This window comes from Zea mays, chromosome 7 (assembly GCF_902167145.1).
Source record: "Zea mays cultivar B73 chromosome 7, Zm-B73-REFERENCE-NAM-5.0, whole genome shotgun sequence".
NCBI lineage: Eukaryota > Viridiplantae > Streptophyta > Magnoliopsida > Poales > Poaceae > Zea > Zea mays.
In genome coordinates this window covers 41,295,224-41,367,312 of record NC_050102.1, presented here as the reverse complement: position 1 = coordinate 41,367,312, position 72,089 = coordinate 41,295,224, and positions in this window count along the sequence as shown.

Sequence of the window (72,089 nt, the reverse complement as noted above, 5' to 3'; positions counted from 1 at the left end):
AGCTGACGGCAAGGCGTAACTCACCGAGGCAACGAACGGGGCGCGGGCTCGACGACGATCGTAGAACGGACGACAGTCGACGGTGGGCGGTGGCGGAGCTCTCTGGTCGCGCGTGCAGAGCGAGAGAGAGGGTGAGAGGGTTCGGTTGAGGTCGCAAGTGAGCGGGGGAAGGTGGGTGAGCGGGGCGTGGGGCTCAAAAGGGGCGAGGACGTGCGGAGGTGGTCGGAGATCACGCGGTCGTGGGCACGTCCACGGCGGGGGATCGTGGGCGGGAGGTTGGGGACGAGCTGACAGGTGGGGTCGGCGGGACAGAGAGAGAGCGGCGTGCGTGCGAGAGGCATGGTGCCGACAAACCTGGCCCACGGTGCAGCGAGAGAGAGAGAGAGAGGGAGAGAGGGCGCGTGGGTTGGCGCCGAGAGGCGGGGCCTGCCTGTCAGGCACAGAGGGCGCGCGTGGGGGGGCTGAGCTTAATGGGCCGACTTGGGCTGAATTGGCTTTTCTATTTTTGAGGGAATTTCTAATTGCTTTTGTATTTATTTTCTCTAGGGTTTTCCATTCAAATTCAAACCAAATCAAACATGTGCAACAATTCAAAGAATATTTGGAACTCGACATGATGTAACATTTCATGACTCATATGTTTTGTCAAAAATAAAATAAATAATCCCTCACTGACTAAGCTAACCCTAACTAAAAGAGAACGAGAGAGAGGGAAACTAGAGAGAGATAGAAACTAGAGAGAGATAGAGAAGAGTAACACTTGAATTTGGATGATAATAAGAAAGAAAGTTTATACCCCCAAATTAAGGGTGTTACAAAACCCCTAGCCGCTTGTTAGTGCTCGCCCGCGCGCCCGCGCGCTCGCTAGCGCGGAGGTCTAATTGTGGTTGTTCGTTCGCGATCATGCGGTCGAGATCAGCCGATACCTGTTCGCGTGGAAAACTTATTAAAAACCCCCTCGACTTTTCAGATATCAACCCGCCATACCTAGATTTCGGTTGCAGGCCCCTGTATTCTTGCATATAGACCCCTAACCTTTTAAGTTATCGCAGAATTGCACCTAGAGTTGTATTTTGAACTCCAAAACTTGTTTATTTCATATCTTTTGCATATGAACTCCAAATTGAGTGATTCAAATTGCAAAATGTTCATAAGATTTTTCTCTACCTGTTTAAATTATACCCTTTTGTTGTCTGCATGTACTAACTTTATGTCTAGATTATAGGTTAGTGTAAGTGATGGTTTATTTAATAATAAGAAAGATAAAAGGAAAACCATGATGGTAGATGTTTAACTTTGTGAGGTTAATAATATGTAATATAAGAACTTATCCCTGGTATAATCCTTTTGTCTCGTTAAGATAAATGAAATTAGGTTATACTTAGAGAACCACAAACCTCTAGGTGTATTAGTCCACCCTAGAACCTAAGTTTACCTCTTGTGTTTATACTGTTCTTTTGAGCTTGTGTTCACTTGATTGTACATGTTTGGTGTATTGTTTCTTTGTCATTATCCAAATGTGTTGAATGCATGATTGCTTTGCGTAGACAACGAGTAGCCCGTGGTTCCTGAGTGTGTTGCCGAAGATCTTCCTAAGCAACATTCTGGTGAAGGCAAGTGTCCTCTGAACCATTATGTCCTACTTACTTTATAATTCACTGTCCTGCATTACTTAATTGAAACCTAAGGATTGACTAGTCTATATTTATCTTATCCTTGTTTACCTTTTTGGGTTATTATGGTTAGCTTCATGCAATTGCTTTACTTTAATCAGCGAACATGATGTGAATATTTATGATACGATGATGTTATCTGTTTATGATGTTCTTATGGCACTTTAAGGGGCTCAGGCTGTTTTCCTGAGTACCTCTCCATAAGGACCTGTTCGTTGAGTGACCACCCGGGATAGCAGTGCCACCATGAGGGTGGAATGGGATGCCCTTACCTGAATAATTAGATGAACCTAGGGGTGTAGTTGGCTTTGCTGGAGGGCCGTCAATGGGGGCCGGGGCATAGTGCTCGCTCTGCTAAGGGTGGGTGCCGAGGTTCATTTGATTTGGTTTTGTTAGTCACCCACCTTAGGGAGGAGTACTGTGTTTGTACGACTGGCAAAACCTAATAAGCAGCTATGCACCAGGGGAGTCTTTGTAAAGGCTACATAGTGAAACCTTGCCGACTCACCTTGGTAGTTGTTGGGGACTTGTTCTCAAATGCTTCAAGAACAAGGCAACATAGAAAATGTTAATCGGTTAAGTCCTTCGTCCTACGAAGCATTATTTCCCTTGGGATATAATGATTTTCGGACGAAGGTCACAAAGGGCGAACCTTTATAAATGCATTACATATTGACGAAGAATGAATTACAAGAAACATAAAGAATTACGTAGATCATCATATATCATTATTATATAAAAACAACATTGAATTACAGATGTACCTCCAATTTGAAGGAAATGAAAGTACAAGCGTGACGCAAAAGTGAACACCAAATCCGCGTGAACAGTATGGGGGTACTGTTCACCTATTTATAGGCACGGGGTTCAACCCATACAAAATTACATACATGCCCTTTACATTTGGTGGTAATTCTATAGTAATCTATCGAGGTCTAAATGGCCTTTTCATCTTCAAGTCGGTTCCCTTTTCTGCGAACATGCCGAAGCTTTCCTGCTTCACAGCTTCGGCGCTGTATAAACCTTCGTATCTTTTGAGCTTCTCCCTCTCTGATACGAGTCCGAAGATACCTGTTCACACATTATACTCTAGAAACACTATTAAATCATGTTTTTGAGGACCTTCGGAAGCCGAAGGCCCCCAACAGTAGCCCCTCGCAATATTAATTTGTTAAAATAATAAATTTAGATTGCGACATGGACGAAGGCTTTAAGCCGAAGGTCCGAAAAAACACCTTCCCTTTGCTAGAATAGCAACATTCACTGACAGGCGGGGTCTTTCCATTTTTACCGCACCGAGCGTATAAATAAGAGCATACCGCGAGCTCATTTGGTACGCTCTCTTGCCACTTGCTCTCGCTCGCTCGATTTTTAGCTTTTGCGTGCTAAGATTCCCTGAGTCTTTAATTTTAAAGCTTCGGCTTTGAAAACAGTTTTTTAGTATTTCCGAAGATGTCTGGAGACAAGAAAGCTGTTGCTGAGACGAAGCTGTCTCTTGATGAAGAGAAAAAGAAAACTGCTGGTGAGACGAAGCTGACTCTTGATGAGGAGAAAAACTTGGGGTTTCTTATAGCGATGTCGAAGACAAGCACGGAAAAAATTACCAAGGAAATTCTGGAAGGCTTGTCTGAGGATACTGGTGACAGTGACAGTTATGATGTGGACAGCGGTAGCGAAGACTCCGAAGATCGCCCCTGGCGACCAAGCCACTCAGTTTATGGTAAATCAACTATCAAAGAGAATCATCTTGTCAACATGAGAGGAAGGTATTTTCGGGATTTGTCCATTGTGAGGGCCGATGAAGGAGAGAAGACTTGTCCACACCCTGAAGAAAATGAAGTCGTAGTATACCGAAGCTTTCTGAAAGCTGGGCTACGATTTCCCTTAAGTAGCTTCGTCGTGGAGGTGTTGAAAATTTTCGAAGTCTATCTTCATCAACTTACTCCCGAGGCAATTATAAGGCTAAATATCTTCGTGTGGGCCGCGAGAAGCCAAGGTCTGAAGCCTGATGCAAGAAGCTTCTGTAATATACACGAGTTATTATATGAAACAAAGCCTTGGGGCAAAGAACAGTACCATAATAACTTTGGCTGCTACAGTTTCGTCTCTCGGTCCGGGGCAAGCTGTCCCGTACCAACCTTTCGGAAGAGATGGCCCGGGGATTGGATGACAGAATGGTTTTATGTGAAGAATGACCTATCAGCACGAGAAGATATCAAAGGTATAATTATGCGTCCTATTTGGCAAAGCTTCGGCCTTCGGAGGCCGAAGGTGGAAATGAATGAAGCTGCCGAAGAATGCCAGAGGGCCTTCGGCGTCATCTGCTCTTTTATTGGAACAAGAGATTTAGTACAAGAGCATATTGCCTTCCGGGTTTGGCCTCTTGCGGAGAAATGGGAAATGCCTCAAGAAACCATAAAAGAGGCCGACGAAGGTGGGCTTGTGAGACTGAAATACACCTTCAAGTTTGGAGATAAATTTACTGAGCCAGATGATGACTGGCTAAAGAGTATTGAAAATTTAAGTGACGAATTGCTTGGTGCTTATTCAAAGGCCGAAGATACTGCGATGTCAGCAGCCTTCAGAGGCCGAAAAAAGAAAAGGCTGAATCGGGTATTTGATGCAATTGGGTTTGTTTACCCTGACTATTGCTACCCCGTCCGAAGGCAGAAAAGAAAGAACACAACCTCTGCAAAAGAAGAAGCTGCAACTGCTCCTAGCGAGCCAGAGCCTGAAAGAAAGAAAATAAAAGTCCTCACTCACCGGCCGCGGTATATCGAACCAGCTTCGGTGCCGGAGTTTACCGAAAAATCTTCTTCGGCTACCGAGGCTAAAAAGCCAACCAGACCAGTCACGCCACCTGCAGCTGCAGGGATGACCGAAACGGCGAAAAAGACAGAACTAGAAGAACCGAAGGTTTCGCTGCCAGAAACAAAAGAAATGGCCGAAGCGCCATCCACAGAAAAAATTGGAGAAGTGAAAAAACCAACTGAAGAAAAAGTACCAGAAATTGTGAGTCCTGCAGCAAATGTTGAGACAATAAAAAATCAAAAAGCGCCAGCAGTGACTCCAAAAAGAAGAAGAATGGCCAATGTGCTAGATGTACTAGAAACAATTAAAACTTCAAGCACACCTCCGAAGAAGGCTGCTGCCATTCCTGAAACGACAACTGAAATTTCTGATAACAAAACTCCAGTGCAAGGGACTGAAGCCGAAGCTGGGTCCTCAGAGCCCGCGAAGATAGAATCCTTGGAAACTGAGGAAAAAATAACAAAGCCAACTTTTGTTGAAGAGATCGGAGTCATTGCCCCCGAAGCATCCATCAGAGCTCGTGATTATATTTTTCGTCATGCTTCGGGGAAAAAACTTTCAGAAAAAGAGGAGCAAGAGGCCCAGCATTACGCCCAAAAGCTGAAGTATCCAAAGGGGGCGTTAATATTCAATGGTAGTGGAGAAGAAGACTTTTTGTATTGTCTCCCTGACAACAAGGAAATTTCTGTTTGCCGGGAGATGAGCAAGAGCTTCGGATTCCCAACTTTAGAAGACGGGCTCTCGGTGCTATCGAAGAACGATTTGGCCGACAGCCTAGCCTACAATAGCTTAAAGGTGCGACAAATGGGATCCTTGTATTCTTTGTTGATACCAAAAAAAAACCTTTTGCTTGTTTTATTGAAACACACATACTTTTCTTTGCAGGGCCTGATACTTAGTAATGCCCTCAGGGCACAAAAAGATGCTGAAGACGAAGGGTGTACTATAGCCCTGAGCAACCTTCGTTCCGAAGTAATTGAACTGAGGAACGAAGGCCTCGAAAAAGATAAAATATTACACTCATTGGTAAATAAAATAAAGGAAGACGAAGCTGCGTTCAAGAGTCAGGCTGAAGCTCAGAGACGCGAAATAGAAGATCTTCGGAAACAACTGGCCAGAGCCAGGGAAGAACGTATACTTGAAGAAACAAGGCGAGAGCTCAGCGACCAATGGGCAGATCACTTGGAAGCGACTGTTGAAGAGCTTCGTTCATCAAAAAAGAGGTGCTATGACAAATCTATAGAATGTGTTAAGAAGTTGAAGGCCAGCTTCGCCAGGGTCGGCGCCTTCTCTAGTGAAGAAAACTTTATAAGAGGCAATCCCGAAGGTCCTATTGAATGGATCGACCACGAAGCTGAAGCCTTCGAAGAAATTTTAAATAGCCGTGGGGATATATGCGCTTTCTCTGGGGCCAGAGGAATTGCCACCATTCTAGAGAAGAAGGGTTGTGAACACGTAAAAATCTTAGCACAATCCGAAACTGCTTTGTCCTTTGAAGACACAAAAGACCCTTCGGCCGAAGCAAGCATAACTGGTGGAAAGTTTTTTACTGATATCTGGGATAATGGTGGCCGAGAAATGGCAGGAGATATTATTCAAAGAAGTGAAAAGGGCATTCACGATGCTAGAGAAGTGGCTAAGGCTGCTGAAAAGAGCACAGAGCCCGAAGGTCAATTAGGTATTAACTAATAGTTTGTATTGTGTTGTAATTTTTGGTTTTAAGCTTCGTTTTCCGTTTGTAATAGCAGCATAGCCGTGTCCTGTCCTTCAGATCCTGCTGAAGCGTCTCCAGGCCCTCAGCCGAAAGGAGACGATGAAATTAAAAAGATGGCTGAAGCAATCATGGATGAAGTCGTCAATCGACTCCTGAATGAGGCTGCAGAAGTTGTTCTAAAAGAAAATTGAACACTATTGTAAAGTAAACTTCTGAATTGTAACATTTTGTAATCCTAAATGTAATATACCCTTTTTTGTTGCTTAATTCTTTACGATGCATGAAACTTTACACGTACCGCTTTTTGAGTCTTTGACGAAAAAACACCTTCCCTTCTTTTCATGCTTCGTGAAGAAGGATTTTTGTTTGTTACAACAATATCCAGTGTTCTGATGAATAATATCCTGGCTTCTTGACAATGTGAAACTACTTAGCATGGTTTGTCCTTTTCAAAACATTCTTCCGAAGATCGATGTCACATCCCCTTCTTGTGCTTTATGCAATATGATGTATGATGCTTATGTTATGCGAAATGATGCGATGATGTTATGCTGAGTAAAATGTTGTTTATTCCGAAGATACACACGTTCCTGTGACAAAACATACAAAATTTTTCATTATAAGCCTCCCTTAGGAGCTTCTTCGCCTTTTACTTCAGCGGAATCAGCGTTGACTTTTCGCTGTAAGCTCTGCATTCCCTTAGGAACGTCTTTGGAGCTTCTTCGCCTTTACTTTTGGCGGAATCAGCATTGACTTTTCGCTGTAAGCTCTGCATTCCCTTAGGAACGTCTTTGGAGCTTCTTCGCCTTTACTTTTGGCGGAATCAGCGTTGACTTTTCGCTGTAAGCTCTGCATTCCCTTAGGAACGACTTTGGAGCAAAAAAAACTTACACTGCGTTCCCTTTGGAACGACTTTTTTGTGACTTCGTCAACTTACTCTGCGTTCCTTAGAACGACTTTTTGCTGTTTCGAATAATTTTCGGTAGTCCGAAGGTCCTCTTGATTATCACAAGTCTTTAAACTTTAACAATTTAAGCCTGAGAAAAATATATTTTCCTTGTGGGAATCAACGAAAGTATTTATATGAAACCTAAACAATATCCTTTATTACAGAAAACAAAACTGGATAGAAAAGATTGCTATTAGGGTAGGATATTTGTTAATAGATGTGCTTTGACTCTGGCACGGTGCTGTTGACTGTACGAGCTTCGGACTGCTCTCGGAAGTCCCTTTGGTGTGGAGCATACTGGCTCCCTTCTGGCTGCTGTCCTTGCTGTAACGGAGGTGGAGGCGGAGGTTGTTGCCAAGAAGCTTGAGATTGACTCGCCGAAGCAACAGAAACTGCAGGGTGGTTGCCTACATGCTCTGGGATGTAGGGCGAGTGATACGAAGCTGTATGCATGACCTGCTTCGGCTGAGCTTGTTGTGCTGCGGCTTCGGCTATTTCCTTTTGCTTCTGGATGGTAACATGACACATCCTGGTAGTATGGCCCTTGTTCTCACCACAGAATAAGCAAAAGATTCTTCTCTGTTGATCGCCAAATCTTCCTCCGAAGCCCCTGGCGCCTCTGCCTCTTGGAGCTGGTGGTCTGAAGGGAGCTTGCTGTTGCCCCGAAGCCTGTGAGGAATATTGTGGCCTTTGCTGTTGGCTCCCCTTATCATCACTTTGTGTAGAGTTATGAATTGATCTAACATGCCTCGGGTAAAACCTCCCACCGAAGCCCCTGGTCATTTCAGAAAACCTGAAGGCCTCCTCCCTTCTTTGGCGAAAATCGTTATCGGCCCGAATGTACTCATCCATCTTCTGGAGAAGCTTCTCCAAAGTTTGAGGGGGCTTCCTGGCGAAGTACTGAGCTGACGGTCCTGTCCGAAGCCCCTTGATCATGGCCTCAATGACAATTTCATTGGGCACCGTTGGTGCCTGTGCTCTCAAACGCAAGAACCTTCGGACATACGCCTGAAGGTATTCTTCGTGATCCTGGGTGCACTGGAACAGAGCCTGAGCAGTAACCGGCTTCGTCTGAAACCCTTGGAAGCTAGTTAACAAGAGGTCCTTCAGCTTCTGCCATGAAGTGATCGTTCCTGGTCGAAGGGAGGAATACCAGGTTTGAGCAACACTTCTGATAGCCATAACAAAAGATTTGGCCATGACCGCAGCATTGCCACCATAGGAAGATACTGTTGCCTCGTAGCTCATCAAAAACTGCTTCGGGTCTGAGTGGCCATCGAATACGGGAAGCTGAGGAGGCTTGTAGGACGGAGGCCAAGGTGTAGCCTGCAGCTCAGCGGACAGAGGAGAAGCATCGTCAAAAACAAAATTCCCATGATGGAAATTGTCATACCAGTCATCTTCGTTGGGAAAACCCTCCTGATGAAGGTCTTGGTGCTGAGGCCTTCGGTGTTGCTCATCCTGAGCAAGGTGACGAACTTCTTCAGAGGCTTCGTCTATCTGCCTCTGTAGTTCAGCTAGCCTGGCCATCTTTTCTTTCTTCCTCTGCACTTGTTGATGAAGCATCTCCATATCTCTGATTTCTTGATCTAACTCGTCCTCTGGTGGTGACGGGCTAACAGCCTTCCTTTTCTGGCTTCGGGCCTCCCGAAGAGAGACTGTCTCCTGATTGTGGTCCAGCGGTTGTAGAGCTACAGTCCCAGGTGCTGAAGCTTTCTTCGGCGCCATAGCGAAGGTTTATGATCGCCGAAGATAAAAAACTTCAAAGAGTGGAAGTGAGGTTCACCGGAGGTGGGCGCCAATGTTGGGGACTTGTTCTCAAATGCTTCAAGAACAAGGCAACATAGAAAATGTTAATCGGTTAAGTCCTTCGTCCTACGAAGCATTATTTCCCTTGGGATATAATGATTTTCGGACGAAGGTCACAAAGGGCGAACCTTTATAAATGCATTACATATTGACGAAGAATGAATTACAAGAAACATAAAGAATTACGTAGATCATCATATATCATTATTATATAAAAACAACATTGAATTACAGATGTACCTCCAATTTGAAGGAAATGAAAGTACAAGCGTGACGCAAAAGTGAACACCAAATCCGCGTGAACAGTACGGGGGTACTGTTCACCTATTTATAGGCACGGGGTTCAACCCATACAAAATTACATACATGCCCTTTACATTTGGTGGTAATTCTATAGTAATCTATCGAGGTCTAAATGGCCTTTTCATCTTCAAGTCGGTTCCCTTTTCTGCGAACATGCCGAAGCTTTCCTGCTTCACAGCTTCGGCGCTGTATAAACCTTCGTATCTTTTGAGCTTCTCCCTCTCTGATACGAGTCCGAAGATACCTGTTCACACATTATACTCTAGAAACACTGTTAAATCATGTTTTTGAGGACCTTCGGAAGCCGAAGGCCCCCAACAGTAGTGTTTGAGGGTTTGATCGACACGAGGGAAAAGGGATCACGACTCATGGGTAAAGTCTGCAACTTCTGTAGAGTGTTAAAAACTTGTATATCAGCCATGCTCACGGTTAAGAGCAGCCTTGGGATCCTCATTGATTAGAATCACTGTGGTTACTCATATGATGATGTTTAATAATGATGATTATAAATCTGGTCTCTGGTATTTCCTCTTGGAGGGAGTACTCTTTGGTAATAATTGGGTTCATTACTAAAACTTGGCTTACTACTAGTAATACATACTTGACCAACTAAAAGCAACCACTTTAACCTTAAATCCACATACAGCTAGTCCACTTTAGCCAAACGAGACATTTGTTGAGTACGTTGATGTGTATTCACCCTTGTTTTAAAAACCACCCCACCTTAGGTTGTCCCCATTGCAATCAGTGCTCAGGAGGAGATGCAGGCAACATATAGGACTTTGAGGAGTTTCAGGACTACGATGAGTTCTAGTTGTGTTAGTGGCAAACCCCAGTCAACTGCATGTGAAGGTTGTATCTCTAAGTTTCGTATTCCACACTTTGATCATGTTAAATGACTATGTATATTAATGACATTGTGGATGTCTTGGACATCTTGATGTAATAAAGTACCTTTTTCCGCTATTTTTATAGCAATGTGTGATGATGTCCAACTATGTAATCTCTGTGTACGTGAGTTTCTGATCCTGGCACGTACATGGTTCGCATTCGGTTTGCCTTCCAAAACCGGGTGTGATAGTTTGTTGGGCTGTTGGGACATGTATCGTGTTGGAGCCCATTAGGGGGTGCGACCAGGGGTCACACATGGCTCTAAACTCTATTTTATAAGCAACCACCACCACATTAGGGTTTGGGTTTTGCTTAGATAATATTTGTCATTGAACTGTATCATCGTTCATGGGTTTTGCTTAGATCTAGCTTAGTTTGCCTTATGGAACGAGGTAACACAAATGATCCATTCTCCAATGAGTATGATAGTGATAGTAGTAGGGATGATGAAAAGTCCTCACTAGATGAACTTGCATGTGCCACAAACTTTTTCAAGTAGGTTTGCACTAAATAGAAAACTCAACTAAAATTGCCCAAATCTAAATTGCTTAACTCTCAAAATGATTAAAAAATTGCTAGATAAATTTGAATCCTTTGCAAATTTAAATGTTGAGCTAACAACTAAAATTGAACATATATAATCTAGTGCACTACTCTCAACTAATGATAAAAAGCTTGATTAAAAAGAATGAAAAACTTAAGGCAAACTAAGCTAGATCTAAAAATGCTATTGATAACCTGCTAAGTAAAATGGAAATCCTTAGCATACATAACAATGAGCTAACTACAAAGCTAGAAAGGATGTGTAGCACCAGAGAAGCACCTAAAATTGAAGTTCCTAAAATTATCAAAAGGGGTGCTTCTACTTATTGCTTGAATTTAATTGATATTAATTCTAACCCCTACAAACAAGTCTTGGTTAAGAGTATTATTGTAGAAACATGCTAAGATGAGATTGCAAGGGAAAATGAAGGATTAAGGAAAGAAGTGGCTTGCCTTGGTTAGGCCTTGTACAACAAGAAAGGCAAGGCCATACAAATCTAACCTCATCAGGATAACACCACTGCAGAAGTGAAAAAGTAGGATGAGGGAGAAATCATGGTTTGTTGGTTGTGCCACAAAAAAGGGCACAAGTCTTACTAATGAAAGGTGAAGGCCTAGGAACAAAAGAAAAGGCCAATGAGCAAAGTCTCCAACACCTATACCACAATCTAAATAACGAAGGCTATATCACCATACCTGCCAAAGAAGAAGAAAAACAATAAGGTGATAGCCATCAAGGTCAACAAGGAAGTCAACAAGGGAAAAGAGGTCAAAAGGATTTGGGTGCCAAAGGACATTATCTCAAACATGAAGAGCACCAAAAAGATTTGGGTCCCAAGAGGGATGTGAGAAGTCCAATTGACTTCGAGGAATTTGGAGACTTGGATCAAATAGGATCTATATCATGGGGTACATCATATCGAATCAAGATTATTGTCAAGTGGGTTAGTGAGGATTATGGACCCAAATTCCCCACCCATGCTTAGCCACTCAGGTAACTAGCTTTATTACTATTCCTTGCTTTGATATGCATATCTTTACTTAAGCATCTAGTTTACCTTTCACGCCTAGTATTGCTCTCAATCGTTATGCTCTTCAATTAGTATATCATATGTGAATTATGAATTTTCAATTAGTACTTACTTTCAATTGGTAGCATGCATATTAGGAGAATCATATGGTAGGTTTGCTCGGTTTGATTCATATCCTTGGAGCAAAACTGAAGGACAGGAAAGACGACCAGGGGGTGAATGGGAGCCACAAAATTTCACCAATAGAGAGCATGTAACTGGATTCCGAAATTCAATCCAACCCCAAAGGAACACCAAAAGTAGCACAAACAAGAACACTTCAATCAAGTGTTGATTGACTCCACCAAACTGTATGAAGAAAAACACTTCAGAAGACTGTTATCAGCAAAGAATTTAGAGCGGACGACAATGCCGCTTTGCAAAACTTTATCAGAATGCACTCAAAATTTGCAGGCAGCAAGTGTAGGTGTAGAGAAGGAGATTTGTGAAGTTTGAGCAGGAAAAGATCAAAACGTATCAAACAGATTCAAAAACTCAGTTTTGAATAGGGTTTTTGCTATTTCGAACAAAACTGCTCAAGAACTACACACAACCATGATCTGCTTGAACAAGAGCCTAGTAGTGATCCTAGGGTAGTCCCCAAACAAAGAGTATCACCAAAAACTTCCCTCAACATCAAGAACAAGAATTATCTCAAAATCCAATAAGGAAGGGTTGAGAACAAGAAGAAAATACATCAAGTGCAAAAACCAAATTTGATTTGAGGCTGAAAGAAAAAGGACACTAGTTCTATGTGGTTACGACCACACTTCCTCAAAATTTCACAATCTTAGACACAATGGTGTTGGAACTTGCTCTCACTCGCAAGGGGGGCCAACAAGGGTGAACAGTGACGTTAACAGGGTTACGCGCTAGATGGCAATAGCTCTGTTAATCTGCCCTCCCACGGGCACTGTGCGGGGGTATTTATAGGTACCTGAGCGCCCAGCGCCTTGTGTTAAGGACGCATGTGCCCTCAGCTACCTAGGTCATCCCCAGAATATTCCCATAAAGCAGGGTTACCGACCGTAAATACAGGGATGCCTTTACAAATTAGGCCCGTAACACGCGGCGGCCACGCAGGGCCCGTTACAATGGGCCGGATCACACATGGGCCTCTGAGCTGGATGAGGCCGCACTGTGGGATGACGCCGTCGGAGGCCTTCGTCTGGTGCCGAATCGAGCGAAGGGTGTCCCTGCCCATTTTGTCTCTGTCAGACCAGCGACTGCAGCGAAGGCCTCGAGCGAAGGGTGGCGTCTTTGCCTTCGCCCCAACATTTGCCCTCCGAGGGACCGGTTCGACAAAGTCACCTGGTGCCGAAGACGTCGCTAGATGGTGGAGACGCTGCCCTCGCTCGAAGTGGTTCCGCGGGGGTTTTTGACATGACCGTTGATTGACGGCGTACTGTTGGATTGCGGGTTTCCCGAAGCGCCGCGCCCTGTTGGATTGCGGGTTTCCCGAAGAGCCGCGCCCTGTCTATAAAAGGGGGCGGGGGTCGGTGCTTTTTGAACTTCACTTTCCGCGCTCCGTGAAAACCCTAGCCGCCTTTTTTCACCGTCTTGCTGCTCGTCTGCCCGCCGTGCTCTTGTTCGCCGGAGATCTGGCTCGAGTGAAGCAGACCACCCGCCGCCGCCGACAGTACGTAGCGATGCTGACCTCCTCTTCTTCCGCTGCCGCTACGCCGCCGGCCGACCCCTCGCTGCCGGCCGCCGCCTCGCCGCCGGCCGACGCCTCGTCTGAGGAGACGCTGAGTAGTTTGATGGCGGAGGAGTTGCGCGCCGGCGATTCTGTTGATTTTGGCGTGTCGCGGATGTCGTCGGTCCACGTGCAAGATATGCAGCGGTTGGGTTACTTCAACGGTGGCGTTGCTCGTGTCCCGGGGACGGAGGAAGTCCCCGAGCCGGAGGGCGAGTTGGTTGTCTTCGAGGCGTTCTTCGCCGCTGGTCTCCGCCTGCCTGCGCACCGATTTGTTGGCGAAGTCCTGCGCAGGTTTAACGTTCAAATACATCAGCTGACACCGAATGCCGTGGTGGCTCTGTCGAAGTATGTCTGGGCGACGACTTCGTACGGTGGACAGCCATCGGTCGAAGTCTTTGCGAAATGTTGGGGCGAAGGCAAAGACGCCACCCTTCGCTCGAGGCCTTCGCTGCAGTCGCTGGTCTGACACAGACAAAACGGGCAGGGACACCCTTCGCTCGATTCGGCACCAGACGAAGGCCTGCGACGGCATCATCCCACAGTGCGGCCTCATCCAGCTCAGAGGCCCACGTGTGATCCGGCCCATTGTAACGGACCCTGCGTGGCCGCCGCGTGTTACGGGCCTAATTTGTAAAGGCATCCCTGTAATTACGGTCGGTAACCCTACTTTATGGGAATATTCTGGGGATGACCTAGGTAGCTGAGGGCACATGCGTCCTTAACACAAGGCGCTGGGCGCTCAGGTACCTATAAATACCCCGCACAGTGCCCGTGGGAGGGCAGATTAACAGAGCTATTGCCATCTAGCGCGTAACCCTGTTAACGTCACTGTTCACCCTTGTTGGCCCCCCTTGCGAGTGAGAGCAAGTTCCAACATTTGGCGCCCACCGTTCGTGCTACGAGAAAACCACCCGCGATGGCACCCAAGAGAGCTAACCCGAAGGCTGACGAGGCTGCGAAGGCAGCACTGCTTGCCGCAAGAAAGGGCAAGGCCCTCGCCCTCACCCAATCCACCCACCAAGAGACCACTGAAGACCACGTTCCCCGCACCTGCGAAGACGACACTCTCCGCACCGGCGGCCCTGAAGGACAATCGCAGCCACCCCCAGGCTTCGCCCCACTGGAGGGCGCGGACCTCACCGAGGATGGTGAAGTCCTCGGCGTCTCAACGGAAGAACAGCTACGGCTGCGCGCCCTGCGCCTCAAGAACCGCAACCTCCAGAGGCAGAAAGAGATACTGGAGGCCAAGCGCCAGCGTGTGTCCGCACTAGCCAAAGTGCGGCAAATGATACGGGACGAAGAGCAGAAGGCCCAAGACCTCGAGCGGGAGATCGCGCTGATGCAGCGCGAAGGCCACCTTGGCCTGCAGCAAGGGCCACCCCTCCAGCAGCGCGCACAACTGGAAGACACGCGCGAAGGCCACCTCGACTTGCAGCACGGGCCACCCCTGCAACACCGCGCACAACCGGAAGACCCGCGTTTCCCCCAGCGTGACCACACCTTCCAGCACGCCGCGCTATTCCAAGGGGTCAACTATCTGGACGAGCGAAGTCCCCTGGCGCCACACCTGCAAGTGACGCCTTGGCCAACTAACTTCCGAGCAGGGACCTATCCCAAGTACAACGGCAGCACCGACCCGGCGCAATACATAATGAGTTATCAGGTCGTCGTTGCATCTTCCGGAGGGGACGACACCACAATGGCGAAGTCTTTCATCATCGCCCTAGAGGGCCCAGCTCTCACCTGGTTCACCAGATTGCCTCCGCTGTCCATTGATTCCTGGAGAAGCCTCAGGGACAAGTTCCTGCTCAACTTCCAAGGGTACCGCCCAGACACCGACGCGTTGGCCGAACTCTCGCTCTGCAAGCAGCTGGAAAAGGAGACTCTGCGGGAGTATTACCGCAAATTTTTAACACTCAAGTCACAGCTGCCCTCAGTCGATGATCAGATCGCTATCCACTACGCTATCAGTGGCCTTCGCGCCGGCGTCCTTTACAGCCACTGCATCAGAGATCCGCCCAAGAACCTCCAGGAATTATATCAGCTGTTTGAAAAGTACGCCAAATCCGAAGAGCTCCACCAGCGCAAGGTTGAGTCCCAAAGGAAGCCAAAAGATGCCCCACAATCCAGCCGCACGTGGACGAGGACTCCGCAGCCGGACTCTGGTCGAGACGGCCGCAATCAACAACAAGTGCACAATATCGCCAACCAGCACCCCGCTGCTGACGCCCCTCGTCGCCAGGAGTATCCCCCCCAGGGCCGCGGAAATGGAACTCGCGGTAGGGGTCGGGGGCGGGCGCAGCCGCCGCGCCGATTCTACTGCCTCTTCCATGGCGAAGACTGCGCCCACCAAACCAAAGACTGCCTAGAAACGAAGGCCACCAGAGACAGGATGGCATGGGCGCAGCCTGCCGACAACCCCAGAGTTGTCGCACACACTTACCAGCAACCCCCTCCACCATATATCCACGCCCCCGCCCCGCATCCACCGCACCACGCTTACCAACACCATCCGGAAGTACAAATCGTACCTCCCCCACCCCCACCACCACACCAACAACATCAAAACATCCCCCATGCTCCAAAGCAGGAAGACTTCACTGATCAGCCATATCGCGGAGTCATTCACATGATAACTGGGGGGTCCAGCACTGACTTCGACACAAAGCGGCAGAAGCGGGACCACTACCGCAGCATCAACCACGTCGCTGTCACCGGCCCAGTCGTGCAGACAAAGTGGTCCCACATACCGTTAACCTTCGACGCACGAGACGTCGACCTACGCAGCGCCCCCCACTGTGACGCCATGGTTATCAATTGCAGCGTGGCAGGCTGGGACCTGCACAAAGTCCTAGTTGACAACGGCAGTCAGGCGGACATCATCTTCCTCCACGCCTTCGATCGCATGGGCATAAGCCGCAGCCTGCTCAAGCCTTTGGACAACCCGTTGTATGGCTTCGGCGGCAAGGGCACCTTTCCCGTCGGTAAAATAGAGCTGCCTCTCTCCTTCGGTGTAGCACCTAATGCCCGAAGTGAGCAAGTAACCTTTGATATCGTGGACATGGTATATCCATACAATGCCATCATGGGCCGGGGCTCCATCAATAAGTTCGAAGCAGCCATTCATGGACTGTACCTATGTATGAAGATACCAGGTCCGTTAGGCGTCATTACGGTCCACGGCAATCAACAGACTGCGCGCAACATAGAGCGGGACTTCGTGCCCGGTCAGAGAAACGTGCACTGCCTCACGGCACAGCGCGAGGTCCCCGCGCCCGCCAGCCCAACCAATAAGCAGAACGACAAGGCGCAGCTGCAGAGCAACGACGGGACCAAGACTGTCCCCCTCGATCAGGCAACGCCCAAGCAGACAGTCACTATCAGCGAAGACCTCACTTCGCATGAAGAGGAGAAACTCCTCTGCTGCCTAACCAAGAATAAGGATGTCTTCGCCTGGTCTGCCCTCGATCTGGTCGGAGTCAGCCGATCCACAATTGAGCACAGCTTGGGAATTGACCCTTCGGTGCGACCAAAAAAGCAGAAGCTTCGCAAAATGTCCGACGAGAAGACAGAGGCCGCCAAGGCGGAGGTGCACCGCCTCCTGGAAGCCAAATTCATCGAGCCCGTGGCTTATCCTACGTGGCTCTCCAATGTTGTAATGGTACAGAAAAAAGTGGGAAGTGGCGAATGTGCATCGACTTCACCAGTCTCAACAAGGCCTGCCCAAAGGACAATTTCCCGTTGCCGCGGATCGACAAAATAGTCGATAGCGCGGCCGGATGCGAGGTCATGTCTCTCCTCGACTGCTTCTCCGGTTACCACCAGATTTACATGAAAGAGGAAGACAAGGCTAGCACCAGCTTTATAACGCCCTTCGGCACATATTGCTTCATCAGAATGCCGGAGGGACTCAAGAACGCCGGGTCCACCTTCTCCAGGCTTACCAAAACAGTGCTCGAAGGGCAGGTTGGCAGAAATATATTCACATATGTGGACGACATTGTCGTCGCCAGCAGGAGCAAGGAGGACCATCTCGCTGACCTCGCCGAGACATTCGCGAACATGCGAGACGCACGACTCCGCCTTAACCCGGAAAAGTGCGTCTTCGGCGTTCGCTAAGGCAAAATATTGGGCTACCTGGTATCACAGCGTGGCATCGAGGCCAACCCAACCAAGATTCAGGCCATCATAAGCATGACACCTCCGCAGTCCGCCAGAGACGTCCATCGCCTGACAGGCAGATTGGCCGCTCTCAACAGATTCATCTCCAGGTCCGCCGAGCGAAGTCTCCCCTTCCTCAAAACACTCCATGGTGCAAAAGACTTCGCCTGGGGACCAGAGCAGGCGGCGGCCTTCGCCTCATTAAAACAGTATCTAACAGAGTTGGTCGTCCTCACAAGCCCCGACTCCTCACTCCCCTTGTTGCTCTACGTCGCGGCTTCGCCGCATGCGGTCAGCGTGGCACTAGTGCAGGAGCAGACAGTTGAGGGCGTGGTCAGGCAGTGCCCTGTTTACTATGTCTCCGAAGTGCTGACACCGTCCAAGTGCAACATGACAGAGCTGGAGAAGATTGCCTACGCAGTCGTCATGTCTTCGCGCAAATTGCGCCATTACTTCGAAGCATTCAAGGTCCAAGTCACCTCAGACAGGGGACTCGGCGAATTGTTCAGAAACCCGGAGGCATCGGTGAGGATTGCCAAGTGGGCGGCCGAACTCTCCGGCTACCACATCAGCTTTGAGCCCAGGACAGCCATCAAGTCACAAGTCCTGGCAGACTTCGTCGTCGACTGGACTGGGCCAACAACACAGCCAGACCCGTCCGCAGAGAAGGTTTGGACGATCCATTGCGACGGCGCATGGTGCCATGCGGGGGCAGGCGCCGCTGTAGTCATCACCTCACCAGTCAGGGTCAAGCACAGATATGCAGCACGTCTCAGCTTCAATCTGGAATCCGACAGATGCACAAATAATATAGCAGAATACGAAGCAGTCATCCTCGGCCTCCGCAAGCTAAGGGCCCTCGGAGTCACCACCTGCATTATCAAAACAGACTCCAAGGTAGTTGCCGGCCAAGTCGAGAAAGACTATGCAGCAAAGGACCCCGCGCTCATGCAGTACCTCGCGGCCATTCGAAGTCTCGAGAGATAGTTCAAGGGATTCACCTTGCAGCATGTGGATCGGGCCAAGAATGAAGAGGCCGATGCATTGGCCAAGGCTGCCGCCAGGGGCGAATCTTTGCCCTCCGACGTATTCTTTCATGTCATCGGCACGCCAGCCGTCCAGAGCCCCGAAGGGCTCCAAATAACCAATGACAGCGAGGGCCACCGCATAGTCAACCTTATCATGAGCGAAGACTAGCGGGCACCAATAACCCTGTTCCTACAGGGGTACTATCATCCAGCCGACATCAGTGAGGCCAAGCGCCTCAGACATCGAAGCCGAGACTTCGCACTGATTGAAGGCCAACTCTACAAAAAAGGGGTCAGTCAGCCAATGTTTAAGTGCGTCACCGAAAAGGAAGGCATTCAGATCCTACGCGAAGTCCACAGTGGCACGTGCGGCTCACACGCGGGGCCAAGGGCCCTAGCTGCTAAGGTGATTCGCCAAGGCTTTTACTGGCCCGCAATGATCTACGCCGCAAATCGGGTCACAAGGTCCTGCGAAGCCTGCCAGAAGTTTTCTCCTCGGTCAGGCAGCCCCTCGCAGTAAACAAAACTGATCGCCCACACATGGCCTCTCCAGCGCTGGGGCCTGGACATTGTCGGGCCCCTGCCCACCGCTCAGGGGAACCTTAAGTTCGCCTTCGTCGCTGTCGAGTACTTCACCAAATGGATCGAGGCAAGGGTTGTTTCCACAATAACATCAAAAACTGCCCAAAGGTTCTTTTGGCAAAACATTGTTTGCCGCTTCGGAGTACCGTCCGAACTAACAGTTGACAACGGCAAGCAGTTTGACAGCCAAGACTTCAAGGATTTCTGCTTCTCCATTGGCACCAAGCTTGCCTTCGCTTCAGTCTATCATCCGCAGTCCAACGGAGTTGTGGAGCGCGCCAATGGAAAAATCTTCACAGCTATCAAAAAGATGCTCCTCGATGAAAAGAAGGGCAGATGGACTGATTTGTTACCCGAGGCGGTCTGGGCACTAAACACGACTGAGTGCACGGCGACCGGGTTCACTCTTTTCCACCTTCTATACGGATCGGAGGCCATGACCCCGCAAGAAATAAAACATGGGTCCCCGCGAACAGTTCCGTCAGCCGTCCCCGACGTGGACGAGCCAACTTCAAAGGATCTCATTGACGGAGATCGAGTCTTCGCTCTACAGGCCCTAAACAAATACCAAGCTCAGACAAAAGCATGGCGCGACCACGCAGTCATCCCGAGGGAATTTAGCGAAGGGGACCTCGTACTCGTCCGAACGGTTCGGACAGAATCCAGGGGCAAGCTGGAGCCCAAGTGGGAGGGCCCCTTTATAGTCAAGACGAAAGCTTCCCCCAGTGCTTACAGGCTCACAACGCCAAACGGCGAAGACCTGGAGCACTCCTGGAACATCGACAACCTCCGCAAATTTTTTGTTTGACTCATCAGGGCTGATTCGCCCTTGTAATTCGCAACAACAATCTTATTCTGGTCCGCACTCTTTTCCTCCCGGGGGGTGAGGTTTTTAACGAGGCGGAGCCATGTATATATGTCTGAAAAATCCCCCGCAAAAACATGCGTCGAAAAAAGACCGCGACAACGGTCTTCGATATTCGACCAATACGAGGTCACCGCGAGGCTAAGCGCTAGCCACCCTCACGTGCGACAAATCCGCGCAGAAGTCGCCTAAGGGTGCAGCCGGACTAGCACAACAAGTGCGAAAAAAACCAAAGTCTACCGCGAAGACTATCCGCGTAGAAGTCGCCTAAGGGTGCAGCCGGACTAGCACAACAAGTGCGAAAAAACCGAAGTCTACCGCGAAGACTATCCGCGCAAAAGTCGCCTAAGGGTGCAGCCGGACTAGCACAACAAGTGCGAAAAAACCAAAGTCTACCGCAAAGTCTATCCGTGCAGAAGACGCCTAAGGGTGCTAGCCGGACTAGCACAACAAGTGCGAAAAAACCGAAGTCCACCACGTAGACTATCCGTGCAGAAGACGCCTAAGGGTGCAGCCGGACTAGCACAACAGAAGCAAAAACGGCAACACCAAACTGTCCGCCCCAAGACCGACTATACGCGCACCAGCACAGCATAACAAAACACACCAGACCAAGTACACAACGCCTTCGCAGGCTTAGACAAGCGAGGGCACACAACCTCATCATACAAGCCTTCACACATATACAAGCGAGGGCATCACACTCTACATCGGCTCAACCTTAGGAATAATTCCCATCTCCCTATAATTAAATAACATCATCCTAAGCTCCTCACCCGCAAAAAGACTTCGCAGTTCCCCTTCATCTGTACTCACGGCGGTCGGCAAAGACAACAGTTTCTGCCGGCCAGCCCTGCTCACGCGAAGCCGACCTCCCTCCGCCCCACTAACTCTACGCTTCGCAACCGCCCTCCGCCGCCGGCGCCCGGTGCTAGGACCAGGCACATCTTCTGTGTCCGCGGCGTGCGGTGAAGCCTCCGCCGCAGCCACATCCAAGGCCGCAAAGTAGTCCAAGTCCTCCGACGACTCCTCAGTCCACTCAACCGAGCTCCCAGAGTCAGCAAAATCAGAAAACTCAGATACAGACCCATCACATTCATTACCACCATCCACGGTCGAAGCCGCCAAAAATTTAGTAGTGGCGGTTGCGTGCGCAGGCCCAAAATCTTGAACCTGCGCAGCAACCAAAATTCAGCAACATATCCAAAATTCCCTAACTATCTACACCCACTACGCCACCTGCGGAGCCTCCGCCGTTGCCTCCGCCGTTGCCTCCGCTGTCGCCTCCGCCGCCACCGTCGCAGGATCTTCAGCACTCGGCGCAGCGGCTGCGGGGGCATCAGGCGCGCCTTCGGCGGTCTCTGGGGTCAGGTCTCCGCCGGCCGCAGCGGATGCGGAGGTATCCGGTGCGCCTTCTGCGGTCTCCGGGGGCGGCTCCGGGGCGGCCCCGGACATGGCCTCCGCCGGGGTCGGCTCCGGGTCAGGCAGCACGCTGTTCAACGCCCCGAAGTCATCCACTCTCTCGCTGCGCGCCGCCTAAAACACAGCACACAAATTCAGCGAACCCGCACATAGCCCACATCCAGCAAACGCCAAACAAACGCCAAACGTTACCTGAGCCCTCGCCGTCTCGGCCCGCTCCCTGACCACCTCGCAACCGTGCGGACCCCACATCCGGTCATAGATGGCACCGGCGGATTCCTTCAAGACGGGGTCTTCAACCTTGTAGATATCTCGCTCAAAGTCTTCATCAGCCTGGTCGAAGACCTCGAAGTGCCGGCACCCTTCGCGGGAGAGCGCGTTCATCGCCCCCTCGCAGGTGACCAGGGAGGCATATGACATGAACCCCTCCACGATAGTGGGGAGCGCCTGCAACTCCTCCTGTACCCACTCCAGGCAGCGAAGTTCGGACTCTCGGTCCGGCACTTCGAAGTCACCAGTTCGCGCGCCCAGCTTATGGTACGAGTCCATAAGTTGTTTGCGCGTCCGCTCGGCCTCCGCGCGCATCACGGCCTCGGCCCTCTCCACGCGGCTCTCCAGGGCGATGAGCCGCTCCTGCAGCTGCTCGGCGCGCTCCCTGGCAAGATTGCCCTCCGCCCGGGCCAGATTCGCCTCCTCCTGCGCAGCCTGCGCCTTGGCGAGGGCCTCGTTGGTCTCCCTCCTCTCCCCCGCCAGTTGGCGCCGGAGGTCAGCCTTCTCCCCCTCCAGCGCGGCCACCTTGTCCGCCAGCTTGCGGCACTTACTGTCGGCGGCCGATTTTTCACAGACGGCGTCCGCATGTTGCGTCCGAAGTCTCTCGACTTCGGCAGACACAACTGCCGTGAGGGCCCCCGACGCCGTGCGGCTGGCGAAGTCAGCCACCTGCAGAACACACGTAAGACCGCGAAAAAAAACGGAGTTTAACTCAACGGACCTGACTTAGTGCCTCCGTCACCTCCTTCAGCCGGCGGGACGCAGCGCCCGCCTCATCCCTAACGGCCGCCAGTGCCGACATCTCGCCTCCGACACTAAGAGTACCAGCCCTTCGCCTTCGGCACTGCGGCAGCCGCCATGGTCGCCACGGCAGGCGCGACAATAGCAAGCTGGCCCTCGTCCGACCCTGCAACGTTTCAACGAGTTAAAAAAAACGAGCCAAGGGCTTACCACCAAGATAGTCCTCCACACTAATATCGGTGGCGAAGTCGGCGACGCGCTTGCCCGACGACGGCAACTTTCGGGCCGCCTTCGCGACCTCCGACACCCTGCCGGACGGTGGCACAGCCTTCGTCGATTTGGAGCCTCCGGTGCCTTGCTAGATGCAGGGACGCCTGACTTCGCCGCCAGTGGCGGCTTGCCTCCGCCGGGGGCCGCAGCCTTCGCAGCCCCCCGCTGCCTCTTCGGCCTGGCTTCATGAAGCCTGACAACCGCCTGGCGCTTTTGTGCAGCTCCCTGGCAATCCTTGTCCATCACTGCTGACACAACAGCAGCAATATTCCGCCCGTAAGGAAAAACTCTCCATTCACGAACCATGCGAGATGTAAAAAGGTCTTTGCCGGCCGCGCGGGGGATAGGAACATTCCTAGGCCAACAACCCCCGGTAACCCTCAGCATCCGAGCCGAAGACTCCCGGAGCTCGGGCGAAGACATCCTTCCCCCCGGGGCCGCGCATGTCCTCATCAACTCTCTAGCAAAACCATCGGAAACCCCAAGTCCTCCCATAGCAGTACCTAATTTCCTCTTTTTAGAGGATGGGGCGGCCGTCGGCGCAGGGTCGTCTCTAGTCTCCACCACCGGTTTCTTCCCACGGCGGTCCACATCGTCTTGAAAAGGATAGCCGTCATACGGCAGTTGATTCAATTCAAAAACCCTGTTCAAACGGTCATTCGACCCGCGGATATCCCAACTGCGCTGGCCCTCTGTCCTCGGCACGTAACGACCAACGAGCCGCACCGCCCCATCCTCCGCCTCACGCACAAAGGCGGCCGGATCGCGGCTTTGCAGGTTCAGCGCGAAGGCGGGACTTCGCACCACCCTTCCACCATGGAAAGGCATCTGGCGAGGGCACACTTTGCCCAACGCCCAGCCATGCGCCAAGGGCCATACCCCGTACGCCACAAATTCTTCAACCAAATCTCGCCCGCTGCTCAGGCCGGCGGCGCACCGAAGGGCCCCTTCGTCCGCATCCTCCTCCGCCACTTCAAAGGGCGGGTACGCTGAGTAAAAATGAGAACACATCTCGGACACGGGGAGTCCCTCATGGTTTTCGACGGTACCCTCAGCAACATAAAACCAAAACTCATTCCAGTTGCCCCACTTGTTGCGGGCGCAAGGAACCAACTCGACTACCTGCATCGTGGTCTTGCCGGTCTTCGGCGTAAACGTGTAGGACCCAAACTGAGCAACTTCATCTCCAATCATCCTCTTTTGCCAGTGCAAACAATAATACTTCGCAAAGACTTCGACCGATGGCTATCCGCCGTACGAAGTCGTCGCCCAGACATACTTCGACAGAGCCACCACGGCATTCGGTGTCAGCTGATGTATCTGAACGTTAAACCTGCGCAGGACTTTGCCAACAAATCGGTGCGCAGGCAGGCGGAGACCGGCGGCGAAGAACGCCTCGAACACAACCAACTCGCCCTCCGGCTCGGGGACTTCCTCCGTCCCCGGGACACGAGCAACGCCACCGCCGAAGTAACCCAACCGCTGCATATCTTGCACGCGGACCGACGACATCCACGACACGCCAAAATCAACAGAATCGCCGGCGCGCAACTCCTCCGCCATCAAACTACTCAGCGTCTCCTCAGACGAGGCGTCGGCCGGCGGCGAGGGGTCGGCTGGCGGCGTAGCGGCAGCGGAAGAAGAGGAGGTCGGCATCGCTACATACCATCGGCGACGGCGAGCGGTCTGCTTCACTCGAGCCAGATCTCCGGCGAACAAGAGCACGGCGGGCAGACGAGCAGCAAGACGGTGAAAAAAGGCGGCTAGGGTTTTCACGGAGCGCGGAAAGTGAAGTTCAAAAAGCGCCGACCCCCGCCCCCTTTTATAGACAGGGCGCGGCTCTTCGGGAAACCCGCAATCCAACAGGGCGCGGCGCTTCGGGAAACCCGCAATCCAACAGTACGCCGTCAATCAACGGTCATGTCAAAAACCCCCGCGGAACCACTTCGAGCGAGGGCAGCGTCTCCACCATCTAGCGACGTCTTCGGCACCAGGTGACTTTGTCGAACCGGTCCCTCGGAGGGCAAATGTTGGGGCGAAGGCAAAGACGCCACCCTTCGCTCGAGGCCTTCGCTGCAGTCGCTGGTCTGACAGAAACAAAACGGGCAGGGACACCCTTCGCTCGATTCGGCACCAGACGAAGGCCTGCGACGGCGTCATCCCACAGTGCGGCCTCATCCAGCTCAGAGGCCCAGGTGTGATCCGGCCCATTGTAACGGGCCCTGCGTGGCCGCCGCGTGTTACGGGCCTAATTTGTAAAGGCATCCCTGTAATTACGGTCGGTAACCCTGCTTTATGGGAATATTCTAGGGATGACCTAGGTAGCTGAGGGCACATGCGTCCTTAACACAAGGCGCTGGGCGCTCAGGTACCTATAAATACCCCCGCACAGTGCCCGTGGGAGGGCAGATTAACAGAGCTATTGCCATCTAGCGCGTAACCCTGTTAACGTCACTGTTCACCCTTGTTGGCCCCCCTTGCGAGTGAGAGCAAGTTCCAACAAATGGTTCAAAGGTACCTGAGGATCTCTAGGCTAGAAACTAGAGAGCTATTACAAAACTAAGTGCGGGAGAGAAATAAAAGAGATAGCAAAAATGAGATAAAGCCCAAAAGAGATGACTAAACAAATAGTCCTCTCCTCTATTTATAGAGGGTTATTCTACTTCCCTAAACTACCCCTAGATACATAGAGCTTATCCACTCAACTAGAGGCAACATGGACCAACTCCTGGATTTTTTATGTAACGACCACACACTCCATGAAGTTGCTTTGCTTCAACGCACCCTTCATGATGATGCCATGTGTCGCCCTGATTACCGTCGAAATTGTACCTCCAGATTTTGAGGCCCAAACCTAGTGAAACCAGCAAACTATAGTGCTAGGTGGTTTTGATGCTCAACCTCTAAAACCTTAGTGGGTAACATACTCCATATGCGTCCCCCACGTCCTGGACATGTGTCCTACTAGTCCACAACCGCGTCAGCAACACGATCCGCTCATCTACGTCCACGCGCACATCCGTGTCCCTAGGTGTTCGCCACCTAGCTAGTCACCAAACTTCTCCAATCCCTTAGTCAAGACTCATCACTCCTCCTTCGTCGCACCCAATCCATTGGCACAAACCCACTTAACCTTCACTTTCGTTGTCAACCACTGTCTCACTGTACACCTACACACCATAAGCCGAGAGACATGTTTGCACACATAAAAACTCACACCCTAGTTAGTCCGAAGGACTCACCTTAAAGTGCTACCCATTGACAACCACTCATCACAATGTGAACACATTGGCACATGTCAACCTTATGTTCGCAATCTCCCCTTGATGATTGCATTGTCAGCACAACCATAGAAACACCATAATCAACAAAAAACAGGGAAAATGAAGAGACACTCACTCAAAAGACAAGAAGCCAGACAAAGGTTAAAGACAAGTCTTCAAAAGTGAGCAAAGATTTGTCCCTAAATATATGGGCAATAACTCAACACAACCAAGCAAAGATGAATAGCCCTCAAGAAGAGGCAGAAAGTGGGCTCAACACCACTATCCTGAAATTAGGGCCAAATCTGAGCAAAAGACAGTAACAAAGCTAAAATCATACCTAGTCCCTCTAGAAAGAGACAAATGGATCAACACAACTAGCAAGACACATTTCTCAAAAGCTCACCCTGACAAAGACAACTCCCCTGAAGAAGTGCTCAAAACCTCACAAAGAAACACATGCATCCTCAACAAGTGTAGGTGTAACCCCCCTACAAAAGGAAAAAATTCCCCCCTAATTCACCAAACTTCTACCCCTTGTTGATACATGCACTCAACGAGGACTTCACAGAAGCACAAAATAGCAACTCCTCAAAAAAATCTCCCACTGAGATATGCAAGATAGCATCATGAGGTGCAGAAAATGCAAGAGCTTCAGAAGTATAGCAATGAGAGTGTAAAGATGCGCTAAGTGGTGTGGTACAATGTGGGTAGCAGTATATGCATGTGCTAGCAGATGCTCAACCTAATCATATGCACATGTTTTGTAAAGAATAATCATTTGAATCAGATTAAGCATGTCAGAAACAGAGGTTCACCACTAAAACAACACTAAACATATGTAAACAGGAAATCAACAAAGTGCTAGTCAAGAGTAAATAAGGTGAACTACCATATACAATGGTTACTCATTATGCCAAATTAAGAATTAAACTTGTATTTGATCAATTTATCGGAATTGGCAGCAGAACACAAGTTTCATTTAAGAGTATGTGAGTAGAGAGGTTGTAACTGTTATCAAGTCTAACTTTCTAACCAGGTGTAGCCTATGCAGAAATACAATCAGAAGCTAAAGACACTAGTTTCGATCATCCATTACATTGATCAAGTTCTTCCAAAAGTTCAAGTGGAAACAATCTCGACTCTCGATATAGTGATGTGGTGACAAATCCAAACCCATATCGATCTTCCTGTTTTTCACTTATCTAGATTCAAATTTTAGCACAAAATTAATGTAACCAACCATTGAATGACTAAAAGCATGCAACATAGCAACCTGGCATACTAGTGATAGCAAAAAGGATCTCAGCACATCCTACACATGCTAGTTGCCAATATCAGTGGTGAACAATTTTTAGATAGAGCAAGTAATAACCTTGTTCACAATTTAGAAAACAGGCTTAGCTCAACAAGATTGTATCAATATAAGTAAAAAGAGCTTAAGCTTGCCATAGCATCATCATGTTCACAAGGAGCATACTACAAATAGCATAATCACATTCTAACATATATACACATGAAGCTTAAAATGTAGATATGTTACAAAAATCAAGAAAATGAAATCTAGAAAGTGCAAAGAGAAAATAAAAAGAAGTAAGAAGCAAAATGAGTCCTTCTAAAAAGGGAAACACACACCAAAGCCCCACCTAAATGTGCAAAAGTGGACTAATCAAGGGGTTTGGTGAGAATATCAGCAAGCCATAGGTGGGTGTCATGGCAAATATCTATGTACCCTTTCTCATAATGATCTCATAAAATGAAAGCTGGCATCGATGTGCTTGGTCTTTGAATGCAGAACCAGATTTTTGGCAACACTGATGGCCCTGGTGCTATCGCAAATCAAAGGTACAGGCTAAAAACCAATCCAAAATCCCTCAAAGTGGCCATCCAAAATAATTGAGAACAACAGCTAGCGGCAACAACATACTCAGCCTATATGGTGGATTGGGCTATGCTAGACTATTTGCGAGAAGACCAAGAGACCAAAGAAGATCCCAAAAACTAATAAGTCCCAGAAGTAGACTTCCAAGCGACAACTCGCAAAATCAGCATTAGAATACCCACACAAAGACAAGACTAAAGAAGAGGAATGCCATAATCCAAACACAGGAGTGAAACAAAGGTACCTCATGGTCCATTTGACTGCTTGCTTGTGAGAAGTGTGCGGAGAAGCCTGGAACCGAGCACACAAACACCTTGTGAAGTTTATGTCTTGCCTCATCGCCGTCACGTACAAGAGAGAGCTGATCATGCTCATGTACTCATTCTAGTCCACAGGCTCATTGTCCTCATCTCGTGGTAGACATGGGCATCGAAAGAGGCCTGGCCTTGCCCATGTCAAACTTCTTCAAGACATCCTTGGTGTACTTGCCTTGGTGCACAAATGTCCCATCTTGGTTCTACTTGATTTGCAACCCAAGGAAGAAGGTGGGCTCTCCCATCATGTTCATCTCAAACTCCCTACTCATAGTATCTAAAAACTTAGAAACAAGAGCATGAGAAAAACTACTAGAGATGATATCATCCACGTAAATTTGAACCAACAAACAACCATTTCCTAGCTTGAGGACAAAAATAGTTTTGTTAATAAATCCTGTTTTAAAGCCCTTCGCAAGCAAGAAAGATTTCAAACGCTCATACCAGACTGTAGGAGCTTGTTTCAAACCATACAAAGCTTTTTAAAGTTTAAAAACATGGTTTGGAAACTTGGGATTCTCGAAACCTTAGGGTTTCTTGACATAAACCTTTTCCTCTAGATACCCATTTAAGAAAGCACTTTTGTCATCCATTTGAAAAAAGATTAAAACCATTTGAAGCAACAAGAGCTAAAAGGATTCTAATGGCTTCTAAACAAGCAATAGGTGGCAAAGGTTTCCTCAAAATCGATCCCCTCTTTTGGCAAAAATCCTGGGCAACCAACCTAGCTTTGTTTTGAACTACCAACCCACCCTCATCCTGTTTATTATTGAAAATCCATATGGTACCGATGGGGTGGCCGTTTTGAGGAGGTGGTACCAAATGCCAAACTTGGTTTCTCTCAAAAATTTCAAGCTCCTCATGTATGGCATTGACCCAATTAGGATCAGACAAAGCGTGTCCAGCATCTCGGGCTCAAATGAGGCAACAAAAGCAGAGTGAGCAAAGTGAGAAATTTTTTGTGACCTGGAGTGAGTGAATTGCTCGTGAAGCTCACTAGTCATCTGCTGAGGTGGATGAACGTGTTGGATGTGTCGTGGTGCATCCCTCAAAGAGGTCGCCTCCCCCTCAATAGCAGCCTAATCGCCTCCAGGCTTAGTAGGCTCTAGCTCGAGTGGGCCCCAAGTCATGGAAGAGGTGATGTTGGGTTTGTTAGCCAAAGTAATGGAAGCATGCTCAACTAGGGTAGCCAGTGGAGATGGCTCATGATCACCCCAATCGGTGTCGTCTTGCTCCTCCTCCACAAAGATGGTCTGACCCATTTGTCCATCATCTTCATGCTCAAAAACATGGGATGCACAAGATATAGTCTCATCGAAAGTCACCTCATAGGTCTCCATAATACGGTTAGGTTCAAGGTTAAGAATGCTATAAGCTCGAGAAAGTAAAGCATAACCAAGAAAAATCCTGTCAGAAGACCGTGACTCAAATTTCTCCAGATTTTCCTTTCTGAGCACAAAACATTTGCAGTCAAACACCCTAAAATGGTTGACCTTGGGTAGACGTCCAAATCGCAATGAATAAGAAGTCTTGTTCAAGAAAGCTCACAGAAAGATGCATTTGGACACATGACAAACAGTGTTGATCGCTTCGGCCCAAAACTTCCTAGGAGTCCTATGCTCATCAAGCATCATCCTAGCCATCTTAACAAGGGTCTGATTCTTGCGTTCAACAACTCGACTCTGTTGAGGTACATATGGAGAGGAAAATTGATGCTAAAGATGCAAAGATGCACAAAAGGTCTCAAAATGAGTGTGTAGGATTATGGGGAGGCTACACTAGCACAAAACAAAATATTCAACCCCATAAAACAAGATCTACTGTTGTTATAGGACATGGGTTACCACTAGATGCACAGGGCAGCGAAAAATGACATGATGTAGACGAACGCGTTGAGTAGTGCCATGTAGTCGTCAACGCCCTTCACATCCTCGCGCAGTTCGTCCTAGTGCTCCAGATGCAGCGCCTCCATGGTATTCACACGTACAGGGAGGAAGTACCACGTACCGAACTGCTAGGTATGAGATAGTGGCATGGCGAGGGCACGAGGGGCACAACGGTTGGTGTGCAATGGGTGAATTAGGTCAACCCTAATCGTGTGTATACCACTCATTATATAGGTGCCTTGGTGGGCTTCTGACTCCGAGGTCTACCAACAACCCTAAACCTAGTCTAATTCGAATCCTATCTGAGTTAGGCTTTCTTACCCTTATGTGTGTGACCATATAGGTTCACGTATACATAGACATGGCCCGAGTACTCTTACTTAGCCCAATAATTGATAGCAGCCTCTAGCAAGACATGTCAACTCCTATGCATACACAAAGATCATACCAGACAAACCATCATAACATTGCATACATGTTGTTTCCTTTGTCTCACAACATTTGGTCTGGCTCTAAGCTGACCTTTCTTTCTTGTTACTATGATTTGGAATCCTTTCATAGGTTAACACTTAACCCTAGCATGACCATGCATTTCTTGATCCAATCACCCTAGGGGCCTAGAAATATCTCTCTTAGGAAGAGAGGGACAAATTCCATCTTGACTAGACATCTCTCATAGCATGTTTTCTGACAAACCCAAAACTACCTTTATAACTACCCAGTTACGGAGTAGAGTTTGATAGTCCCTAAGTAGGTCAATTCACATCTTAAGAACATGCGATAATCTTAGGTCTAAGGACATAGTGTACATGTTGCAAAAATAGAACTACGTTATGAAATCTCACAGTGGGTCAGTCCAGCCTCATGTCATACATGTGCTCACATTATTAGTTTGACATCTCTATGTACATGACTTGTGAAACATAGTCATCAACTAATACATGTTCTAGTCATCGACACTGACCAGGGACACCTTTTAGAATAACCATACAAGTAAAGAATCTCACAAACAATTCACATAATTGCTAATCAATACAAGGTGCCTTTCATGGATATTTGATTAAGCAATATATATCATGGATACAAAGAAATATGCTTATCACTATGGTTATCTCTAGGGCATATTTCTAACAGTCTCCCACTTGCACTAGAGCTAATCTAGAAGATATCTAATACCCATAGATCTCATGTGTGCCTCATGCTTAGATTGTGGAAGAGGTTTTATCAAAGGATTAGCAACATTTAAATATGTATGTATCTTGCATATCTTGATCTCACCCCGCCTAACGAACTCATGTATGAGGTGAAACTTCTGTAGTACGTGTTTGCTTTTCTGGTGGTTCCTTGGCTCCTTAGCTTGCGCAATAGCACCATTGTTGTCACAGTAGAGTTTCAATGGGCTAGACGCATTAGGAAACACACCAAGCTCGATGAGGAACTTCCTTATCCAAACACCGTCCTTCATAGATTTAGAAGCTGCAATGTACTCGGGTTCTGTTGTAGAATCGGTCATGGTGTCCTACTTAGAACTTTTCCAACTAACAACACCACCATTTATTGTGAACACAAAACCTAATTGCAATTTTAACTCGTCCGGATCAGTTTGGAAGCTTGCATCGGTGTAACCAGTTACAATGAGCTCCTCCTTACCTCTGTAGAATAGGAACATATCCTAAGTCCTTCTCAAGTACTTAAGAATGTCTTTTAACATTGTCTAGTGACCCTCACCTAGATCAGCCTTGTGCTTACTCATAGCACTTATAGCATATGAAACATTTGGGCGCGTACTTATCATGGTGAATATGGTAGATCCAATTGCTAAAATGTATGTACCATACTCATGTGCTCTCGCTCATTAGCCGTCATAGGACACAACTTCTGGCTGAGGTGTATACCATGTGACATAGGCAAGAACCCTTTCTTCAACTGTTCCATATTGAATCATGTCAACACCTTATCAATGTACGTATCTTGACTTAATCCTATACGTATCTTAGACCTATCTCTATAGATCCTTATGCTTAGAATATATGTTGTTTCCCCTAAGTCCTTCATAGAAAAACTCTTTTTTAGTGAAGCCATGACATATTCTAGCATAGGAATGTCATTCCCATTCAATAATATGTCATCTATAAACAAGATCAGAAATACAACAGGGCCCCCACTTTCCTTATTGTAAACACAAGCTTCTTCTTCATTTTGATGAAAACCAAACCCTTTGACAACTTCATCAAAATGAATGTTATAACTCTCATATGCTTGCTTCAACCTAGAAATGGATTTTTGAATTTGCACATATTTCGACAAAACCCTCGTGTTGTATTATATACACGTCCTCATCTAGGTTTCCATTTAGGAAAGCTATTTTGACATCCATCTGCCAAGTATCATAATCAAAATATGTGGCAATAGCTAGAATGATCCAAAGAGATTTAAGCATTGCTACTGGCAAGATGTCTTGTCGTAGTCAACTCCTTGAACTTGTCAAAAACCCTTTGCAACAAGCCAAGCCTTATAGATGTTAATATTTCCATCCACATCTTTCTTTTGCTTATAGATCCATTTGCACTTTATGGGTATAACACCATCAGGTGGGTCAACCAAGTTCCAAACTTGATTGTCTTCTATGAAATCTATCCCGGATCTCATGGCGGCTTGCCATTTCTCTGAATCTAGGTCCATCATCGCTTCCGCATATGTTGCAGGTTCTCCATTGTATAACAACAACACTTCCCCATTGCCCAACAATAGCACTCCTCCCCATGCCTCGCGAAGTCTTGCTTACCTTCGTGGTTGTGGTGGTGCTTCTTTTGACACAGACGTCTCAACTTGTTCTGCTACATTAGAATCACTTGTTGAATCTTGTCCCATTGGCTCATCATGAACTTCTTGAAGATACACCTTTTGTTCACTTTTCTCTCTTTGAAGAAACTATTTCTCTAAGGAAACATTGTTCCGGGCAACAAACATTTTGCCTTCTAACAGGTGGTAAAAGTAATATCCTAAAGTCTCCGTTGGATATCTCATAAACATGCACTTATCCGATTTTGGAGTGAGTTTATCCGACTGAAGTCGCTTGACGTAAACCTCACAACCTCAAATTTTTAGAAAAGAGAAACTGAGAATCTTGCCAGCCCACATCTCATATGGTGTCTTAACTACAGACTTAGACGATACCCTATTTAGTGTGAAAACTATTGTTTCTAGAGTGTATCCAAGGTAGGTCCGACTAGCTCATCATTGATCTAACCATATCTAATAAAGTTCGATTACATCGCTCAGACATACCATTCCTCTGAGGCATACTGGGTGGCATATGCTACGAAATAATTCCACAACTCTTTAGATGATTGCTAAACTAATGGCTCAAATATTCACCTCCACGATCAGATCGCAGTGCTTTAATTTTCTTGCGACGCTGATTTTCCACTTCATTCTGAAACTCTTTAAACTTTTCTAAAGATTTAGACTTATGTTTCATTAAGTAGACATAACCATATGTACTAAAATCATATGTGAAGGTTATGAAGTATTGTACTCCCCTAGTTGTCATACTCATTGGTCCGCATACATCAATATGTATGAGTTCCAACAAATCTAATGCCCTCTCTAGTAAACCCGTAAAGGGCACCTTGGTCATCTTGCCAAGTAAGCATGCTTCACATGTCTCATATGATTCAAAATCAAATGAAGTTAAAAGCCCATCAAAATGAAGCTTCTTCATGTGATTCTCACTTATATGACCCAAACGACAGTGCCACATGTAGGTAGGACTTAAATAATTAGGCCAAGGCCTTTTAGCACTTATATTATAGACAGGTGCATCATCAAGATTTAAAATGAATAACCCATTCATAATGGATGCAAAAGCCACAAACATGCCATTTTTAGAGATTGCACCACCATTGTTTTCACTCGTGAATGAATAACCATCCTTCATCAAACATGAATGAGATAAAATGTTTCTACTCATATTAGGAACTATATAACAATTATTTAACTCCAAAATAAATCCTGATGGGAGGTGGAGTTAGATCGTCCCGATGGTAAACGTAGCAACTCTTGCATTATTGCATATGCAGAAATCAACTTCTCCTATTTTACGTTTCTACTTCTTACCATTCCCTGTATCGAATTGCAAATATGGGCAACTGATCCAGTATCAAATACCCAAGAATTAATATAAGAATCATTAAGAAAAATATCTGTAATGTGAATAGCAAGTGTACCTGCTATGCGAGTACTCATACCACCGCGATCCTTAATAGAGGCTAAGTGTGGCGGAACCGCCCGAATTATTCCAGCTTAAGTGCCCAAGTCGCACCCTTAAGGGCAGCAACACACTTAAACAGGAATAACCCGCCAGTCCCTCGGATCTAGTCCAATAAAGCCACTTACTAGGATCGAATACCACTAGCTCACTCGAAGGTGAGGCGCTGAGAAATACAATAAAACATAATACCACAAATTTAATAAGTATCATTAATGATTACATTATCGGAGTTTCAGAAATAATAATCATAAATTTTAATGCAGCGGAAATAACTAACGGAGAAAACCGAGTAACATGGCGAAGCCTGGCCACGCGACTCCTCCTGGTCCTCTCCTGCAGAAGCAATAACCCACTCGACTGTCTATCCCGATGGCAGGGGTGAAGGCCAAGTTACACCAGCAACCATATCCTCCAGAGAACCTATAAAAAATTATGCCACAAGCAAGGCAAAGTATACTAATACTCAGCTAGACTTACCCGGTGTGAGGAGTCTACTACTCTACCTCTAGACATGCAGCTGCTTGGCTGAGGGGTTTGGTTTGCCAAAAGCACTAGCTGAGTCTAAAAATCAAGTTTTAGCTTTTCAAGTTTTAGTATGATCACTTAAGCAATCGACTCCTACTTAACATGAGTTGGCTAACACAGTATAAGACTTAGCAAACCATTTTAGACATTGTAACTCGAAACATAGGTTAAAGCAGGTTAATTAGTTTTTCTTAACCATTGCTCAATTTAAATTTGTTAACACACAAGTCACCTAAAATAGCACATTTTTAGGATCTAACATAGAGGCATTTACACATGGTGTAAAACTCCATAAGACTACATTTGCTACTGAAGGATCTCAAGCACTTATGTGCATATCTTACCGGATTGTTCTTCAATTTTAACAAGGACCGACTTATGAACGCTACTCGCCTCCAATATTTATTGGGCTGCGATAACGCTCATATAAGACCTCTAATCAACCAACAAAATATTTATTTATCCAATGGAAATGGAATGCAATAATTGACAAAGTAAGGCATCGATCTTATCATGCGCATAAAAGCATCACAAGCATATTTACGGAACCTATCGGTTAACTTGATCGACACACTACACATGTTCTTCGCCCTTCAAAATCTATCGCACAACCGAATTCATCCCACTTGCTAATGACACCAACAATACCTACTGAAATATTATTCACATCACGAGCACAGTTACATGTCGCATACTAGTTTCTAACATAATCCTCATATAACTCGTAATTCAAACTACTCGCTAACAATAAATCATGCATAACAACTACCTCATCGACCGGTTAATTTATTTGGACACTGTCTGCCTAGCGTACCACTAGTACCCCGTATTTTGACTCGACTTATAAACATAGAGGAAGCGATGACTACTTCGGCATGTCACCACCTCTCTATTCAAGCAAAGACAATTTCTACCTGCAACGACCGAACATTCATATCGAGCACACCTTATTTTATCTTGTCTCGCATACAACCATATTGTGGCATGCACTCGAGACATTACCGTTTAACTTAACGCCATCACTACTACAACGCATTTCGGCACACACAATCATCCACCGATTCGCCCTCCGCATAAATGAGATAGACATTTTTAATTCTCGTTGCCACATCAGACAAGCACAACTCCACTGCCCTCCAATTTTTCCTACGCAACCATGCCACCTTTTTCTCATACATTCTTCTCTCATGAAAACTCCAATCTACACATATTCATATCCACGCACATAATTACAAGCGCATCCTAGACATCGATCTCCTTAAAAATAAATCGAGAGAGATGCACACATGTACATACACGATACCGACCAATTTTTTTACAAGTAGAACAAACCACAAGGAAAATAACCTGAGCAAAATGGGACTAGTCGCATGGGCTGTCCACATGGCTCGACATTTCGCCGAACGGACCAGCGTGAAGCGCGACATCGACGGTTGCTGCGATAACACAAGAGTTCATGAATTTGGCATTTCATAGAACACCACGGACGCAAAAACAGCAAGGATAGCAGGGTGTCTCACCCGGGGTTGACGACGTCACGAGCGGTGCTGCAGACAACACATTGTTTCCCACGGGCATTCCGTCGAATAGCCAATGGGCATTGAGGAGAAAAGAAAGGGGCGCCCTACGCTGGCTGCTGCTGCGTTCCAGACACTGAAACATGGGCAACGGCGAGCTCGCTGCGGCTGCTGTTTTGTGGGGAAGAGAGGAGCAGGGAACTAGAGCTGGGCGGCATTGCTCCTGCTGCTAGATCGAGGGGAACAGGGAACACGCAGGGGCGAACGTTGGTGGTGCCCTGCGCGCGAGGAGGAAGAAGGCCAGCAGAGAGTTTCGCGTGGCGAGCAGCACCTGTGGGAAGTGGAGGTCCGAGTGGGGGGAAGAAAGGAGAGGGGCGGCTGGAGCCAAGGAAGGAGATGCAGGGGACCCAGACGCCATGACTGCTGGCCGGAGCAGAGGCGTCGGTCTGTAATGGACGGGCGCCGAGCCAGAGAAAAGCAGAGGTCTGACCATGGCTGCTTCTGCCCCTGCGCAAGGGAGGCCATGGAGGAGGGCACCAGGGGAGGTGCTTGCTGCTCGCCATGGACAGCAGAGAGAGGGAGGAAGGGCGCCATGGGAGGGAGGAAGGTTCCTGCGCCATGAACAGAGAGGAGGAGAGTTGTGCGTGAGAGAAAAAGAAAGGAGAAGAGAGAGTGGCGGCTAGGGGGTAGATGGAAAGTTTTCAATTTGCAAGGGAGAGGGCTCCTATTTATAGAAGAAATCCTAGGGTTAGAGTTTCAAATGGGCTGGGTTGGGCTGGCCCAAAACACTACTTCGGGCCGCGCTTAATTATTTCCAGAGTAAAAATGCTCCTGCAGAATTTGTCTCTACGGAGAACAGAGCGAAATAGATTTTGGAAGATCGGGCGATTAACTCGCTAAGAGTTTTATTTGACTTCGCTCGGCAACAAATCCCTACGCATGATTCAAAAATAAATTGTCTCGAAATACGACCGGCTTTCCGATTTTTAGTCAGAGAAGGTGAATCGTGACATTTTAAAAATCACTGCCGGAATGGGTTTTGAATTCAATTCAGGCACAAGATACTAGGCTGAGTCGAGTAAGAATTAATTAGAGGGCGACATACTGAGTATCCCGTTTGAGAATATGGACTTGGATAAAATAGTCGAACATAGATCAAAGTTCGAGGAAATAGACTCGGTCTCAGATCAAATAACAGTCGTCAAGAGTTTGATTAAATGAGCTTCTGATGAGATCTATAATTCGAGAATGATTAACAAGTTGGCGTTCATGCCGAGAAATAAAAGTTTTAACAGGCCCTAAATTCGGCCTTTTGTGAGACTGAATAACTCCGAATTCGGTGAAATGAGAATGAATAGTCTGGATAATCAGAGACATACGCGAGAGAGAAATAGAAATTTTTACTGAGCATCCGAGATTAGGATAAATCCCCCGACATAACACGAGATAGACACGTGGGGTGTCACACTAAGTACTGCTTGCAATTCCTCTTCCTGTGACCAAATTCTTTACAACAAAAACACTTAACATCTGCAAAGAGAATTGCAAATTTGGAGATTGAATCTTTAGCCTTACCCTTTTTCTTCTGAGATTTACCCTTATTTATAAATTTGGGTTTGTTTTGGACCGCCATCACATGGTCGTTGCTGCCAACACTTTTCTTTATATCACCCTCTGTTGTTTTCAGCTTGCCACACATCTCATTGAGGCCCCTCTCTGCCCCATGCATATGGTAGTTCGGGACAAAGTTTCCATAGCTGGGTGGAAGAGATCCCAAAATAAAATTTGGGAAGCCCAACTTATCCAACCTCTAAATGTAACCAACCATTTTGATTACATGTGGCCCAACTACTGCGCTTCTGCTAGCTTGCATTCTAGAAAGGCTTTGGACACATCGAACCTTTCAGTCCTAGCCTGAGTCTGGAACATGTAATTGAGTGCCACGATCACATCATACGCCTCATTGTTTGTCTCAAACTGCACCTGCAGCTCAGGCTCCATGCAAGCAAGCATAAGACAACTCACTTCAATATTAGCATCCATTGCTTTCTTATAAGTGTTCTTAGCACAAATAGTGCATCTTCAGCAGGTTCCTCTAGTAATGGGGTGTGTAGAACTTCTTCCTTTTCCTCTGCCCCGAGAAAAATTCTCAGGTTATGGATCCAATACATATAGTTTGTTCCATTCAACTTATCCTTTTTAGGGATTGAACACAAAGTAAATGATGGGTTGTTAGGTGCCATTTATCAACAACAAAATAATGCAAAATACTAAGACAAAAATATCCATGACAGAGTAAATCATATTAAACAATTAATGGAATCTACTCCCACTAAAATCAATATCCCTCGATTGATAATTAGTGATTCAAAACCCACAACTTACAAATCTACTAGTGAGCTCTAGCATCACCGCTAGAATACAAGGTAGATCAGTAAGCATCTCTTTGTTAACCATATCATATATGACTTCTGTTGTTGGGTGACATCTCTATGTCCCGGCTCTCAACCTTATGCCCTAAAGTCCTTAACCATTAAACTGACTTTGTTTAAGTTAACCAACCCTTATGTAGTATGTATCTGATATGAACCTATCTAGTCAAGGAAAACTAGTGGCACCCTAATTTCATAGACCCACCACCAATTGTATGAGGCTCATGATAGTGCAAGGTTTGGGGAGGCATCTTATCTTAAACATGTATGAGGGATTGTTCTACTTATATCATCATGTGCAAGAACAATATTCTCGTAAACATGTAGAACATTAAGAATAGCATTCACACAACAATTGTGATTTGGTATGGCTCGCTGTCACAGGGTGATCTCAATCTCTAATAGTATGTCCGTCATGTTGATATCCATCTCCATGATGTAGGTATGCCATCCTTCAAGTGATGAGTCCTTCAAGACCTATCTAACGTATGCTCGTAAACAAATTACATCTACGCTTTGGATCATCACATGTTGACACATAGGTCATTACATCAATTTTTCACAGTACATATGGCTCTAGCCATATTGCCCTGGTCATGACACAGATCATGAATAATTCATACACATGCATCATATACACATAACAGTCGTACCTATCACACCAAATATCCTGCAAAAACAAGTTACGAGTTCTGATGTCTAAACTTAAACATTCCAAAACTCAATTTTGCTAGTCGAATTTGGGAAATCAAATTTTGCCAGATGCAGTAAAGCAACAAGAAAAGTTATGACCATTTTACGGTAAGACGTCATAACAACAATCAATCAGATTCAGTAGTAGATCCAATCTACTATCATGCATCAAATGTGTGTGACGTATGAAACTGGGTTTTGATCTGACCAATCACATTGATCTATTCTTGCTGCAACTAGTATTACGTGTATCATTTAACTATGATGGAAGAATACCGTTCGGTAGGAGTAGATCGTTACACGACCACTGCAACAAGAACATCAAAACTCATTCGCTGATCATCCAGAAATCTTGCATATTCCCATATGCACATGTCCTGAACCTAAAACTTAATAGCTACATCTCTGATACCACTGTACAATTATGGGGAGGCTACACTAGCACAAAACAAAATTTTCAACCTCATAAAACAAGATCTACTACTGTTATAGGTCACATTATTACCACTAGACGCACAGGGCAGCGGAAAAATGTCTCGATTTAGACAAACACATAAAGCAGTGTCGTGCAGTCACCGATGTCCTTCATGTCCTTGTATGGTTGAGAGCACCTAGAGGGGAGGGGTGAATATGTGATCTTGCAAAACTTAACTCAAATCACACAAACTTGGTCTAAAATGTGAGTTAGAGAGAATTAAAACCAAGTTTGAGAGTAGAGAGAAGAGATAAGTTCCTTTCACTTGATTGCTCTATCAAGGTTTAATTTAGACTTAGAGCATTATCGCAAGTGAATAATTGGAACAACGAAGAGATAAAATTGAAATAAAGTAAATGGAACAATAGACACGACAATTTTTATCCCATGGTTTGGTCAAGCGTAATATGCTTGCCTACTCCATGCTGTGGTGTCCCAATGGACGAGGGTTGCACTCAACCCTCTTAAGTGATCCAAAGATCAAACTTGAGTACCACGGTTGTCTTCCTTATATCAATATCCTAGTTGTGAGGAATCTCCACAAATTGGAGTCTCTCACGCCTTACACGATTGATCAAAATCGAATTCGAAGTAAGGAGGGAAGTAGAAATGCACACAAGAGCATAATTGCAGCAACACCACACACACAAGCAAAGAAGAGAGTGTTGATCACTTGTTCTCAAATGCTGTGAATCAAGAACAAGGCAACACAATTGTTAAAGATTAAGGACCTTCATCCTCCGAAGCATTATTTCCTTTTAGATATAATGATCTTCAGACAAAGGTCGTGAAGAACACACCTTTAGCATTCACAAGAATAGGAGTACATAGAGATAATAGATGTAATCTATTCATTCATACACGTATGTATATTTCATAATGTACACATGAACATTAACAGAATTTACATCACATTGATACATTCGGCTTGTTCGAAGGTGTTGACGCGAGGGCAATTTCAATCCAGCGTGAATAGTACGTTGACACTGTTCACCTATTTATAGGCACGAGATGCAGCCCGGGTAAAAGTACATCTATGAACTTAACATTTATTCATAACTGTAACATAAATCATTAGGGACTAGCTAGTCTTTTCCTCTTTGGCTCGGCTCCATGTTTGATCTTCGGCATCACTTTAAGCCGAAGTTGTTTCTCTTTGGTTATAGCTTCGGTCGTTCATTATCGTCACTTTCGGGCTATGCCTTTGTCTCGAAGACCTTCAGTGAAGGAGAACACTCCCATCATGAATCAAGGCTCCCTGTGATAATCAATAATATACTGAAAGTATATTGTTAGTCATGTTTTTGAGGACCTTCGGAAGAGGAAATCCCCCAACAGTAGCCCTTCGCAGTATTGATTTGTTTCTTTGTAACAAATTCAGACTGTGATACGAACAAAGGCCTTTAGCCGAAGGTCCGAAAAAACACCTCCCTTCGCTAGAATAGCTAATTGTTCTGCACCATGGGACCCACCGATCGGTGGAGCTCTAAGTATGTATATATATATATATAGAGAGAGGCCTGCGTTGTGAATATTTTTTGTGCCATCTAGCTCTTTGTGTTGTGATTGCCATTTTAGCCTTCTTATTTTGGGAGCGCAATTGTTTTCTTTGATCATCAACATTTTCTACAATCATCATCGAAATGGCTGAGGATAGGAAGACTATAGACCCCACAGCTGCTGGTTTTTATGAAGCAATGGAAAGGACCAATGTTGAAAAGATCACTAATGAAATGTTGGTTGGGCTATCTAGGGATTCCAGCGACAGTGATAGCTTTGATGTGGAGAGTGGTAACGAGGATGCCGAAGATCGGCCATGGAGGCCTAGCCATGTTGTTTTTGGAAAGTCAACTGTCAAACAAGGGCAGATTGAAGCGATGAAGGGCAAATATTTCCATGATATATCTATAGTGAGGGTTGGGGGAGAAAGTAATGTTCCTCTTCCCGAAGCAGATGAAGTAGTGGTTTTCAAAAGCTTCATGAAGGCTGGGCTTTGTTTCCCAATGCACAAGACGCTGGTTGAAGTTTTGAAGACATTTGAAATATATCTTCATCAACTTACTCCCGAAGCTTTGATTAAAGTGAGGGTTTTTATTTGGGCTATGAGAAGCCAGGGGCTAGAGCCAGATGCTAGGTGCTTCTGTAATATACATGAATTATCTTACTAGACGAAGGCAACTAGTAAGAAGCAATACCATAACAACTTCGGGTTCTACAACTTTGTGCCTCGCTCTGACGCTAGGTATCTCGTGCCAACATTTCAGAAAAAATGGCCGGACTCTTGGATGAAGCAATGGTTCTATGTGAAGAATGGTCTAAGTGAGAGGGAGGATGTGAGGGTCATTATTCAGTGTCCCATATGGTCACGCTTCGGCATTATAAGGCCGTCCATTGCAATTGGGAACGAAGTGCAGGCGTGTTTAATGGCTTTCGACACAGTGTGCACTTACATCGGTACTAGGGATTTGGTATAGGAACGCATTGCTTACAAAGTATGGCCTCTTATGAATGACTAGGAGATGCCGAAAGAAACTGTTGTTGGTTCCAGCCAAGGTGGTTTGGTTTGTCTAAGATACATCTTCCGGTATAGAAGCCAGTTTGACGAGTCGAATGACGATTGGCTAGAGGTTGTTGAGGCAACCAGTGATGAGCTGTTGGGAGCCTATACAAAGGAAGAGGACAAAACCATAACCATTGCCTTCGGTGCTAGAGGAAAAAGGAGACTAAATAGAGTTTTTGATGTGATCGGGTTTGTTTATCCTGACTATTGTTTTCCTTCTCGAAAGCAAGGAGGGAAAAGAAAAATTGCCACTTCGACCTCTTCCGGTGCACCAAAGTCAAAGAGAGCCATGGTCCTGACCCATAGGCCAAAGCTTATTGGGATGGCTGTAGTGCCGAAGCTTATTGAGAGTGCCGAGGTTGTCCCCTTAGCTATGGAATCAGCTCCTATCATGCTAGCCGAAGCTAGTGCAGATCTGGTAGAAGAGTCGAAAACAAAGAAAACAGCAGAACAGCCAAAACTGATGAGCCCTCCAATTGTAATAGAGTTGTCGAAGCTATCAACTACTGCAACAATGAATTTAAGGAAGAGGAGGATGACTAGTGTTTTGGATGCTGTTTTGGAATCCATGAAAATGCTAACTCCTGCTTCTACCGAAGCCTCTGGCGAGAAAATTGAAGATGCAAGAGAAGTGGTCACTACAAGCGCTTGTTCTACTCATGTTGAAGTGGAACCTTCGGGAGCTGCGCCAGTAAAGCTGGTGGAAGAGAGTCTTCCAGAAAAACCCACGTCACCTGCTCCTGAAGCACCTCCTCTGGGTGATTTGAACTATATTGTTCGACATGCTTCGGGAAAGCAGTTATCAGCAGATCAAATTGTTGAAGTGCAACACTATGCCAAGGAGCTGAAATACCCCCAAGGGTCCTTGGTATAAAGAGGAGACAAAGAAGATGACTTCCTTTACTGTCTACCTGACAGTAAAGAGATCAATGTTTGCCGAGAGATGATGGATAACATGAGGTATCCAAAGCTTGAGCTTGGTCTGTCTGCAATGACGAAGGATCAGCTTGCGGATAACCTCGCCTGGAACAGCTTGAAGGTTTGTACATTTTGGCTTCGTATTTGGTAATTTTTGTTACTGTGAACTATTTTTGTGGTAATTCTTACTGTTATTATTTGTTCATTCTTTGTCTGGCAGGGTCTGATTCTTAGTAAGGCTCTAAAAGCTCAAAAAGATGTAGAGGATGAAAGCTACTAGATGGCAATTGGAAACCTTCAATTGGAGGTTCTAACTTTGAGGAACGAAGCTCTTGAAAAGGATAAGATTCTGCTCTCTTTGGTCAAAAGGCTAAAATCCAACGAAGCTAAGCTGTCTGCTCAAGCAGAACTGCATAGATCTGAATTACAAGAATTAGAAACGAAACTTGGTGAAGTAATTGAAAATTTCGATGTGGAGCTAACAAAACATGAAATATCTGATATAGAATGATTGAGAGTACAGAAAAATATTGAAGAGCTTCGTGAACCTAAAGAGGAATGCTACAATGTTGCTACAGAATGTGCTAAGAATTCGAAGAATAGTTTTTCTAAAGTTGGCGCATTTTTCTTAGAGCAAAACTTTATCCATGGTGATCCTGACAGGGTTATCTGCTGGATTAACGATAAAGCCGAAGCTTTTTAAGAGATTCTCAGCGGCAGAGGAGATTTCTGTGCCTTCGCCGATGCCCGTGGGGCCGTGTCGGTCCTTGAAAAGGTCAGCTACGAACATGCCAAGGCTGTGGTTCAGCCAGGATTCTCTCTTTCAGTCGACGATATTAAAAACCCTTCGGTCGAAGCCATTGCTCTAAGCGGAAAGTTTTATTCTGAAGTATGGTTGAAGGGTGGCCGAGGGATAGTTGACGAAGCTATTAGAAAGAAAGAGAAAGAATCTCATGACGCCTTGGAAGAGGCCAGAAGAGCTGAAGAAGCCGCTGAACATGCCAGGCTTATAGGTATATCTTTCATGATTTAGCTTCGTAAATTTTTTTAGCTTCGGTAGTAACAGACACTTATATTGTGGTACAACTAAGCGTTCTCCCCCTCCGGAGCCATATGACCCTGAAGCTAATCCATCTCTGAAGGGGCGCTCGATGTAATTAGGATTGCTAACGAAGCCGTTGATGAAGTTGTCAACAGACTACTGAACTAAGCTGTCGATAAAGTTTTAAAATAGGATGAATAGAGCTTATTTGTTAAGACTTTAGATTCTATATATATAATTTTGCTTTTGTAAGCAACACTTATCAACTATATGTATATTTAATGATGTAATATATTTCTTTGTGAGGCGTGAAATCTTCGTACGTACCGTTTTTTGAGCCGTAGGCGAAAAAACACCTTCCCTTCTTTTCACGCTTTATAAAGAAAGAAAGAAGTCTCACACATATGATGATTCATGGCACAGGATCGAATGCCACATCTTTACTATATAATAGGAGTTCTATACAAAATAAATAAATAATTACATTATATGGAGACAACGGTCCAGCAACCCGAAGTTGACTGGGAGACGACGGCCTAGACCTCTCACGAACTCGTCACAGCATCCTCCAAGCGCCTCATCCTGCGGTACCTGTTCTTGACCTGTGGGGGTGTGAGACAGCAAGAGTGAGCTCACATACGTTCATCGCTCAACAAGTTGTGGGGAATAATGTGCATGAACTCGCCAAAGGTGGGAGTTCACGTGAAGTGTAAGGCTTACCAAAGAGGATGGTTAGAGTTGAGCATTGCTTTTAAAATTGGTCAAAATTTTATTAGCATTTACTAAGTATAAGTAAATACCAACCCAATTAAATAGTAGAACAAAAGTAACAACATCACCTGCAATGCAATGCATATGACAAATTGAATTTAGTTCCATAAATTAATCATCAGAGAGTCCTGAGCTGCTCATGACCGTGAGCTCGGCTAGTATACCAGTTTTACACTCTGCAGAGGTGGTACCCTTTACCCACAAGTCGTGTATCCCATGTCGCCAGGGTTAGCTAGACCCTTAGACACTACCGAGGTGAATGGCTAGGGATCCACTACGAGGCCTTTACAAAGTTCCACTAGCTTCCGAAAACCCGCTACAGTTTATGAGAAGCGCACTTGCAAGAATCCCCCGTCTGACCGCCATCGCAGCAAAATCAACCCGAGAACCTCCTTGCATGCAACTCCCCTACTACCCTTGCCCCTTTCGGGTAAGGTAGTCTTCCGCTAGCTTTCCTAATTAATCAGCCAAGGGCGTCCATAAACCCTTGTGGTGGCACGTGTTTCTCAAGTTAAGCTCTATGTTCCAATTAACATTAATGATCTTGACATGAACATAAATAGAATAACAAAATAACTGGAACATAGATATGATAAATAATTATCCCAAATCCATGTTAAGCAATAGCAAACTACCCAAGTGATTCAGGGGTAAACAAGGTAATGAGATAAACAATCTAGGGTAACCTATTGGGTCCCATCAAAATTAACCTATGCATGAATAAATGATATTAAAGAACATTATTGGGTAAAAAGTGGTCAAGGGCACAACTTGCTTGGCACTTGAGGTTCCAGGTACCAACTTGCTTTTCAGATGACACGTGTCCTCACGCTAGTCGTAGCAATATAAACAAACATGGTATAGATAAAATTAACATCACACCAAACATAAGTACAAACTGAATAATAATGATCTACGCGTTGCTACGAGACTCATGCAACTTGAACGGATCAAATCGGAGTTAAAACGGAGGAGTTATGATTTTCTTAAGATTCTATGTGTTTTGTACAAGATTAAATAGGATATAAATTTTAATGTGACTTTCATGTCAAAACAGTGGTACTAAATGATAAACAATAATATTATAAAATTATATAAATTGTAATGGATTGATTTGGATTTCATATGGATTTTCTAGAGATTATACAAATTCTAACATTTATTTTTGCCTTAAAAATACATTTCCAATTAAATTCCTCTGATTTTAAGACTCTCTGGACTAGGCGCATAAAAACAGAGAATAGCAGGGGCCTCTGCGTAAGACTTCTCAGACTCAGAGAACAGTACTGGTGGACGGCGGGTTGATACTCTATTCTCCTAGGGTCTCTTTTAGAAAACGCAAACGGCAAAGGGAAACGGGCATGTCTCAGCCACCCGATCTGATCTGGACGGCTCAGATTACAACACTCTTTAACCGAACCGGTATCAAATCCTGACCACCCGATCCGTGATGGACGTATCAGATTTAAAATGAACGGATTGAGTCCCGAGCGCCGGATCCGCATCGGACGTTGGATGATCACGCCATCACCCATCATCGTACCGATCCGACGATCCCAATCCAACGGCCAGAATTGCCCAGAACGAAACGGTACCCTGCTTCTAATCGTGCCCGCTCGTTCCGGATCCAATGGCACGGAAGCTATCTCCCCCCAGCCGCCAGGTTCACCAGCGACACAGCCACCCGGTGCGGTGGCGCCATGGGTGGCTCCCTCAATTCATCGGTACCAAGCGCAAAACATTAATTCGAAGAGTGCTACACGATGCCCTATGACTGGCGAGTGCAACGAACGGTCATGTACCTCACAATTTGCCGCAGCTGATCCTGACCACGACGAGCGACGGATGCGCAGCGGCGCAGGAGTGACGGCGAGGAATCGGCGGCGCTCAGGTGCTCCCCCATGCCTCAAACTGCCACCAGATGGTTCGCGACAGGTTGGTGATGCCCCAAAGCCATCATCCATGCAGCAGTCGCCCCAGCAGGCAATGGTCCACGGTGGCGGCGGTTTCTCGCTGTCTTGGATGGCGCAGGCGGCGGTGATTTGGGTCTGCGGTAGCTGAACTCGCGCGAGAGAGAAGCAGGGGGAAGGAACGGGTCTTGGTAAGTGCGGCGCAAGAATTTTTATGGGTGGATAGCCGCCCGTGGAGAAGATCCCGGAACGAGCGCGGCTGAAGCGGAGCTTCGTTGCGGCGATGCGATTTTTGGGCGGAGATCTGGGATGACAGGTGGGACCCTCGTGGAAGTGGCGCAGTTAGAGAGAGCCAGACGACATAGCCATTGACTGGACGGCCCACTTGCCAGCGAGATACGCAGCACGCGCGCTGGTGATGACCAGCGGGCCCACCCAATCAGTTGCAGTGGGGTTGCGCCCGCTAGAGCGAAGTTGGGCCGCGCTGGGTGAAGGTGTTGTTGGGCCGAGCGCAGGTGAATCCGGCCCAGGTGAGTATGGCAGCCTGCCTTGTCCTTTTTCTTTTATTTATTTGTTTTAGGTTTCCTTCTTTCTTTACTTTCATTTCAAATTTATATTTCAAGTTTAAATTCCTATCTGTTGTGAGATTCAAACTTAGGTAAAATGTCTAAATTCAGATACCAACATGAACCGAATTTAATTAATTTATATATATTTATTTTACATTATTTGTAAACATTTCCTTCTCTTATCTCAATTTTCATGGTTTTATTTTCAAGTTAGGGTTTAAATATTATGGTTCATTGATATGCTATTAATGACACATTTATTTTATTAACCACAAATGCACAATCAAGTAAAACTCAACATGATGCTTGATTTATTTTGGTGTCTTTGGTTATTTATTTATTTGTTTTCATGTGATGTTCTCATGAAATGTTAAATATAGATAACACCCATATATATAAAGGAATACCATTTTTTGTACAAAGTGGGTATTACAACTTAACCTCATGGGTTAGCTGGTATGTTTGAAGGAGCAATTTTCCTTCTTTTTCACTGTTTGCGTCGGTGCAAAATGATGTATGATGCGATGTCATGCAATATGATGTGATGGTATGATGAAAATGTCATTGATGCATAAAACATAAAAGATAAGACTTTGCATCCCCTTAGGAATGACTTTGGAGTCTCTTCACCTTTTACTTAGGTGGTATTTCAGCTCTGCATTCTCTTAGGAATGACTTTGGAGCTAAGCTCTGCATCCCCATAGGAACGACTTTGGAGCTTCTTCACCTTTTACTTAGGTGGTATTTTAGCTCTGCATTCCCTTAGGAACGACTTTGGAGCTTCTTCACCTTTTACTTAGGTGGTATTTTAGCTATGCATTCCCTTAGGAACGACTTTGGAGCTTCGTCACCCTTTTTGTTACACTTGATGGTGTAACCCCAGATTCATTACATCAGTCCAAAGGTTGAACCTTCTTATATTGTCTTTCAGAGAGAAAAACTATAAAGACAGAATAGTAACGAGTACATTAAGCATGAAAATATTCTGATTGAGGCCCTATATTGCTTCAGTAAATGTCTTGACTCAGGCACAATACTATTTACTGTGTGTCCTTCAGACTCTTCATGTGTGTCACGCTGTTGCTGCGCTTGGTGGTGCCCTTCTAGTTGCTGATTGTGAGTCAAGGATGGTGTAGGGCTAGAAAAAAAACTCGGGCTCGGCGAGCTAGATCGAGCTCGTTGCGGCTCGGGCAGGATTGAGCCGGCTCACGAGCTACCGGCGAGCCGAGCCGAGCCAGTTTCGCAAGCTCGAAAAAATCCCGAGCCGAGCCGAGCCAGCTCGCGCAAGCTCGCGAGCCAAGCCCACGGCGCGCACCAGCAGGCAGCAGCGGAGCAGCCCAATACGAATAGGCCCACAAGCAAAGCAACCGCCTAAAGCCCAAGCTGGTAAGCCGCCCCAAACCTAACCCTAGTCCCTAACCCTAATAGCTCGTGCTCGGCGGACGGTGATGCCCGGTGCTCGTCCTGACGGAGTGACAGCTGAGTGGCTGACGACGCCTGGCGGCTGGCGCGACCGGCGACCGTCGCTGGTCCGCTGCTGAGTGCTGACGTGCACGGGCACACGGCGCACGCGCCAAGCCACGCGCCCCGCCACGCGCGGCGCGGACGCGCCCGCGGCACACCGCCTGCCGCCACGGCACGCCTCTCTCTACCTGGTCGGTGGCCACTAGCCCACTGCTAGTCGGCTAGTCGCCCAGTGCCTCCCTCTGCCTAGCCACTGGCCCGCTGGTAGTCGCCCAGTGCCCCAGTTCACTGGCCCGCTGCTAGTCGGTGGCCGAGACGCCGACGCCGACCGCTTGGCTGTTCATCCACCGCTCGGCTGCATGCCTGCACGACCGGTGGCCGCCGATCCTGCCCTCCTCGCTCCTCGGTTCCTCATCCACTGGTGAGCATCCTCAATTCCTCATCCACCGCTCGATAGCAGTTTATTCAGTTTTGTTTTGCAGTTTGTTCAGTTTTATCTTGCATACTTGCAGTTGCAGTTAACACATTATGTATTATTGATCATGAATTGCTAGGTTATGGAATCTGGTGTGCAAGGGAAGGGGGTGAATCAAAGTAATGAGATAGATTCAGAAAGCAATTCATTTGACAAGAACGATGACATGTCTGAGGATGAAATGGTTGTCCTAGGTGGGAGAGAGATTGATGTTGTGGAATCAAATAATGATGATAAAAGAAAAGCCAAGAAAAGGAGTAAGGGGGTGAAAGTAAAGGATAACAACTCTAAATCCAAAGTGTGGGAAGTTTTTGATAAAGTGACTGTTGGAGATGCATCCGAGGATTGAAAGAAGACATTAAAGGCAAAGTGCAAGTATTGTAAGAAAATGTATGCCTACATGCAAGGGTCAACGACATCAACATTATCGAGGCATATGAAGAGTTGTGGGGCATATTCAAAGCATTTGGAAAAGAAACTAGATCAATCTCTTCTCAACTTTGCTCCTTCAAATGCAGGTGAATCAGGTTCTGGTCTCCCTACTATCACATCCCCTAGAGATTATAATCATGAGCAAGTTAGAAAATTAATTGCCAAGATGATTATAGTTCATGAGTACCCATTTAGAATGGTTGAGCATACATGGTTTAACATTGTCATGAAGTATTTGAATCCACAATATGAGTTCATTGGTAGGAAAACCATTAGAGCAGAATGCTTGAAAGTGTATGAGTCTGAAAAAGAAAAACTATCAAAGGCCCTTAAAGGAGTGGATTATATTTCATTGACTACTGATCTATGGACTTCTAATCAAACATTGTCCTATATGTGTTTGGTTGGACACTACATAGATAGTGATTGGAAAATGCAATGTCGTGTGTTGAATTTCTTTGAATTAGATCCTCCACACAAAGGACCTATGATAGGGCAAGCAGCCTATGAGTGTGTTACAACATGGAAAATAGAGGATAATATTATTTCTATCACTTTAGATAATGTTGCAAACAATGATGGTGTTATCCGTGGTTTGAGCGCTAGATTTGCAGCTAGACAAGGTAATACATTCAATTCAAAATATTTTCATGTGCGTTGTTGTGCACACATTATTAATTTGGTTGTCAATGATGGAACTACTGCTTTGGCTTCTTTGATAGACAACCTAAGGTCAACTGTGAAATACATTAAGAAATCCCCATCTCGTATGCATAAGTTTGTAGAGGTTTGTAGATCTCTTGCATTGCAAATTGGAGAGGGCTTGAGTCTTGATGTGTCAACTAGATGGAGTTCAACATATAAGATGTTGCGTACTAGTATAACTTACAAAGAAGCATTTCAAACTTATGTCGATGCTGATTTGAATTATAAATGGGAACCTACAGACGAGGAATGGGATTTATTTGTTGCAATTGAGCCTATTCTTGCCTCATTAGCTAAAGTAACCACTTCATTGTCAGCTTCTACATATCCTACTGCAAATCTTTTCTATCCTCACATTATTGATGTCAAGATTGCATTGAGGGCAGCAATGAGTTCTAGTAGTTTGCATTTGAGAAAAATGGGTACTGCGATAATGGAGAAGTTCAATAAGTATTGGGAAGAAAAAAATAATGTTATGGTGATTGCTACGATTCTAGATCCTAGGTATAAGATGAGGTATATCGAGTGGTGCTTTGGTAAAATCTTTAATGGTGACCAAGTTCGATTTGAGATAGATGAAGTTCAAGGTGAGTTAGAAAAATTGTTTGAGGACTGTGAGCTGCAACATAGAGAGAGAAAAGCTGCTCAAAACAAAAATAGTGCTAGATCATCTTTATCTAATGATAGAACTTTAAGCTTGCCTTCTGCATCATGTGAATTTCAGACATTTTTATCATCCACTAAAGCAAACCCATCAAAGAGTGAGTTGCTTATCTATTTAGATGAGATGAATGTCAGTCTAGCAGACAAAAAGTTTGATTTGTTGAGCTGGTGGAAGGTTAATTCACATAGGTTTCCAGTTGTCTCAAGGATGGCAAAGAAATTCTTAACTGTACCAGCAACATCCGTCTCTTCAAAGTCTACTTTTAGCACACGGGGTAGAACTTTAGATGATTATCGGAGTTCTCTCAGCCCTTCTATGGTGTAGGCTTTGGTATGCTCCTTTAGCTGGATTCGAGGGTCGCATGATGGAAGCATGACATATGTGGTTAGTTGCTCTTTTATTATTTATTAGAGTGCATTTCTTAGGTTCTTTTCAGATTTTGAGTGAAATTTGTATTTTTTTCAACAGGCACATGATGATGAGGACGACATGGAGACTATCTCATTTCCAAAAAGCTTTGTGCAAAGCAACTAGTAATAGTACTTGTGTATATTTGTACTTGTACCATTATGGCTTGTAAGATGCTTATGTATATTTGTTTCCTTGTTCAGGTGTGTAATAATAATGAAAATGCTGGTTGCTGCCTTGCTGGATGCTTTTGGAGTTTTGGTGGATACAACTATACAAGCAGTAAAGTTGAAGCTGTTGGATGCTTTTGGCCTTTTGAAATATGCAAGTTGATGAGTGCTTTTGACTTTTGGTTGATATATGCTGCTGGTTGATAGCATATGCTTGTTGAGTACTTGAATGTCATGTCATTTGCTGTCAAACACTCAAACTTATGCTATGAAACTTATGTTGTCAAACCCTCAAACTTGTTTTTGGTTTTTTATATTGCTTGGCTGCTTGTATTTTAATCAAAGGAATTTCCTTTTATAATGCAGTCACCAGTCATGCAGATTTTGTATACTTGTTTTGTATTTCTATTCATTCCTATCAGCTGGTGTGTGTGATGGCGGGACAGGCTCGCGAGTCGTACTCGAGCCGAGCCGAGCCTATTTTGGCAGCTCGTTGTACCGGCGAGCCGAGCCAGGCTCGAGCCTTTTCACCTCCGAGCTGAGCCGAGCCTGGCTCGGCTCGGCTCGTTTCCAGCCCTAGGATGGTGCCATGGGTGGTGGTGGTAGCGAGGCCCATACAGCTTGAGAGTGACTTGCCGAAACAACCGATGTTGTGGGCTGCTGGTTGCCCACTGGAGAATAGCACGAAGCAGTATGCAAGACATGCTTCAGCTGATTCTGCCTTGCTTTGGCTTCAGCTATCTCTTTTTGCTTCTGGATCGTGACTTGGCACGTCCTTGTTGTATGTCCCTTATCTTCCCCATAGAAAAAACAGAACAACCTTCTAGGTTGGGAATTGAACCTTCCTTCGAAGCTTCTTCCTCCTCTGGCTCTTGGAGCTGGTGGTCTGAAGGAGCTTTGTTGCATCCCTGAAGACTCGGAGGTTTGCTGATGGCCTTGAGTGTGGTTTCCTCTATCGTCGCTTGAGCTGGGATTATGGGTTGTTCTGACATGCCTAGGGTGGAGCTTTCCTCCGAAGCCCCTAGTCATCTCGGAGTATCTGTAGGCCTCTTCCCTTCTTTGTCGAAAGTCATTATTAGCTGTGGCAGAACCGCCCGAATTATTCCAACTTAAGTGCCTAAGTCACGCCTCAGGGGCTGTAACACACATAAATCGGAATAACCCGTCAATCCCTCAGATCTAGTCTGATAAAGCCACTTAACCAAGATCAAATACCACAATCTCACACGAAGGTGAGTCACAGAAGAAATACAATAAAATAGGAAGACCTCAAATTAAAATACTGAATTATTACATAGATCAGAGTTTTTCAAGTAGCTAGTAAAAGTTCACAATATAAAATGCAGCGGATAATTGATATCGTCGGTAGCGAGGAATCGGGCAAGGCCTAGCCCACTACTCCTCTGGCTCCTCTACTGCTGGAGCAGCATCCCACTCGACCGTCCAACCTGGTGGCAGGGTTGTAGGCCAAGTCACACCATCAACCATATCCTGAAGCGTACCTGCAAAAATTATGCCACAAGCAAGGCTGAGTATACTAATACTCAGCTAGACTTACCCGGTGTGAGGAAACTACTCCTCTACCTCTAGACCATGCAGCTGTTTGGCTGAGGGCTTTGGTTTGCCAAAAGCACTAGCTGAGTCTAAAATCAAATTTTTAGCTTTTCAATTTCTAGTATTATTAACTTGGCTAGGTTTGCTCTTTCTAAGCATACATGGTGACAAGCATTTAGTGCAAACAACAAGTTATCTCATGTAAACCTCATTTCACTTCTTACTCAATGTAGTACAAGAGGTCAAGCAGTCTCATTAGCTGCGAGAAACAGACGATTCGAATCGAGTTTTTATCCTTGCAAGGTAAACCTAAACACACGACATGTTAGGGCACTCCGTCCCCACACATGTCAACCGCCCCCATCGATTCCTCGTTCGCGGCCAGGGCTCACCGCCTTGGCATACAATGCTCCACTGACCCCGGCTACCGTCGTGCAGTGACCGCACGAGTGAGGGGAAAAGTCCGCGCCCGGCTTCACTCAGGTACTAGGTTTACTGGTTACTATATTTCCCGACATGTGTTTAGTACGTTCAAACGCTTGACTCAGGTATCCACACATTAATCCTTAATTCCTTTTCTCGTCTTATGGACAAGGCATCCTACCTGGACCCAAGTCCATAGACCATTATAGATCTCGTTATCAAGATGAATACAATCTATTTCTGACCTCACGCGAGTGCTAGAAAAATCACTCGACTTCTACCGAGATCCTGATTAGCATAGCAGCTACTCGACCTAGCATACTAGTATTCATCTCAAAAAGGAATCCTAAGTTCATGCAACTACAGGTTTCAAGCAACTCATACACTTAAGTGCACATTACAAGCCTATAAACATTAAGTGTAGTAAAGTAGCATATATAAATACGGTTATACATAAACCGGGGCTTGCCTTCAAACGTTGGGGCTGCGGGGAGATCCTCAGTGGCAGTCTCGAGAGCTTGCTCCTGGTCTTCCTCGTGGACAGCTCCTTGCTCAGGGATGAGCACGTACTCTCCGTCAGCGAGATTACAATCAAATGAATGCAATGAGTAAGATATATGCATGATATGATATGTAATTTAGCAATTAAACTTTGATGGTGAGTGATCACTTAATAAGGTAGGGCTTAATCTTGCTACTGGAAGATTCTTGGGGTATACTTAGTAATTTAGGGTCAAGCTTGGTCAAACTATGTGGTAAGTCCATTTTGGTGTTCTACTGAATTCTTTTTAATGTCTTAGTAAAATTTATCAAGACTTCTAGTTGAACTTATTGGAGCGAGTTTTATCTTTCATTTCTTTTCCTCTATTTCTCTTATGCTTTTAAGGTGGGTTTGAACTACAAGTCATCTTAATAAATTTCTAAACATTCTGCAAAAATTACAGTGGCTTCTTACTGGTGTATAATTCTTTGTCTCAAAATTTAGGGTTTAACAAGTAAGTAGTTCTTTCTGGATAAAATTATTAAGTATTAGGGTAGGAGGGGTGTTTTGAACTATGACTCCTTTTTAACAGAGGGTTATTTCCTAAGACATATTTTTGCTGGCATCTAGATGTTATAACATGACTTTACACAAATTTCTAGCCATTAATGCTTATTATTTTATTTATTATGATTTTCCAAAGTTTCTAGCCAAAGAGGTGCTTTCTACTATCACTATATTTGAAAAATATCAAACAACAAATTTCTGATTTTTCCTAGCTTCATCTTTGTTCAAGAGCAATCATTCTAAAGTTTGGCAACCTTTTTCTTAAGGGAAAGGTGGTAGGAATTATTTGGATTAAATGACCTTTTTCATGAAGTATTGGCAATGGGTATTATTTTGCAGCCTTCAATTGAGTTTTGCATTTTTCTCTGGTGGCTTATCTTATCATTGATCTAGTATAGATTTATTTGCCCATTATTGCATTATTTTTGGGTTGCTCATGATTTATTTGAAATAGGACCCAATATCAAGTTTTATTTGTTTACCCTACTTAAAATAATGGGCTAGGGTTTTTATCATTTCTGTAGTGGGGTTCTAGTGGTTACAAGTCCACTGGATTTTTATTAACAATTTTGGATTTGTTTTTATAATTCCAATAATTATTTTCTAGTTGGAATAGTGCTAAATAAAACATTTCACTTTAATTCTGTTCTGGACTAAAGGTCTCTTTATTTTTCCTAGGTTCTCTGCTACCTAAGTAGACTAGGAAAAATAATTGCATTCACTATTCATTACATTCTAATGCCTTTCTGATTTTCCTTAGTTTTGGGCAAAAATGGCCTTTATTAGATAACCCTACTTAAACTTCTAATACTAGGGTTCTCACTATTTTTAAACAGTGTTTAAATGGGGTTTGAACATCTACAAATTTTCTCAAGTTCAGCATAGAAGCATAACTAATTTTCTTTAATTAAATAAGGTTTGGTCAGTTTCTGTAATTAATTTCAAATTCAAAAATTTAAAACAGAAAGCATAGGGTTCAGTATTTTTAATTGGTAGTCCATAATATTTTGAATCTAGCAAAATTGGTTTAACAATTTTTGGTTAAATATTCCTCAAGCTATGAATTTCCTAAGTTCTCTGCTGAATAATAAAAGGTTAATTGGAAATGGTTTAAAGAAAAGCAGTTTTGCGCTGGGTCCCCGGCGAAAGATCTTAAAGGAATTACAGACAGGTCCCTGGAGCACTATTCATTTGAGTCTACGGCTCTGCAGAAAATCCTCTAGGGTTTCTAGAAATCGAACCTGCGGTCCCTCCCTAATGGAACAGTGGCCGCAGAGAAAGAAAGAGGCGGAAGGGCTTACCGGCGGCGAGGTTGCTCCGGTGAGGTGGTCGAGGACGTAGGGGAGGTCTCGAGGATCACGGCGATGTGCGGGTCGCCGTCGAGGATGGTCGGAGTCGGTCGGTCCACGTGCGCAGGCGGAGATGCTCGTCGGCGGCGAGGAATTCGGCCTACTCACGGCGCGATAGGTCAATTGAACGGGTCAGAGAGCTTCACGGGATGCTAGGGAAGGCGTGGGTGCAAGGAATTGGAAAAAGACTTACTGGTTAGCTCGATCCACGCGCGGCGGCGGAAGACCGAAGTCCGGCGAGGGTGAAACCGCCTCTCCGGTGAGGCAATGCCTCGGCTCAAGCTTGGAGAAGCTTCATGGCTTCATTGGGAAGCGATCCAGGGGCTAGGGCGAGGCTGGGGTTCAATAGGAAAGGTTGGCCACGACGGCCGTGCTTGGGCAGAGATGGCGGGCGGCGGTGCTTGCTTTTCACGGCGAGCTCCGGTGATCTCTGGCTCGGGCGAGGCTCTGGGTGTGCAAGTGCCAACGGCTAAGGCCTCTGGAGGCATTTATAGGCAAGGGCAAGGCACAGGCACATGGGGCGGGGCGACCACGCGCGGGGCGCACGCTGCCGCGGCCAGTCCGTGCTCGGCCGGTCAGGCAAGCGATCGAACACGTGGCTTTTTTGCTTCTGCCCGAGTTCAAGCACTCATAGGATGAAGATCTTCGTGAATTTGGGCATGATCACTGCGCAAGATTTGCTCCCCCGACAGAGCATTGTCGTTTGTGTGTGGAAGTCGAGCGGTTTGGGGCAGTGTACAGAGAGTTGTCGTGTCACAAAGGTGGTAGTGTCACAAGGTTGAGTCCCGAGGTAAAACCATGCCAAGGGTGTGTCAAACGGTGGAGAGAGGTTTCTAAACTTTGCCACAGCGTGTTCAAGGGAATTTGGCGCCACTTTGATATTTGGACTTGTTTTATTTGAGTTTTGAAAAACAGAGAACGTGATTGATCTTTCGAAAGGGGCTGAAATTCAGATTTCTGAATTTCTGAATTTCCCCCAAGTGCATTCGTTTAGGGGCTGTTTTGGGGATTTTAAAAAATTCAAAAGGCAAAACTTCCTTACTATGCTTTGTTAGTTAATTAGTGAACTAAAACTTTGTAATTTGTTTTTTTACCAAAATTTGTATTTTTCTCCCAAGATTTTCTCCCAATTACCCTTTATGCTTAAATGGTTCACTTAGGATTAATTAGGGTTTGATAGTTTTCCTTCCTTAGGATTCATGACAAGATTAAGGAGAGTTTGAGAAGACTCATTATAAATCTTTGTTCTCATTTTTGATGTTTATTCCTTCATTGAGATTGCATGTGATAATAGTTTGGGTTAGCTTAAGGAAGAAACCCTAAGTGATACTGGGGTGTCACAGCCTTCCCCCCTTAAAGGAATCTTGTCCCGAGATTCAGGCCGAAGTCCTTCTGAGGTGAAGCGAAGGGTGAGACTTACTTGAAGTGGATGCTTTATTTATTAAGGCAAACTGCTCTTCGAATGTCATTCTCTTTGCAACTTCAGAAGTAAGTCCTTCTGAATTTTGTTTTATAACTTACTCTTTCCAATTCAAGATTATATTACTGAAATTTAGATTCGAAGGGCAGGAGGAGGGGTTGGGCATGGATACGTACCAATTTCCTTAGGTAGGCAATCAGGGAAGTTGGAACGCAGAAATTCCTCAGTCTCCCAAGTAACCTCTTCCTCTGAGTGATTACTCCATTGGATCTTATACATCATGATCAATTTAGCCCGAGTTGATCTTTCTTTGCAATCCAGAACCTTGGAAGGGTACTCTTGGTACGATAGATCTGGCTCTATCTCCAATTCTGGTTCTGCTACGATCTCGGTCGGCAATCGAACACACATCTTTAGCTGAGATACATGGAACACACTGTGGACGGCAGACATTTTTGGAGGTAACTTCAACTTGTATGCCACGGGTCCACATGCCTCTATGATCTCATAAGGTCCAATGTAGCGAGGGGCTAACTTGCCTTTGATCCCAAACCTCTGCACTCCCTTGGTGGGTGATACCTTTAAATAAACGAAATCTCCCACCTCGAACTGGAGAGGTTTTCTTCTCTTATCGTGGTAACTCTTCTACCTGGCCTGAGCAGCTTCTAGATTTTTCCTGATTAGTTTGACCTTCCTTTCGGCTTCAGTCACTAAGTCAGGTCCAAAAACTTCTCTTTCTCCAGGCTGAGACCAATTGAGTGGTGTTCTGTATCTTCTCCCATAGAGAGCTTCGAAGGGTGCCATCTTTAGGCTGGATTGATAACTGTTGTTATAAGAAAACTCTACCATGGAGAGGTTCTTATCCTAGTTCTTGCCACAATCGATTGCACAAGCCCTCAACATATCTTCAAGAACTTGATTTACCCTCTCGGACTGACCATCAGTCTGTGGGTGGTAAGCTGAACTTCTGATTAGCTTGGTCCCCAAAGACTCTTGCAGTTGTTCCCAAAATCTGGCAACAAACAGGACTCCTCGGTCAGAAACAATGGTCCGGGGCAATCCGTGCAAACACACGATCCGGTCAATGTACAACTCTGCATATTTTTGAGCCTTATCAGTGGTGTGCTCTAGGAGAAAATATGACACTTTCGTCAGTCGGTCCACAATGACCCAAATCGAATCATGATGACGAGAGGTGTTGGGCAGACCCACAATGAAATCCATGTTGATGTCATCCCATTTCTAGGAAGGTATAGACAGGGGTTGCAAAGCTCCAGCTGATTTCAAGTGGCTTGCCTTTATCCTCTGACATGTATCACATTCTGATACATATTGGGCTATCTCCCTCTTCATTCTGGTCCACCAATACAAGGGCTTCAGATCATGGTACATTTTGGTGCTCCCTGGATGCATGGAGAATTTGGAGAGATGGGCCTCATCCAAGATTCTCTTCTTGAGATCTTTATTTTTAGGAACCACCAATCTGCTTTCAAACCACAATATACCCTTTCCATCTTGGCGGAAACATTTATACTTCTCGGTCTTCTGACGGAGATTCTCCTTGATAATTTGCACTCCCTTGTCACTGAGCTGGGCCATGATGATCTGGTCTTGTAAAGCTGGCTCAACGGAAATGTGAGACAAAACACCAGAAGGAATTACTTCAATCTTCATCTTGCTCAACTCATCACACAAGGTGTTAATGCGAGAATCCATCATAACACAGTTGCATTGCAACTTCCGACTCAAGGCATCTGCTACCACATTGGCCTTCCCTAGGTGATAATGTACCTCCAGGTCATAATCCTTGATCAGCTCTAGCCATCTTCTCTGCCTCATGTTGAGATCAGCCTGAGTAAAGATATACTTGAGGCTCTTATGATCAGTGAAGATGTTGCAGTGGGTTCCCATCAAATAGTGCCTCCACATTTTTTAATGCATGAACCACCGCTGCCAACTCCAGGTCATGAGTAGGATAATTTTGCTCATGAGGCCTGAGTGCTCTTGATGCATAAGCAATGACTGAGTTGTCTTGCATCAAGACACAACCTAGTCCAGTGCCAGAAGCATCACAGTACACATCAAATGGCTTGCTGCTGTCGGGTTGCGCTAACACTGGTGTTGTGGTCAGATGTTGCCTCAATGCATGGAAGGCATCTTCGCACTTCTAACCCCAAACAAACTTGGCTTCTTTCTTCAACAGCTCAGTTATGGGCTTCGCAATTCGAGAGAAATCCAGAATAAATCTTCGATAATAACTGGCCAATCCCAGAAAACTTCGAATCTGACGGACAGTCGTTGGTGGCTTCCAATTCATCACCTCTTGCACCTTATCAGGATCAACAACTATGCCTGCCTAAGAGATAGTGTGACCCAAGAACTTGATTTCCTTTAGCCAAAAATCACATTTTGACAATTTGGCATAAAGGTGGTGCTCTCGCATACGTTGAAGCACTACATGCAAATGCCCGGCATGTTCTTCTTCGTTCTTCGAGTACACCAAGATGTCATCGATGAAAACCACTACGAATTTGTCCAATTCAGGCATAAAAACAGAATTCATCAGATACATAAAATATGCTGGTGCATTGGTCAGCCCAAAAGACATCACCAAGAATTCATATAGCCCATATATGGTTGAGAAAGCTGTCTTCGGAATATCACTTGCCCGTATCTTGATCTGATGGTAGCTGGAGCGAAGGTCTATCTTAGAAAACACTTTGGCTCCGACCAACTGATCGAAAAGAACATCAATACGAGGCAAGGGATACTTGTTCTTGATAGTCACCACATTAAGTGGGCGGTAATCTATACACAGCCTCAAGCTTTCATCTTTCTTCTTTACAAACAAAGCTGGACATCTCCAAGGCGAAGTACTTGGGCGAATAAATCCCTTGTCCAGCAACTCTTGCAATTGCTTCTTCAATTCTGCCAACTCAGCGGGTGGCATCCGGTAAGGCCTCTTGGAAATGGGTGTCGTTCCCGGTTGCAACTCGATGGCAAATTCAATGTCCCGGTCTGGTGGCATTCCTGGCAATTCATCAGGAAAAACATCTGCATACTCACAGACCACTGGAATCTTCTTCACCGGTGACTCCATCATAGCAAAAGCACATGATTGGGTAGAATCTTGGCTAGGTAGATATAACACCAGGTCTTTGGAGGTAGGGGAACGAATCTCCAGAGCTCTGGCAGCTACATCCATCACTACTTGATGATGAGTCATCCAGTCGGCTCCCAGAATGATGTCCATACCCTCTAATCCCATAATTAGGAGTGTGGTTTTGAAGATTTTACTTCCCATGGAGATAGGCACACTTCGGATTAATTGGTTGGTTGCAATTTTACCCCTAGGTGTGGCTATCATGAATGACCCTTTTGTATGACAGAAGGGCAATTGGCATTTAGCACTGAACTTCTGGCTAATGAAACTATGAGATGCACCAGAATCAAACAGAATTAAAGTAGATTGATTAAAAACTGAAAAGGTACCAGTCATGATGGGGGCTCCCTCAGGTAACTCCTCTAGAGCAGTGAAGTTGAGCTTCCCTTGCCTGACTTGCACCTTCTGCTTTCTTCCCTTGTCTTGATTTGGTGCTGGCATCTGCCTCTGCTGATTTCTGGGGCAGTTCTTGGCATAGTGGCCCACATTGCCACAAGTGAAGCACTTGTTCCCATTGCCCTGGCGCAACTGCTGCTGTGGAGGCTGATTGTTCCTTGGGACGGGAGCTGGAAAGCGGTTGGGTGTCGGTTGCTGCTGCTGAGGTGGCATGATCACCCATCTGCCTGCCTGCTGCTGAAACCCCTACTCTGATTGTGAGAAACAATCCTGAACCTCTGGGCCTGAGCGGATGGTGCTGCCATTGGTGCCTTTCTCTTCTTCTCTGCCCAGTGCGCTACAATACAGTCCTCTTGGGAGATGGCCAGGTTGACCAACTCATTGAAGCTATCAGTCCAGACAGTGTTGAGATGTTCTCGCAGCTTGGTGTTGAGACCCCTGCGGAAGCGGTCTCTCTTCTTTTCGTCAGAATCAGCATGATACCCTGCATACTGGCATAGGTCATTGAAGGCTTGAGCGTACTGCAACACCGTGCGGGTTCCTTGATTGAGTGCCAGAAATTCATTCAACTTGCAATCAAGAATTCCAACTGGGATATGGTGCCCTCTGAAAGCAGTCTTGAATTCCTCCCAAGACACTTCACGATCAGCGGGTAGCATAGCACAGAAGTGGTCCCACCAAGTCTGAGCAGGGCCACGAAGCTGCTGCGCGGCGAAGCGGGTCTTGGTACCATCAGGGCAGTCTCCCGTGAGGAGGGGAAACTTGGACTCAACGACGCGAAGCCACACGTCGGCATCCAACGGATCCTCTGCCTTGGTGAACAGGGGTGGCTGCGTACTCAGGAATTCCTGGTAGGTTGCCGCTGCCAGAGGTCGCTGCTGCTGGCCTCCACCATGCTGCTGGGGGTGGGGCTGGCGCTGCAAGAGCTGTCGCAGAATCTCATTCTGCTGGGCCATCAGCTCCTGCACTGTGGGAGCTGGAGGAGGTGGCGAGGGAACCTGCTCGTTATGCCCGCGATGCTGCCTAGCTGCCATCTGAAAACAGAGATTGTCGCCATTGTTATCCCAACTCACAATTTCGAACAACATGCTATTATCTCATATGGAAAGAAAAAATGTCATAATCATAATATTAGGTTCGAAATGAAGATAACATGGTTACAAACATCCCACAGATTTCAAAAGTTCTCAAGGGTTATATCAATTAGGGGAAGGTACCCATAAGCCTAGTCCAAAATCTGTCATTAACTAAGCTCGCGTAAGTTTCTATCCGCCTAAAACGTCAAAGCGACTGATCAACCCTGAGCGGTGGAAGCGACACTAGATGCGGGTGAAGGATGCATCGTGGAGGTAGTCCCATTGGCACCAGAGGCTGGTCCTAACTCCTCGGGAGCCTCTTCTCCCTCTCTTCTGGCTTCATTGGCCTCCATCTCTAGGTGGTGCATGTCCAAGTGGTCATTAGCTTCTTCGAGTTCCCGCTGCACATTATAGAGCTAGTTCTCCAAGACATCAATAGTGTTGTCTCGGATCTCCACCTACTGCTCCAAGGTGGTAATGCCCTGACTTAGCCTTTCCACCTGTAGATCCTTCTCCACCAACTCGGAGGACAAGTCGACCACAAAATCCTCTCGGCTGTCGAGGGTGAGCTTGGTGGTTTGAGCGATGTTAGCAAGATGTGCCATAGCGTCGCTCTGCAGGGCCTGGAGGCGGTACAGTGCACTCATGCACTGAACAGTGACCCTCCCAACCAAGTCAGGATACATTGCCCACACATCTTTCACATGGCTCACACGGTTACACCACATGGGGTCATCCTTCTTCTCAGTAGGGAAGAGTCCCAAGGGGTGCATCACCATCTCCAGGGGATGGTAGCCACAGAAAGTCGTCAGAGTCTTCATGGCTGCCGCTTCAGTGGTGTCATCCGTCCTGAATCCAATTGTCTCGGAGTCAAGAGAACGCCAACCCGGCTGAAGGGGATGAGCCTCCAAAGTCAGCCAGACTCGGCAACGAGGTACCCGATGCTCCTCATACAACTGCACCGTGTACAAAAGGGGCGTAGGGTAACCGGCGGAGTTAAGCACTTCCCACAAGATGGAAGGAAAGTCATCGTGAGAAAGGAAGTCAGAGCTGAAACGAGTGTCTCCTCCACTGGCGGGGGTGGGTGAATTCATCTGCGGAAGGGAAACAGATGTAAAGATTATGGTGGAAGGAAGAAATTAAAAGAGCATGGATGGTTTGAAAAGAAACGGGTTAGCTCGAATTTTTACTTCTTTAGTTCTTAATCCTTCAAATTTTATAATGCATGCATGCTGAAAAATAACGGCTCCTCTCTGAAATAAAGGGTGCTCCTAGGGCATCCTTTTTTAAAAATCTAAAGACTAGCCCACTGGGCCTACTTACTTAGCCACCTATTTCCCCCTCTATTCCTAAGGCCTTTCGTCCTAGGTCTAGCGTTCTAGTCTTGACGAGTCATACTGGTTTCTAAGCAAGTTTTAGATTTTCAAAAATTGGTATTCATAGTTTATTGTGCTTCTCTGTGGTGGTATTTGCTCCGATACCAGCTGTGGCAGAACCGCCCGAATTATTTCAGCTTAAGTGCCTAAGTCACGCCTCAGGGGTCGTAACACACTTAAATCGGAATAACCCGTCAGTCCCTCAGATCTAGTCTGATAAAGCCACATAACCAGGATCAAATACCACAATCTCACACGAAGGTGAGTCACAGAAGAAATACAATAAAATAGGAAGACCTCAAATTAAAATACTGAATTATTACATAGATCGGAGTTTTTCAAGTAGCTAGTAAAAGTTCACAATATAAAATGCAGCGGATAATTGATATCGTCGGTAGCGAGGAATCGGGCAAGGCCTAGCCCACTACTCCTCTGGCTCCTCTCCTGCTGGAGCAGCATCCCACTCGACCATCGAACCTGGTGGCAGGGTTGTAGGCCAAGTCACACCATCAACCATATCCTGAAGCGTACCTGCAAAAATTATGCCACAAGCAAGGCTGAGTATACTAATACTCAGCTAGACTTACCCGGTGTGAGGAAACTACTCCTCTACCTCTAGACCATGCAGTTGTTTGGCTAAGGGGATTGGTTTGCCAAAAGCACTAGCTGAGTCTAAAATCAAATTTTTAGCTTTTCAATTTTTAGTATTATTAACTTGGATAGGTTTGCTCCTTCTAAGCATACATGGTAACAAGCATTTAGTGCAAACAACAAGTTATCTCATGTAAACCTCATTTCACTTCTTAATCAATGTAGTACAAGGGGTCAAGTAGTCTCATTAGCTGCGAGAAGCAGACGATTCGAATCGAGTTTTTATCCTTGCAAGGTAAACCTAAACACACGACATGTTAGGGCACTCCGTCCCCACACATGTCAATCGTCCCCATCGATTCCCCAATCGCGGCCACGGCTCACCGCCTTGGCATACAATGCTCTACTGACCCCGGCTGCCGTCGTGCAGTGACCGCACTTGTACCCACCATAGCTAGCATGGGAGACCCAGTCTCAGGATGAGTGAGGGGAAAATTCCACGCTCGACTTCACTCAGGTACTAGGTTTACCGGTTACCATATTTCCCGACATGTGTTTAGTACGTTCAAACGCTTGACTCAGGTATCCACACATTAATCCTTAATTCCTTTTCCCGTCTTCTGGACAAGGCATCCTCCCTGGACCCAAGTCCATAGACCATTATAGATCCCGTTATCAAGATGAATACAATCAATTTCTGACCTCACGCGAGTGCTAGAAAAATCACTCGACTTCTACCGAGATCCTGATTAGCATAGCAGCTACTCGACCTAGCATACTAGTATTCATCTCAAAAAGGAATCCTAAGTTCATGCAACTACAGGTTTCAAGCAACTCCTACACTTAAGTGCACATTACAAGCCTATAAACATTAAGTGTAGCAAAGTAGCATATATAAATACGGTTATGCATAAACCGGGGCTTGCCTTCAAATGCTGGGGCTGCGGGGAGATCCTCATTGGCAGTCTTGGGAGCTTGCTCCTAGTCTTCCTCGTGGATAGCTCCTTGCTCAGGGATGAGCACGTACTCTCCGTCAGTGAGATTACAATCTAATGAATGCAATGAGTAAGATATATGCATGATACGATATGTGCTTTAGCAATTAAACTTTGATGGTGAATGGTCACTTAATAAGGTAGGGCTTAATCTTGCTACTAGAAGATTCTTGGGGTATACTTAGTAATTTAGGGTCAAGCTTGGTCAAACTAAGTGGTAAGTCCATTTTGGTGTTCTACTGAATTCTTTTTAATGTCTTAGTAAAATTTATCAAGACTTCTAGTTGAACTTATTGGAGCGAGTTTTATCTTTCATTTCTTTTCCTCTATTTCTCTTATGCTTTTAAGGTGGGTTTAAACTACAAGTCATCTTAATAAATTTTCAAAAATTCTGCAAAAATTACAGTGGCTTCTTACTGGTGTATAATTCTCTGTCTCAAAATTTGGGATTTATCAAGTAAGTAGTTCTTTCTGGAAAAAATTATTAAATATTAGGGTAGGAGGGGTGTTTTAAAATGACTCCTTTTTAACAGAGGGTTATATGCTAAGACATTTTTTGTTGGCATCTAGATGTTATAACATGACTTTGCACAAATTTCTAGCCATTAATACTTAATAGTTATTTTATTATGATTTTCCAAAATTTCTAGCCAAAGGGGTGCTTTCTACTATCACTATATTTGAAAAATATCAAACAACAGATTTCTGATTTTTCCTAGCTTTTTCTTTGTGCAAGAGCAATCATTCTGAAGTTTGGCAACCTTTTGCTTAAGGGAAAGGTGGTAGAAATTATTTGGATTAAATGGCCTTTTTCATGAAGTATTAGCAATGGGTATTATTTTGCAACCTTCAATTGGGTTTTGCATTTTTCTCTGGTGGCTTATCTTATCATTGAGCTAGTATAATTTTATTTGCCTATTATTGCATTATTTTTGGTTGCTCATGATTTATTTGAAATAGGACCCAATATCAAGTTTTATTTGTTTACCCTACTTAAAATGATGGGCTGGGGTGGTTATAATTTTTGTAGTGGGGTTCTAGTGGTTACAAGTCCACTGGATTTTTATTAACAATTTTGGATTTGTTTTTATAATTCCAATAATTGTTTTCTATTTGGAATAATGCTAAATAAAACATTTCACTTTGATTCTGTTCTGAACTAGAGGTCTCTTTATTTTTCCTAGGTTCTCTATTACTTAAGTAGACTAGGAAAAATAATTGCATTCACTATTCATTATCTTCTAATGCCTTTCTGATTTTCCTTAGTTTTGGGCAAAAATGGCCTTTATTAGATAACCCTACTTAAACTTCCAATACTGGGGTTCTCACTATTTTTAAACAGTGTTTAAATGGGGTTTGAACATCTACAAATTTTCTCAAGTTCAGCATAGAAGCATAACTAATTTTTTTTAATTAAATAAGGTTTGGTCAGTTTCTGTAATTAATTTCAAATTCAAAAATTTAAAACAGAAAGCATAGGGTTCAGTATTTTTAATTGGTAGTCCATAATATTTTGAATCTAGCAAAATTGGTTTGAAAATTTTTGGTTAAATATTTCTCAAGTTATGAATTTTCTAAGTTCTCAGCTGAATAATAAAAGGTTAAATAGAAATGGTTTAAAGAAAAGCAGTTTTGCACTGGGGTCCCTAGCGAAAGATCTTAAAGGAATTATAGACAGGTCCCCGGAGCACTATTCATTTGAGTCTACGGCTCTGCAGAAAACCCCCTAGGGTTTCTAGAAATCGAACCCGCGGTCCCTCCCTAATGGAATAGTGGCCGCGGAGAATGAAAGAGGTGGAGGGGCTTACCGGCGGCGAGGTTGCTCCAGTGAGGTGGTCAAGGACGTAGGGGAGGTCTCGAGGATCACGGCGATGTGCGGGTCGCCGTCGGGGATGGTCGGAGTCGGCCGGTCCATGTGCGTAGGCGGAGATGCTCGTCGGCGGCGAGGAATTCGGCCTACTCACGGCGCGATAGGTCATATGAACGGGTCAGAGAGCTTCACGGGATGCTAGGGAAGACGTGGGTGCAAGGAATTGGAAAAAGACTTACTGGTTAGCTCGGTCCACGCGCGGCGGCGGAAGACCGAAGTCCGGCGAGGGTGAAACCGCCTCTCCAGTGAGGCAATGCCTCGGCTCAAGCTTGGAGAAGCTTCACGGCTTCACTGGGAAGCAATCCAGGGGCTAGGGCGAGGCTGGGGTTCAACAGGAAAGGCGGGCCACGACGGTCATGCTTGGGCAGAGATGGTGGGCGGCGGTGCTTGCTTTTCACGGCGAGCTTCGGTGTTCTCTGGCTCGGGCGAGGCTCTGGGTGTGCAAGTGCCAACGGCTAAGGCCTCTGGAGGCATTTATAGGCGAGGGCAAGGCACAGGCGCGTGGGGCGGAGCGACCACGCGCGGGGCGCGCGCTACCGCAGCCAGTCCGCGCTCGGCCGGTCAGGCAAGCGATCGAACACGTGGCTTTTTGCTTCTGCCCGAGTTCAAGCGCTCATAGGTAGAAGATCTTCGTGAATTTGGGCATGATCACTGTGTAAGATTTGCTCCCCCGACAGAGCTTTGTCGTTTGTGTGTGGAAGTCAAGTGGTTTGGGGCAGTGTACAGAGAGTTGTCGTGTCACAAAGGTGGCAGTGTCACAAGGTTGAGTCCCGAGGTAAAACCATGCCAAGGGTGTGTCAAACAGTGGACAGAGGTTTCCAAACTTTGCCACATCGTGTTCAAGGGAATTTGGCGCCACTTTGATATTTGGACTTGTTTGATTTGAGTTTTGAAAAACAGAGAACGCGATTGATCTTTGGAAAGGGGCTGAAATTCAGATTTCTGAATTTCTAAATTTCCCCCAAGTGCATTAGTTTAGGGGCTGTTTTGGGGATTTTAAAAAGTTCAAAAGGCAAAACTTCCTTACTATGCTTTGTTAGTTAATTAGTGAACTAAAACTTTGTAATTTGTTTTTTTACCAAAAGTTGTATTTTTCTCCCAAGATTTTCTCCCAATTACCCTTTATGCTTAGGCTTTGTTCGGTTATTCCCATTACACATGGATTGGATGCGATTGGAAAAAATTAAGAACAAATTTGACTTGCTTGGGATTCAAACCCACCTAATCTCACTCAATCCACATGGATTAAGAGCTAACCGAACAAGCCCTTAAATGGTTCACTTAGGATTAATTAGGTTTTGAGAGTTTTCCTTCCTTAGGATTCATGACAAGATTAAGGAGAGTTTGAGAAGACTCATTATAAATCTTTGTTCTCATTTTTATGTTTATTCCTTCATTGAGATTGCATGTGATAATAGTTTGGGTTAGCTTAAGGAAGAAACCCTAAGTGACACTGGGGTGTCACATCAGCCCTGATGTACTCGTCCATCTTCTGGAGGAGCTTTTCCAAAGTTTGTGGTGACTTCCTGGCAAAATACTGTGCCGTTGGTGCAGGTCGAAGCCCCTTGATCATAGCCTCGATGACAATCTCATTTGGCACCATTGGCGCTTGGGCTCTAAGACGCAAAAACCTTTGGACTACGCTTGGAGGTATTCCTCATGGTCTTGTGTACACTGGAACAAGACTTGAGCAGTTACTGGCTTCGTCTGGAAACCCTGAAAGCTAGTTACCAGCATATCCTTCAGCTTTTGCCATGACGTGATCGTTCCCAGACGGAGGAAAGAATACCACGTCTGAGCCACGCTCCTGACTGCCATGACGAAGAATTTTGCCATGACAGTCGTGTTGCCACCATATGATGATATGGTTGCCCCGTAGCTCATGAGGAACTACTTTGAATCATAATGCCCATCATACATGGGAAGTTTTGGTGGCTTATAGGATGGTGGTCATGGGGTAGCCTGCAGTTCTGCTGCTAGAAGAGAAGCATCATCAAAAGCAAAGTTACCATGATGAAAATCATCATACCGTTCGACATCTGTTGGGGACTTGTTCTCAAATGCTATGAGTTAAGAACAAGGCAACACAAAATGTTATTGGTTAAAGTCCTTCGTCCTTCGAAGCATTATTTCCCTTAGGACATAATGATCTTCAGACGAAGGTTATGAAGGACATACCTTCATCATCGCAGTATATATTAAAAGAAGAAACATATGAAACATGAGAAATGACATGAATAATCATATGACATTATTAATATATCTTTTCTATAACATCAAGAATAAACATAAACAATATTGAATTACATTTGTACCTTCGGCTCAATAGAAGGCAAAAGTCCAAGCATGACGCATGAGTGAATACAAGTCAGCGTGAACAGTATGGGGGTACTGTTCATCTATTTATAGGCACAGGACGCAACCTATGTAAAATTACATTCATACCCCTCATGTTTACTATTGACTTAAGGTCAATCTATCGAGGACTAGATAGCCTTTTCCTCTTTAAGTCGGTTCCTTTTTCTGCTACCGAGCCGAAGCTTCCTTGCGCGTAGCTTCGGAGCTGGTTCAACCTTCGTCCCGACCATGCTTTTCATATTGTGCACAGCTTCATCCCGAGTCCGAAGGTTCCTGTACATATATTACACTTGGGAAACATTGTTAATCATGTTTTTGAGGACCTTCAGAAGATGAAGGCCCCCAATAGTAGCCCCTCGCAGTATTAATTTGTTATAACAACGAATTTAGACTGCGACGTGAACGAAGGCTTTAAGCCGAAGGTCCGAAAAAACACCTTCCCTTTGCTAGAATAGCAACAGTCAATGACAAATGGGGTCCACCAAGTTGCAAAGCACTGGGCGTATAAATATGAACCATAGTGGCAGCATTTGATACGCTATTTCTGCCATTTGCGTTATTTTCTCAAACTTTTAGCTCTTGCCTCATTAGCTCTTGCCTGATTTTCGAGTTTTTAGAGCTTCGGTTTAAAGACATGTTTGCTCCAAATTTGAAAAGAAGAAGATGAGTGGAGAGAAGAAGATGACTAAAGAGAAGAAAACGATCGGGGAGACGAAGCTATATGAAGAGAAAAAAGTTGCAGATCCTTTCATTGCTGGATTTATTGAGTCCATGGTGAAAACAAATACAAAGAAAATTACTAAGGAAATCATGGAGGGTTTATCCAAAGATTCTGATGACAGTGATAGTTATGACGTGGAAAGTGGGGATGAAGACTCTGAGGATCGGCCATGGCGTCCAAGCCATACTATCTTCGGAAAATTGACTATCAAGCAAAGTCATATTGATGTCATGAGGGGGAGATATTTTTGCGACATGACTATTGTCAGAGTTGGAGGAGATAGCACTGCCCCAGCTTCGGAGGAAAACGAAGTTGTTATATACCGAAGCTTCTTGAAGGCTAGTCTTCGGTTCCCTTTGAGCAAGTTTGTGGTTGAAGTGCTAAAGATATACCAGATCACCCTCGAAGCTATAATCAGGATGGGGATATTTGTCTGGGCTGTAAGGAGCCAGGGGCTGGAGCCGAGCGCAAAGTGCTTCTACAGTATGCACGAGCTTTTATACGAGACGAAGGCTACTAGCAAAGAACAGTACCATAACAACTTTGGTTGTTATGGATTTATTGCTCACCCCAATGCAAGCCACCCAGTGCCAACATTTTGAAAGAGATGGCCCGGAGCCTGGATGGAGGAGTGGTTTTACGTTAAAATGATTTAAAGAAAAGGGAGGATATCAAGGAAATTATCCAGCGCCCCATCTGGTCCCGCTTCGGCCTCCGAAGGCCGAAGGTGGACATTGATGGCAAAGAAGCCTCTTCAACTGCCGAAGCAAGGCAAGCTGCTCTGATTATGCGGAATGCTGAAGAGCCGATTGTAGTGCCGAAGGTACCTACAGTCGGGCCAGCCGAAGCTAGAGATGATAAGGCTGAAGAGCCACAGGTGGAAGAAGTGATGATAACGCCAGAAATCCTGAGCCCACCGGCAGAGGCAGGTTTGTCAAAGATGCAGAAAATTCCTGCCGCAACTCCCAAGAAGAGAAGGATGGCCAGCGTATTAGACACTATTATAGATACCACGAAGGCCTTAACTCCTGCTCCTGCCAAGAAAACTGCCGAAGCTGCCAAAATCCAAGTCGAAGCCAAAGCTGGGCCTTCAGCGCCTACTGAGACGAAGGCCGTTGTGCCTGAAGATAAAAATGATCAACAGGCTTCAGATGTTGGCATGGCAGAAGGGCAAGACACGACAGAAAAGGAAAAATCTCTTGCCCCCGAAGCCGCTGTCGAGGATGCTGATTATATTTATCGTCATGCTTCAGGGGAAAATTTGTCCGAAGAAGAAGTTCTGGAAGCCAGACACTATGCTCAAAGACTGAAATATCCGAAGGGAGCCTTAGTGTTCAACGGTACCAACGAAGATGATTTCCTGTACTGTCTCCCGGATAACAAAGAAATATCCGTGTGTCGGGAGATAACTAGGAGTATGGGATTTCCAAAACTTGAAGAAGGTCTTTCGGTTCTGTCAAAAGATGAACTTGCTGATAGCCTCGCGTACAATAGCATAAAGGTATAAAAGTTGACTTTGAAGTTAGAAACGAAGTATTTTATTTTCATACTCAATTCTTTCCTCTTCTTTACAGGGCTTGATTCTTAGTAATGCCTTAAG